A 72,089-nucleotide genomic window follows, 5' to 3' on the forward strand; every position below is an offset into this window, starting at 1 on the left:
CAAGTTCAGTGATATAGTACATGAGGCTGTCGTGGAAGTGAAGCTTGGCTCCCAGGTCATACAGAAGAAAGATAGTTTCAAGTATCTTGGGTCTATTATACAAGGAAGTGGGGAGATTGATGATGACGTCACACATCGTATTGGTGCGGGATGGATGAAATGGAGGCTTGCCTCCGGAGTGTTGTGTGAGAAGAAGGTGCCACCGAAACTCAAAGGCAAGTTCTACAAAGTGGTGGTTAGACCAGCTATGTTGTATGGGGTGGAGTGTTGGCCAGTCAAGAAATCGCATGTTCAGAAGATGAAAGTGGCGGAAATGAGAATGTTGCGGTGGATGTGTGGGCACACTAGGAGTGATAGGATTAGGAATGAAGTCATCCGAGACAAGGTTGGAATAGCCTCAGTGGAAGACAAGATGCGAGAAGCGAGGCTGAGATAGTTTGGGCATGTGATGCGGAGAGATGAAAATGCCCCAGTGCGGAGGTGCGAAAGGTTGGCCAGCGACGGTTTTAGAAGAGGTAGAGGTAGGCCGAAGAAGTATTGGGGGGAAGTGATTAGACAGGACATGGAGCATTCCCTGCTTACGGAGGACATGACCTTAGATAGGATGGTATGGAGGACTCATATTAGGGTAGAAGGATAGTAGGTAGTCGCGTTTATCCTCCCTTAAGAGTAATTATGTTGTTCTATAGTTTCTTGTATCTTGATTTCTGCGAGTATCTGTTGGTTTCGAATGACTTATTTACTTTCATTGTTTCATTTTCATAGTTATCTATAGCAGTTGATACTCCTTTTACCATGACGTTCTTGTTTTGTTATTTCTTGCTTTCATATTGTTTTCGATATGCTTGACCATATCTAACCTTTTGTCTTTTCCTCTCTTTTTCTCCTCTCTTGAGCCGAGGGTCTTTCGGAAACAGCCGCCCTACCTTTCAAGGTGGGGGTTAGGTCTGCGTACACTCTACCCTCCCCAAACCCCACACAGTGGGATTATACTGGGCTTGTTGTTGTTGTTTGTAGAAGTGGGGTTGGGCTGGGTCGGTCCGAATCGGACTGGCCTAGCCAATTAAAAAAGAAGATAGGGGAGGCCTAAACTTGTACACACACACATAGAAGGGGAAATTTCGTCAAAATATGACTATTAATTAATTTAACAAATAGCTGATTTTAAATGTGGAAACTAATTGATCATTTCGATTATAGCCGTGTTACAAGTATGAGAATTAGTTAGCCTTTTCAAATATGATCAATGCATAAGATAAATTGTTCGTTTCTATTATAGCCCTAATTAAACATAGCAAACAATTAGCTGTTTTGATTATGCCCACAATTAACTCATGCAATAATTAACAAAAAATTAATTTTGATCAATTTTTTCGAAATAATTACAAATATGGCCAAATAACTTATAAAATTGAGAGGTAATTGATTATCTATATAATTGTCAATTGAATATTAATAGTTTCAAACAATTAATTAAATAATTGTTTCAACTATTTCTGAATCAAAATTTTGACAAATATACTTGAAAATTATAGAAAATATACAAAATACATTGGATGATATACAGTAATATATTTGAAGATATTTTGCCAAATGAAATGGAAAAATGTCATCGAAATAATTTTGCAAAATCATTTTTGACTTGTAAAATGTATATTTCACTCCGTTTGTGACTCAAGAACTCCGAATAATTAAATAAAATTATTGGAGGGAAAAATTTAGGTTTCAACAGGTACCTCCTTTCACTTCTCCACCACGAACGTTTTGAAAGATAAAGTAACTAAGGCCCCATTTGTTTGTACTTAAAAAGAGTCTTAATCTTAATTACTTAAATCTGGTCATTAAGGCCGTTTGTTTTCGAGATCAGAATCTTAATCATTAAATGTGTTTTCTTATTTGTTTTTATTTTTATTTTTATTTTACAACCACTTAATGAGTTTGAATAATTTAAGATCTGTAATAGATCTTTAACATCAGTAAGATGTCTATTCAAATATATCTAAAAATATCATTTCACCAATTTCATTTATTCACCATTATTGATATCCCCCACTGTTACAGGCTGCGCGTCCACCAAATAGCATATGAGGGACCTAGTTATCTACCAGTTCTCTGAAACAGTGCAATAAGTACAGAAGGCAAGATTTTACCGTGAAAAACTCCTTTCTCGAGGGGCTAAAAACCACGACCTATCTCACTAGGATTTCAACTCCACTCCACTACACTAAGTAACTTCAGGTTACAACTCTATCGTAAGCTAGGAATTAACTCCCATAATCCCTCACCGTTACAATAACACTTATGCAACCTAGGAACTAACCCCCGTAGTCCCTCTACACTTGTAATATTCTTATTGCAAGCCAATTCACTTAGCCAACTCTAGCTAAGGACCCTTAATACACGTAGACTAACTCTAGCCTTGTGTACCACTAGAGTTCTTGTGAAGACATTCTTCCAACAAGAAACCTTTGAGAATTCAACTAATACAACTAAGTTAACTCTAGCCTAATGTACCACTCAAGAGCTTGTGAAAGCAAACTTGAGACTTTAGAATACCTACAAACAACTTACTTTTTGGGAATAGTAAATTTACAGTTTAAGCACAAACGAACAAAAGACTTACAACAACCTAAAGAACATAGACAATAACTTGTGTCTGGATCAGGTTCTTCACCCTGTAGATAGCTTTGTTCTTGAGAGATCTTGAGAAACTTGCGTCGGCAGATTTTTCACAATTTGGATTAGGTTTTTCAAGTCTACTCAATATGTTTCCATCAAGTTGTATATATAGTGGGAGTAGAGGTGGCAATTTGAGCCTATATTTAGAAAATTAGCCTATTTTACCCACATGTTAGTGAGTTGGGTCACTCATATTTCAGGTGGGTAAATATGAGTTTCAAGTTTCTTTTTAACCCATAAAAATATGGGCAAATATGGGTACAATATAGTATCCATATAAGAACACACTAGACCAATAACAACTCATTTTGAAAATTACAAATTTCTTTCTTACCTCCCACCCCACCACCCATCCCGCCATGCCCCCCACCCCCACACATTTTTTTATTTCATATACTTTATTTTTATTTTATAAAAATCTTATAAAAAAGGAGAAATTTTTTTCTTACCTCCACTCCGATCCCTACCCCCACCCCCACCCCCAAAATTCAATTTCATATATTTTACCTTTATAAAATTTTACAAAAAATGGAAAAAAAAAATTCTTACCCCACCCCACCCCTCCACGACCCCCCCACCCCGCAATTTCAATTTCAAATATTTTACTTTTATAAAAAATGAAAAATATTTCTTACCCTCACCCCACCCTCTCCGACCCTCCCCCCCCCCCCCCCCCCCCCCAAAAAAAAATCAATTTCAAATATTTTACTTTCATAAAAGTTTTATAAAAAATTAAAAAAAAATTCTTGCCCCCGCCCCACCCCCTCCACGACCCACCTCCCCCCCCCCCTCTTAAATTTCAATTTTCATATATATTACTTCTATAAAAAATTTATAAATAATGGAAAAGCCTTTCTGGTCCCCCTACCCCATCAATTTCATATATTTTAATTTTATAGAAAAATATAAAAATGAAAAAAAAAATCTTACCCGCACCCCTCACCCCTGAAATTTATATGAAAAAATTAATTTAACTTGACAAAAGAAAAAAATTATAAACATACACTTGAAATAATATTACACTTGTATAATATGGGCTAACACTACTAAAAAATCAGTGTTTAGTGACGGAATATTAGCGACAGACCATATTCTATCGCTAATTAACGACGGATTAGCAACAGATTTCTCATTTTGTCGCGAGAAAAGCAACTAAAATTTTATCTCATTATATCGTAACGGATTAGCAACGAAAACTGAGTTTCGTCACTAATAATTAGCGCGAATTTTTGGCGCCTTAAATTTCACTACAGATTTAGCAACAGAAGAGGCGCGACAAATTTTATTTTTCATTAGCGACGGATTCAGCAACGAAAAATCCGTCGCTAGGCCTCTAATTTTTCTCGAAAAAAATATATATTTGCAGCAACGGAAAAATTTGTCGCAATATTAATTATTAAAAGAAATCAATATATTATTCAGCGACGGATTATAAAATCCGTCGCTAGTCAGGCGTTAAATGTAAAAAAAAAGATATCTCCTAGCTAGGGCACACATTATTTCATTTCAGTTCAAACACAGTAGCCAACACAGATAGAGAGAAAGTGTGTGCGAAATTGCTAACATAGAGAGAGAGAGAGCACAACATAGATCAAAATAATGTGAATCTAGGGTTTCTATTGTGTTTTCCTCTTCTTCAACTGCAACTTTTATCTAAAGGAAAGGTATGTTTTGATTTTTCTATGTTTTATGGGCAGTTTCTTTATTCTTTATCTCCTTCTTTGTGTTTTCTGACATTAAATCTAAAACGAAATTAAGATATATGTGTTTTCTTGCTTATTATCTAAAGGACAGAGTGTCTTTAAGTTTTTTTTGGCTAAAATCAAAGTTGGGTGTCTTGAAAACTGTTGGGTTTATAATTTATTTGAAGGTTAAGTGCTGGGAATCTCTATTTCGGCCAAAATCTGATGAAAATGGAAATTCGACCTTTGTTTGTGCTAAATCTTATAGGATAATATTATTTGGTGGTTAAAGTTTGTTTTAATTTGTTGCATGTCGAGAAAAAGCTTGAAGAACTCAACATTCTTTATATTCTGTGATTTGAAATCAGTGTTAGTGAACTGGGTTTCTTACTCAATTTTTTTTGTTTCAGTTTCAGTTTGTCATTTTTTTTTAACTAAAAGGTGAATGATATTTTCTGTTTCACTAAGTTATTTCAGCTTGTTCTTCCATTTAGAGGCCATTCAGTTGTATTAATGATATGAAGATAGAACTTCTGGCTGCGTTGCCTTTTGCTGCTGCTCTGAGTGTTTCAATGATGCATCCTGGTTGAAATGTTACTGCATCTTTAGAAGCTGAAATAAGTGCCAGGTTGCTGATGGTTTTTTAGGCAAGCAACTGCTATAGTGGAGACATATTTTGTGCCTTACTTTGAGGTAGGTAACTGCTGCACTTTTGATCGAGGGTTAAATAAGTTGCATTCTTGAGACACCTTTGAGGCAAATTAATGGTTCATGTGAGGCAAGCATATGGTATTTTTTGAGTTGCTATTTGATGAACTGCTACTACATTTGAATGAGTTTTGTATCTGCACTTTGAGAGTTGTTTACTGTGTTTGAATGATTGCATTTACAACAAACATATGTGGTCTTTGAGATAGAAACTCCTATACTTGATTGGTGCCTACTTTCGCCAAACAAGAATTGATGCTACATTGCGAAAATCCTGAATAAAAATTGCTGCACTTTTAGTCATTTTGCTGTTGTATGTTGGGGTAAAACTGTTGCTCTTAATATATAGTTGTGCATTTGATAGAAGCTGTTACACTTGACATGATTGTTGTCTTTTAGAAGGAAAAGAAATACAACACTTGGGGCGTTTCGGCAGTTCTTGCTCTTTTTGTATTGTAGCTATGTGTGTCGGCATAGATTGACATCATGCCAAGTTTATGTTTCTGTGCTTTACTGATTCTACTTGCGGAGTATAATATGCCCTTTGCTATTTGGTCATTTGTAACACTATGAAGTTGTAGTTGCAAGACTATAGCAGCCAACCGATAATTAATGATTCTAGCACTTTCTTGTTGGACAGGTGGTGTGGAGTATTATTTGCTCCCTTGGAATATGGAAACTGAAGCTTCTTTTGGTATTTGTAATTTCTTAAGGCAATTCAGCAGTTCCACTGCTGCTAGAAAAGTTGATTTTACAGACCTTACATAAGAATTGTATCTCATTTCTTGTTTACTGCATGAAAGTATATAGGAACCTTTTTGTTTGTACATATTAAAAGATAAAAAAAGTATATCATCTACTGTTGTACTATGATTTTTCTACTGTAATCGATTTCAAATTGCAGTCATCCGCATAAATGGTATCCACAAATTGCAGTCATATTTATGCATTGGAGGTGATTTTCTTTAGCATCACTGTGGTTAGTCTTTGTGTATCTTTTATTATATGGATACTTCCATATTAATGGACTAATTTTTTCGTCCTGTTTCTAATGTCCGTAAGAAGATTTTGACCTGATGAATGTTGAAGGAGTTACAAGAGGGAATGTGGCAAGCCATCTCCAGGTATATTTATATATATTTTCATATGTTTCCTTTAATCTGCTTTATATTTTTACAAATGGTATATATGTATGCTTTTGTTACTGCTCAGATATATGTATGCTTTTGTTACAAATGGGATATAAAGCTGCATTGCTGTTGATGTTCTACGTTGTTACTGGTGTGCTTTTAGTACAGTATTTTTAACATTTTTGTACTGCTAATGCTAATGAAATGCAGTGCAAAAATGCTAGTTTTTCAGCATTTCTACATTGCGTTTTCAGCATTTCTGCACTGCGTTTCAACATTTCTGCACAATTTTTCAGCGTTTCTGCACAGCGTTTCAGCATTTCTCCAATGCGTTTCAGCATTTCTGCACAGTTTTTCAGCATTTCTGCACTGCGTTTCAGCATTTCTGCACAGTTTTTCAGCATTTCTGCACTGCGTTTCAGCATTTCTGCACAACATTTTAGCATTTCTGCACAGTGTTTCAGCATTTTTGCACTGCGTTTTCAGCATTTCTGCACTGCGTTTCAGCATTTCTGAAATGCAGTGCAAAAATGCTAAAAACACTGTACTAAAATGCTGAAACTTAGTACAGAAATGCTGAAAAACCTATGCAGAAATGCGAAAACAGTGCAAAAATACAAATACGCAGTGCAGAAAAAAATCACTGCTGAAGCACAATACTAAAAAAATACTGAAACACAGTTTAGAAAATCGTGCAGAAATGCTGAAAACGCAGTGCAGAAATGCTGAAAAATTGTGCAGAAATGCTGAAACGCAGTGCAGAAATGCTGAAAAACTATGCAGAAATGCTGAAACGCAGTGCAGAAATGCTGAAAAACTGTGCAGAAATGCTGAAAAAGTTGTGCAGAAAATGCAAACAATGCAGTGCAAAAATACTGAAACTGCAATACAGTGCAGAATAGTTGATGTTGGGCTGGAGATAAAATTGTTATACTTGAGCAAGTTCAAAGGTCAAAAACTACTAGTCTGAGGTTGTTGGAAAGAGCTGCCTCATGTTGATACTCGGATGCTTACTTTAAATATTTTTCTTATTTTGAACATGATACTACATTTGTTGTTTAGGAACTCTAATTGTCTTTGTTTTCATGTTATGTTACTTGACTATGAGACAGTGTATATGATCATTTAAATCCAAGTTGTATGAAACTCTTTTTCGTTGGTCATCGTGAGACTTCAATTCCAACAAAAAATGGATAAATATCTGCTCCCTTATCTTTGGAATTCATTTCTCTTTTTATTTGGTAGAAATTGAATGATTAGTATTCTTGATGTTTTAATTTCACTACTTATTACAGGAAAGATATCAAGAAGTATTACGGGAAAAATCACAGTCTCACTACTATTGCTAACGTTGACGATGTTGATCCTTTAGTTTCTGATAATGATCGTAGTCCTTCACCATGCATTAGTTTTTTATGTTATTTGCTTTTTGTTGGAAAGAACAAAATTATGCACTAACAATACTTGATGGATGTGTGGGTTCTTTTGGTAGTTGATAGCTTGGTGTTGTTAGTGTTTTAGACTTAACGATTAGGATTCCGCTATCTATTTTGAATCTTTTTTATAAATATTATTTTATGTGAATGTCAGTTATTTTTAAGGGTATTTATTACTTTGTATTTAGTATGTTTCAACAGGTGTATTTAAAAAAAAAATCGGAAGAAAAATATTTGTGACAGATTTACGACGGATTTTGGTCGTTGCTAGAGGGAAAACAGTAGGCTACAGATTGTCGCTAAATGCAGGCACAAATAATTCAAATATTTTGCGACAGATTAGCAACAATGGTTTTCATCGCTAATTTACTAAAACGACGAAATGAAATATGAAATTAGTCACGGAATTCATAACAATAGCAACAAAATAATCCGTTGCTATAATATGGAACGGATCTTATACGTCGCTACTCTGTCGCTAAGTTTGCTACGGATTTCATTTTTCCGTCGCTAATAGGTTAGCAACGCGCAAAATCGCAACAGACGACATTCCGTCGCTAATCCGTCGCAACACATGTTTAGCAACAGATATATGCTGATTAGTGACGGAATACGTCCGTCACTAAACGCTATTTTTTAGTAGTGTAACCCATAACCAACCCAGCCATTTATTACCCAACCCATATTTACCCACATAAAATATGAGCGGTTTGAAACCCAACCCATTTTTGTTCAAACCATTTTCAACCAAACCAAACCCACCTATTTGCCACCATTAAGTGGGAGCATGTGGGGTGAAAAGAGACCACTCTTCAATTTTGACCTAAAGCATGGGCCAGCTCACTGCTGTACTTGTGTGCAGCAAGTGGCTCGGCTTTACAGCCATCTCTGCCGACAGTGCAAGGTGCACAGAGAGCAGATTACAAACCAGGTCTCTATCTGGTTCTGAAACAGTTTGACCATCATAAAAACACGAATGCACTTGGAACTATCACCTACCATTATCAACTACGACCGCCGCCGCCCACTATTATCAACTACCCCCTACCCCCACCCATAACCATCATCCTCAACCACAAGCACCACCGCTGTCGATCACTACAATATGCCGTCACCAATAGCCACCATTTATGATCATCACCTACCAACCACCATTGCACAAACAACCACCAGTCACTATCGACAATAACCATTACATATCGCCAACCACCATGATTGTTTATCGCCATCATTAGTTATCATTATCATCCACCAATATTACTATCAGCCGTCACCAACAACATAATTATATGACACCACACCACTAGCTACTACCCACAATACTACCATCAACCACCACTGCAAATCGTGATGTGATTTTTAAAATATTTTGTTGATATAGTGATTATTTTTTTTATTTTTTTTGCATTTATTAATTTTTTAAATAAAGAAAGATTTGATAAAGACGACCACTGCATTTGTTGTTCGAGATATTACATTAGCAGATAAATTTCCTAAGTAAGGCCAGATATCAACTTCCACCTCCTCATTCTTTGTTACCACTTTCTCTAGTTTATTTATAATACTGCTGCAGCTCTCATAGATGGCAAGTAGCTGTTAGGGTTTTGCCCTGATTTTCTTACCATATTTAGATTTTGCCTTTCTTCAAGGAAGGATAAAGAGTTTACCATAATTGATTTTACTTTTTCTAAAAGGAAAATATAAGTCTTCCATATCTGAGTATCCTTTTCTTGGAGGAAAAGTTTTGGACATCTGTAAATCGAAGACCTCATTTTCACAACTAGACAACGTAATAGCATCCACAATGAAGTCACTAAAGAGTCTTGTTTATGGGGAGATTATTCTCTCCACAGTTTTATGCTTTCTTTTAAATTAGATTTTTTTTATGGAGGTCACTTGACCAAACCATATTATGATATTATGCCTTTTAGTTTATTTTTTTGTTGTTCTGATTTATTGTCGTTCAAGGTTTGCAATTATAAGTTTCCGCATGACGCCCTGATTATTTCGATCCTAGTAAGTGGTATCAGAGCTAGGTTCATCCAATGATACAACAGTAGCATGTGCTGTGCATGTGGTTATTAGCATCGTGATATATAATAGTGTAATGTCGTTACTTTACAACAATATATATAGAGAAGTTGACACAGAAAAATCTCCCTATAACAACATCATTAATTGTTCTGATATTTTTAATTGTTATAGCGAAATTACATTATATTATAGAGAACACATTATAAAACATAATATGAAAGATCAGTTCTACAGAAAACATAATGTTATAGTGAAATGTCGTTATAGAAGATAGTTGTTATAGAGAGGTCTGATTGATAATAATTATAAGAAATAATTTTTTTGGTTATGCATATCCGGAAGTTTTCTTGATGGGATGAAGCGTTTTATTAGGAGTCCTTAGAGCAACCATATTTTATGAAAAAGTCCCTAGGGTTAAAGTTTTTGTTCCCTAACCTATCTATAAATACGCATGTGACTCCATCAATCCAACATTCTCAAATTGTGATAGATATAGGCTAGAAGGCTCTAGGGGTTTTACTAATTTTAGGGTTACAATTCGGTGCTAGAAGAAAGGTGATTCTCATGACATTTGAACAACTATGGCTGAAAGTACGTTCCTGTTTAATATTCCGGTGCGATGTGTTGAAATCCGACAACGCCTTCATTGCATGTATAGGAGCAGGTAAGCTATACAATAAGTATGGTTTACTAGTTTGAAAAAGAATGGGAGTAAATTGTTCAAAATCGGAATTAAATTGATCCCTAATTTTTTTTATACTGTTCGTGCATAATATTTTTCAAAATTTGGACCAACAAAACATTTTAAAAAAAAAAACTGGTTTCCTCCATTGGTTCACATGCCCCAAATTTAGTACAAAGATTCGCCCCTGATTATACATTCAAAGCTAAAGCATGAAAGCCAAGGTAATTGGCTGAAGTAACCACTACAACATAATGCGCGTATAGCTACGGAATTTTAGCTATGAATTCAAAAATTGTGGCTAATAGCTAGTAATAGCTACAAAAATTTAAATTCCATGGCTATCTACAAATTCATAAAATTTCTTAGCCACGAAAATTAAATTGACAAAGCTAATTCCTCATTTTTTCTATAATTGCTAACAATCGTGGCAATAATTACCTAAATTGCTACAACTTTATTGCTACGATAAAGTTTTGTAGCTGATCATAAGTTTTTGCCAAGCGATAGAAGTTAGTGTAGCAATAGTAACCTTTTAGCCACAATAAATTATGTGAAACTAAATGTCGTAGCTAAATAAATATTTTTACTTCAAATTATAAACAAGTGTGGCAATAGTTAAATGATATAGCTACAAAGTTTTTGGAATAATAAAATTTCATAGCTAATCATTAGTTTTTGCCACAAATTAAAATTTGTTGTAGCAATAGTAACCTTTTAGCCACAAAAAGTTATTTTAAACAAAATATTGTAGCTAAATAAATATTTTTGCTTCAAGTACTAACATCCGTGGAAATAGTCTACTAATAGCTACAATAGTTTGTCATGAAGAAATTAAATAGCCACAGGGTCATTGTTATGCTAAACTTTCCGTAGCTAATCATTATTTTTTACCACGAGTTAAAGTTTACTGTAGCAATAATAATCTTTTAGCCACATTACAATATTCAAAACAAAAATCTTGGGGGTAAATGAATATTTTTTCTTCAAGTTATATTTGAGATAAAAGTGAAAATAGTTTGCTTAATAATTACAATTATTAGTCATGACAAAATGAATAACTATAAATTTAGAGTGTCAACGACAATAAACTTTCATAGTTAACCATAAGTTTTATATATACATGAGGCTATCATTGAAATATTAGTATTTTAACCAAAATTTTGTAGCTACAAAAGATAAATAATTTTGCATCGGTTACGAAAATCATGATGAGAATTGGTCTAACAATATTACTTTTATTTTATTTTATTATTTTCATATAAGAGCTTAGAGTAATTTCTTATTTTACCAATTATATAATTAGTTATCATAAATTAAATTATGAATCTAAATAATGATAATTTAATATGATTTGTATAATGAATACTCTTGTATTTCTTGTGACTATTATTAGGTAGTTTATAACACTTTTTCAATGTTATTAAGATTTATTTCAAAAAAGTAAATAATTTAACTTGGTTACTATATGAGTGTATAAGAAAACTAACTAGTATATCATAATTCATATTAAATAAAATATTGTTTGTAAGTTTCAAATACAGTTTGGACAAACTTGTAATTATATTTAATTAAATATGAATAATTGGTTATAAAATACACTTAAACAACTATGTGCATGTATTTATCTACATTAATTGGTAATTATATTAATTTTAAATTAGTATAAAAGTTATTCATGCTATGATCTAATGTTGTTTTAATAATTACCATCAATTTAACTAAACAACATAAATTAAGAATTCAACAAAATTAAAATAAGGGAGTGTATAACAAAATCAACAATAGAGACGATGAAAAAAGCTATAAAGGAATTCATATTTTAGAATAATACGGTTGATATCTAAATAATAGTAAAACTAATAATATTATAAGTCTTATCAATTAAGTATTAGTTGTAAGCTCCACTTTGAAAAACAATAAACTATATCTAACTCTTAACAATTCTTTTACCAATTACACTATAATGGTCATGAACTATCTTATTAATTATCATAAATTAAATTATACCGTGAATCTAACAAATGAAAATTTAATATGATTTTTGTATTGAATAATCTTTTATTTATTGTGAAAATTATTTGATAGTTTATACTAACACTTTTTCAATATTTTAAGATTTATTTTAAAAAATAAATAATTTAATATGGTTAATATATGAGTGTACAAGAAAACTAACTAGTATGTCATAATTCATATTAAGTAAAATGTTGTTTGTAATTTTCAAATACAATTTATATAATTTGTAGTTATATTTAATTAAATATGAATATCTGACTATAAAATAGACTTAAACGACTATGTGCATGTGCTTATCTATGTAGATTGGTAATTATGTTCATTTTAAATTAGTATAAGAGTATTCATGATTGATCTAATACTATCTTAATAATTATCAGCAATTTAACTAAACAATATAAATTAAGAATTTAATAAAATTAAAATAGGGGAATATATAACAAAATCAACAATTTCATAGAAGACGAAAAAAGCCATAAAGGAATTAAAAATTTAGAATAATATTTATGTCATACGTATAGTTGACTTTTCTATTTACTTAGAGTAAAGTCTATAATATTATCATTATTTTCACTAGGTAATTTTCTTTGTCATATATCGTTAGTTTTATTATAGAATTTGTATATAAAGAAGTAAAAGAAAGCTAAAAAATATACATATAATAATATGTAAAGAAAATACAAATTAATAATTTAATATGGTTGATATCTAAGTCCATAGGAAAAATAATTATAATATAATTCTTATTAAATAAGTATTAGATGTAAGTTCCAATAAATTTTTACAAAGATAATATAATTATATCTAATTAATAACAACTATAGTCTTTTACCAATTACATTGTGATGGTCGTGTACTATCTTATCAATTTCATAAATTAAATTATATACTGAATCTAACAAATGATTTTTATTTTTTATTTTATAACACTTTTTTGATATTATTATGATTTACTTTTAAAAAAGTAAATAATTTAATATGATTAATCTATGAGGATTTAAGAAAACTAACTAGTATATCATAATTTATATGAAACAATTGTTTTAAATTTCAAATACAATTGAGATAAACTTGTAAATATATAATTAAATTTGAATATCAGACTAAAAAATAATTATAAAGGAATACATATTTTGGAATAATATTTATACCAAATAAAAAGTTGACTTTTTTCATGTATTTAAAGTAAATCAAACATTAATTATTATTACTCTGCATTAGGTAATTTTCTATGTTATATACTTCCGTTACTTTATAGGTATGGTAGAATGATAACGTCCAAATCCACTCCTCAAAGAGAAAGTGTACACGGTCGTCGCAATATAATTTACCCAACTATGAGTCGGGGTCGATCCCACAGGGAACAATATACTAGGCGATTTAAACAAGTAAGGAATTATCACCAACTAAGCTAAGCCAAACATTTTTTCAACATTTGGTTTTTGATTTAAAAACTAACAAAGATAAAACTAACTAGAAAGCGGGTAAAATGATCAATGCCCACAAGTTTGGATACAAAGGAAATTACACTCAAGTAACGATCCAATGTATTTCATGATTTTACAACTAACAGCAGATTTATGTTAATAGATAATGGTTTCTACTATCTCATTGAAAGTCTTCCAACCAAATCAATGAATTTCACTCTAAGCTTTTCCAAACCTTAGAGTGTGATATCAAGCACAACCAATTGAATCTCAAGTAACTTTCCTATTCATAGCTCAAGTTATTAGATGGGTTTAATGACCCAAATTCTTGTTAATTAATCTTTCCCAACCTAGATTTCCTCTTCCGAGCTCAATCAAAGTAAATGGGCGAGTCTTAGGGTTAGCTAATCCCTTAAGAAACATTAAAGAATAAGATTAATTAAATAAACAAAGACCCACTTCAATAGCAATAAAAATCATTCAATACATAAGCAAAACAAGAGTTTCATCCAACACTTTAATCATAGAATATTTCCATGAACAAGATTCAAGTGAAGAAAATAAATACTACACACTTAGATATACAATACAAAACAAGGAATTGAAGAAATGAATTAAAGGTTTAAAAAATGCTCAACCAAATATTCAAATCTTCAACCCCAAAGTGTGGTGTAGGAACCTAGTCTCCAAAACTTGTATGAAATGGCCAAAGATGAGTTTTACAAACCCTAGCATTCTATTTATAAAAGTGCCAAAACGGGAACAAAATCTGGACAAAAATACCATGCGTGCACAACGTGCGTCTCGCAGGTTGTATCGCATGTTCAACCTGCGATTCGCAGGTTGTGCAAAACTCTCGCGGGTCTTGCAATGTATAGAGATGACTTGCAGCACATGCGGTCATGGATGTGTCTCACAGGTGGTACCTGCGTCTCGCAAGTGATGCTCGCAGATGCTGCATCCAATTTCTTCACATTTCCAAAATCTCTGTACAAACTTGCTGCAGAACATGCGACTCGCATGTGTGACCTGCGAGTCGCAGGTCACGCTTCTTCTATTTTGGCTTGTTTTGCTCTATTTTGCTCCATTTTGGTCCATTTTGCTCTGTTATGCTCTCCGGACATCTTATCCTACAAAACGACATAAATACATGAAAAGTAACACCAAAAGTGCTTGAAGAGTTACAAAAGCTTAAGAAATTAGCATCGAATATCCCGTAATTTCACGACACATCATAGAAACGCAAATTAAAGGCCAATTGGCCGAACAGAAAACTCAAACATAAATCCCTCCATAGCCGAATACCCTTTCCAAACTTTCCCATACTCTTCTTCAACAATTGGCTTCTCTTTTCACTTGATAAAAGCAAAATCAATCAAAGCCCTAGATTGCCCAACGGCCGCTAGCTCGTGAGAATTTATGGGTTTAATTCTCGAAAAGTGAACAATGAAAAAGATAAAAAAAATGGAGCAAGAGAGAATCCATTGCTTTATATTCAAAGTATGCTCATATTTTTATATTTTAAGATTTTTGGATCTCAACTTACACCTATTTGACTTGAGTTTTTGTGTTCGGACTTATTCTAGCAATTTTATTAATATCGTGCCTTATTTTTTATTAGTAGTGAGTGGAATTTTAAAGATTTTAAAGTTGTAACAATGCTGGCAGGAGTTATAGTTTGTCGATTGCAACAACAAAGCGATGTTACGGGGAGAAGATCTTTTTAAGAAGTTTAAAGTCTACAGGTTTGTTTACTTTTTTTGTTGCTTTGCACTTTTTCTTTGTTAAATTGATTATTAGTAATAGATTTATCTAAGACTTGTTTTGCTCTTGAATTCTATGTACACACATATAATTAATTGTTTATGTTTCTTAGTGCTAAAATAATTTATCATTATTAACAGGCAGATTTGTGGAATGAGAGCATATGAGTGACAGACTAAGACAAATGTTGATCAAGCTAAGGTGCGGTTGAAGACCATGGAAAGAGAGAAAGGGGAAGACTATACAGCTTTGGACTCAAACAAGATTGTGTCATACAAAAATTGTGTATTATTACTATACTGAAATTGAAAAATACAACTATCAGTACCTTTTTTTTAGATCAAGTACAATTATCTGTAACTTGAAACGTGTTTTGGAGTAAAAAAAATGAATTTGTTTATAAAATTCTTGTTACCAACAATGCTTGTGGAAAACTTAATTTGTAATAATGGAATTGTTGAACATGTAGCTAAATATATATAATTGCCCTATAAAATTATTTCACTTTCCGTAGCAAATGAAGAAACATTTTAGCTATAATTTTATATATTTCATGGCTAAAGATATAGATTCTGAGCTACAATATAAAAATGTTTGTGGCAAATACTTCAAATCATAGCTATGAATTTCTTGATTCGTAACTAAATATGAGTACTATTGCCACGAGATTAGACTATAAAAATAGCCACAAATTTTGAGTTTGCGTGGCAAATAAATTAAATATTTTGCTACAATACAATACCTTGTGACTACATTATGAAGATTGCTACAACTTTTGTTTGTCGTGGCAAAAGAATAAAATCACTTGCTATAAGTAAATTTTTTGTGACAGAAGCTATTTCCCATTACAGCTACAACACAAAAAAAATCGGTAGCAATAAGTAATAGTCCTTAGCCACGGACCATGTAAAGTTTGTAGCTAACTTTTAGCTACGCTATATTTTGCTACGAATGCTACGGAACAAAAAATCGTGGCTAAAGTGTTTAGCCACGAATTTTTTTATAATTAGCTACAATGTACTTCATAGCTATAGATACACAATGTTGTAGTGAACATTCATCATCAAAACACCACAGTGAGTTGCATGCATGCACCTAACAAAAACTAGAAATGATTCTAATAAACGACAAGATATTACTTATTCATCTATTTTAAAGCCCTTCTATTTTCCGGTGTATCTGAAACTCGATCATATTTTGCGTAAAAGCAAGTTAACACCGAGTTGGGGTTGAAGGGTGAGTATAGGAAAAGGAGCATGAGCATAAGATGGTGAGATCTCGAAGGAGAAGCGTTGTAGGATCATCGCTATCGCCATTTTTGCTTCCATCAATGCTAGATGTTGTCCTAAGCAAATTCGAGGACCCGAACTGAAGGGGAAGAATGAAGCTAATTGACCTTTTGTTGCTTTTGCTACACCTTCTGAAAACCTATCTGGTTTAAATTCATTTGCATCTTCACCCCAAATCTCAGTATCATGGTGAACTAAGATTATTGGTAGAACAAGTTCCACCCCAGCTGGTAAGGTTACATCTCCTAGCTTTGTCACCTCATCAATCTTTCGCACCATCGTCATTGCAGGGGGGTATAGCCTTAAAACCTCATATAGAATCATGGTTACCTGAAAGAAATCATTTATAAACTTTCATTCCCCCTACTTCTATAGTAAATAATATAGGCAAAATACCTAAAAATCATCTTAAACTTTGCGTGTTTTATTCAAATTCCTCTTAAACTATGTCTGATCCTAATTACCATTCTGTATTTGACTATTTATAGTAATTGTTACCCCCCTCAAACAATATCCATTATAGAAAAGTCAAGTATAGGGGATTATTAATTAGGAGCAGTTGTTGTTTAAGGGATAACGATCATATAAGAAAGCCAAGTACTGACATTAATTAGAATCAAGTATAGTTTAAAAAAAAATCTAAATAAAACGCGTCAAATTTGGGAAGGTCTTTAGATATTCTACCGTTATAAAATACACTAGAAAATATTAGGGAATAAGGCATAACTTACAATTTTTAGGTGGTTCAATGTGTCAAAATCCAGGATATTGTTCCCAAGGACCTCTTGTCGAGCACGAGTTTGCCAATCCTTATGCTTAGCAAGCATAACCATTGTAAAAGAAAGTAAGTTTGAAGTTGTCTCTTGGCCCGCAAAATACAATAGCTTGCACTCTTCAATCAACTCTTCAATGGTGATCCCGGGCTCGGGCTGGCGCCCGGCCCCGGCCTGATTTAATTTGCTGTTTTCAAATTTCTGAATTTCTCTCAAGTTAGATTCCATGAGTATGCCTAGCAAGTCATCATCATTTCGAGCTTCTCCTAGTTTTATCCTTTTGTTGAGGATTCCCTTCATAAGCTCACGAACTTCAGTGTGAATTTGTTTCATTCTCTTGTTCGTTTTAGTTGGCAAAAACCTAATCATATGAAAAACAAATGTGTTTACATTTATGATTTCATAAAATTAAAACAGAATACCTAAAGACCTTGATCCTTAAATTTGGTGTGTTTTATTCATTCCGCTTAAGCTATATTTGGTCCTAATTACTTCCCTGTATTTGACTTTTCTATAATCGTTATCTTCTCAAACAATAATTGGTCCTAATTATCTCATATATTTGACTTTTCTATAATCGTTACCAACTCAAAAGAAAAATGGTAAAAGAAGGAAAATCGGTATATGTATTTTAATGGAGGCATAGAAAAGATATATGGAAAGAGATAAGGAGATAGCCGTTGGAATGACTAAATATAAAAGAAAATGGTATATTAGATTTTTTTTCCACATTAGACTAATATGACATGGCTGTTATTTTATACTCTCACGTGCCAAACATCATTTGAATCACTTGGACTTAGATTATAGAAAGCCAAGTACAAAGGGTAATTAGACAAATTATTGTTTGAGGGGATAATGATTATAAAAAAGAAAAAAAACAAGTACAAATTGAGTAATTAGGACCAGATGTATAATTTAAAAAGATTTGAATAAAACGCGCTAAATTTAAAAGCTCTTTTAGGTATTCTGCCTAAAATAAAATGCTAGGTATGTAGCAGAATTACAACAAATTAAAGACTTACCTCCATCCAGGTATGTAATTTGACTGCAAAATGCTAAATGTAAGTCTGGCTTGTTCAGTTTGGAGTTGGAAGATCCTTTTACCTTCTTCATAGCAACTTCCAAAGGTTGTTCGAGATATTACATCAGCAGATAAATTTCCTAGGTAAGGCCACATATCAACTTCCACCTGCTCATTCTCTGTTACCACTTTCTCTAGTTTTTCTATAATACTGCTGCAACTCTCATAGATGGCTGGTAGCATGTGCTGTGTGCATGGTTATTAATTAACATGTGATTGAAAGAAAATTTAGTCCAGGAATCACAAGTAAATCGATATACGCTTTATGCAAGACTGCTTTAGAAAATCCAAAAAGCACAACAAAAATCTACATAAAGTTCTGCAATATAATGCTGCCAAATAATTCAAACTTAACTTTTGTGCTAAAGACAAATTAACTTGACACTAGTAAATTCTAACATCACCTTTGGGCAGAAGTTTCCAAGCCACACGAAATTTACTAACTATAGAACTTAAACAATCTAAATACAAAAAACCCTTCGAACTTTACTGTACTTTTGGGCGATCGGAAAAATTCGTTCTTAATATTTAAATGTCTCATTCTACCCCAATCAATTTCCTCATATTAATTGTATCTTTGGGCGATCGGCTAATTACCTAATGAATTGATTGCAATATTAACACCATATCTTTATAAGGTTTGCGCATCTTTACTATCAAATTTAAGATGCTTTGGCTACTCTCAAATTTGTAGATATGTAACCTTTGGTATTAATGATATTGTTTAATGTCATTTCAAAATCTAATGTCTTATCATTTTAGGATGTGTTAGCAATCCTAAAATCTTAGATTTAAGAAAATTTCATGACATTAGTCCTTTAATTCAACATCATTCCAAATGAAATTCATCACAATCTAATACCTTATGATTTTGGAATATGTGGGAAATACCTAAACCTTAAATTTAATGAAAATTCCTTGACATTGACATATCAAGTTTGGTGTCATATTCCATTTCAAACTTAGTACTTTATGGTCTTAGAGTGCTTTGGCAACTCCTGAAACCTCATTACATCTCGAAATTTTTTATGACACTAAATTGTTCTCCAATTTATTTTGGTTAGCCCTTTAAGATATTAATCTCAAAGAAACCATCAAATGAAGATTAATAACTTAGACCAAAATAACACACTAAAATTGCATAAACGTATATAGAAATGCAGAATCGGATATGCACATAAACCACACCAAAAGAACATAATGCAGTAAGTGATATGGTATTTTCCACTTTGAACACTCTGTCACCCCCTTAACTTAACCATCCTTTAAAAAAAAAAATTAAAAGAAAATGATCTAAAAAGTTAAGGAGAAAGTGCCGAAAAATTATATCCGGTAAAAAGTATCTTCAATACTTGCTCCAGAAAAGAATGATAATATGGAATATGGTAACAGAAGGAGACACTATAATCCCAACCAAAATATTGGCATTAAAACATTGTAAGCGTTAAGGCTTTACTTAAATCTTACTTTATCCCTTTTATTTTAATCAAGAGAACAAAAAATATGCCTAAACTGTAGAAAAAACTGCAAAGTTTTCCTTCAAAAAATTCCTTTTGGGAAGTCTTCAAATTTTATTGTCGAATACTTAATGATTGTTAAAAGAATCTCAATGATTCATAACGTAAAACGTAGATCACTGCCACATAGCAAAACGATTAGGACTTAGATCTGAATGCAAGTGAAATAGTTTTCCACTTTAAGCATTCTGCCTAACCACAAATTCCTTCTTTATTTCTTTTTAATTATTAAAATAAAATTGGCAGCATACTACTTTGAAGAAACCAGCCTGAAATTACTTCTTTGAGAAGATTAGCAGTGTTAACTGCTTTTGAAAATTGAAAAATACAGTAATTTATTCTATTACCATCCATCAAAAACCAGAATATGTCCCAAAGTATTGAATCATCGAGTCTAACAATTCAACAAGACTGTGCTCGGATACCAGTTGATGAAAAACTTTATACACTCCACACAAGATTGCAAGTAAATCATTAGACAATGACATAAATCTAGAAGATTTGTAAGGGCATTTATCTTGGTTCATAGTTAGAATCGATTGTAGAAAGGAGAGATCTTCCACTACAAGAAAAAATATATGTGGCAACAAAAAAATTTTTGTTGCCATAGATTGATTATTGTTGCAAAAAGTATTTTTGGCAACAAAAAAAATATTTTGTTGCATGAACTTTTCCCAACGGCTGTTATTGCAACAACGTGCAACAACCTTTTTTTTTTGTACAATAATCAATACTATGGAACCAAATTTAAATTCTTTGGCAACAAAAAAATCATTTGCCAACAATAAAACTAAGTTGTTGCCAAATATAAAACTTTTTGTTGCGATATCTATATTTTATTGTAGTGTTCTAAGTCTTGTTACTTTATTTATGGCACTTCTCTTAATGGGCCAGAGAGGAAAAAAATCGGTAACAGACTTAGGGACCACAACCAATATATAATAGCGAGACACCTCTTCGGAAGAGACATAACTTTTCAAAGGTAACCATTCAGAAGAGGTGTAACTCTTCAGTTATGAACCCATTAATTATAACTGAAAAATTATTGAGGTTTCTACGCATACAAAATCCATCCCTTATAATATAAGATTTATATATAGCCCAGGGGCGGAGCCAAGTGTAACCGAGGGGGTTCATCCTTGGCAAAAATTTACAGTGTATATTGAAGGTTAAAATTATTATTTTATGTATATATGGTAGGTGTTGAACCCCTTGGCTTCTTCGTATGTTTATCTCTTCATATTTTTGAACCCCCTTACTGAAAATCCTGGCTCTGCCACTGATATAGCCCATAAAATTAATACTTTATTAGCTCAGAAAAACAGGCTTCTTTAATTGATAGCAATCTATGTAATTATATTAAATATGTGAGTATAATTTTATTAAATATGTGAGTCCACTAAATAGATAATTTCTAACAGTGATATGTCATAGTCCAATTTAGTTACGTTACTTTACAACAATATATATAAAGAAAATGGATAAGGCATTGAAATACACCTAGACTATATTATGACATTGTCGATTACATACTTAAACTATTAGGGGGTTCCTATGAATTATGACCCTCCTCAATTTATTATTTTCGTATTTTTTACCCCCTTCACTAATTATCTAATAAAAAAATAAGTTATGTAGGACGTACAAACACACACTCATTCAAGACTAAAAAACGGGTTATTCAAAGAAAGAATTTGTTTTGGAAATGTGAAAGAAGTATATTTGAGGCAAAGTTTAAGGCAAATTTAGCAACATTGAAGCTACTTGGAGGGGGGCAAAATAGTTGAAGATTTGATGTACTATCCCAAAGATTCATGGTGCGAAGTGTATTTTAGTTTGAGATGAAAAATGAATAAGATGTATTTGCATTTGTTGTGTTTTAGCTTTTTCTTTTTACCAAATAATTAGTAAAGGGGTAAATACTACGAAAAACATAAGTTCAAAGGGGTTATAGGAGACATCTGCACACAGTTTAGGTGTCTAGTTGATAATTTCACTATAATTGTGTAGTTGACAATATCACAATAAAGAAAATGCCTAATTCATTTGGAGTTGGAAGGGTTACCTTCAAGTTGTCCAATTTGAATGCAGGATTGAGAATTCTTCGATGCTTTGCCCACTTTTCACCTTCGTAAAACACAACCCCGCTAACGAGTAGACTTACCAAGGGTTGTGACTTGGGTTTACGGAAGTAGTTGTATTTGAACAAGATTTCCCTTATCAATTCTGGCTCCATTATGTGTACCCTTGGAATTGGCCCATGCCATATGAATGATTTTTTCCCTATAATTGTGAGTTTAAATTTTGGACATCGTCAATATAAAAAAATATATATATTGAAAATAAGATGTGTTACATGGTACAACAGATAAATATGACCTGATGCTCTAAAAATTATTTACTCTGACGGTGCATATTACGAACTCACGCAATAACTTCACTTAAAATAATAGGTAAATCTTCACAGCAATTTTGATATGATAACTTGAGAAGTAAAAGAGTAATCTCCTACAACTAGTTGAATTAATCGATGGTATAACATTCATAGTCTCCAATAAAAGCATAATACAATAAATCAACAGAAATAAGCTCCCGCCTAATATTATTATTAAAGCAAACTATATATAGATATTATTTAATGCTAGTTGATTTCTTTACTAGCCATATACCACGAATCAAATGTGTGTTTTATAAAAATAATTATATGTATATAATTTGATTTTTCGATTTTTTATTTTTTAAAATTGAAAACCAAAATGTTTAAATCCTTAATCTGGAAACCAAAGGGGAAAGAACACCAATGCTCCCTGCACACAAAATAATTACCCTTCCTTGCCCCCTTTACTTTCATACACCCAAAACTATTTACCCTTCTTACCCATTGAAGCTTTTGTAGGTAATTGTCTTTTTTTTATTTTTTTATTTCTCTACTTCTTATCTTCTTCTCTTTTTTTTCGATTTTTTTCCTTTTCCCCTTTTTTGTTCATTTATTTCTTTCCCAAATCATACTATTTTTATTTTCTTTTTCACCATAATTTGATTTCATATTTGATTCTAGCTCCTTTATTTTTATTTTTTTTCTCTATATTTTTAATTTCTTGTTTCTGTTTAATTTCATCTATTTCTTTTCTTTTTATTTTTTTTATCTCCATAATCTAATTTCATTCACGTTTTTTGTTAGTTTTTTTTTTTTTTATTTCTGGTGAGTTTTATTTATTTTTTCTCTTTTTTTAATTTCATTTTTTTCAAATTATGTTTTTCTTCAGTTCCTGTTTTTTTTTTTTCATAATCTAATTCTACTATTTGTCCTTTATTTTTATTTTTTATATCAATAAGAAGGATAAATGATATATATATATATATATATATATTTATTTATTTATTTTTCTATATCTCAAAAAACAACATATTTTAGCATATAGTATATCAAATCAGTAGCAGTTGAAGTATACTATTGCAGTATACTATGATACACACGTGGTATACACCATATACTAACATGGTAAGATAGGGGACTGTCAGTTCATTCCTTCAAGAAAAACACTCAGTCCTCTATGATACCCACATGGTATATCATATACTGACATGGTTCATGCAGAACTGACAATCCATTCCTTCAAGAACATATTGAGTTCTCTATGATACCAACCTCGTATATCATATACTAACAAGGTATCGTAGATAGCAGATTCATTTCAACACTGCTCAATCCTCTATGATGCCCACGCAGTATATTCATCTACTGTTAGGGTATCATAGAGGACCGGTTCATTTCTTCAACAAAAAAAAAGCACTCCTCTGTCCTATATGATAACACACGGTATATTCATCTACTGCTAGGGTATCATACAGGACTGGTTCATTTCTTCAAAAAAAAAAAAAACTCTTCGGTCCTCTATGATACCCACACGGTATATTCATATACTGCAGTGTATCATAGAGGACTGGTTCATTTCTTCGAAAAACAACGCATCGGTCCTCTATGATACCCACACGGTATATTCATATACTGCCAGGGTATCATAGAGTACTGACTCATTTCTTCGGAAAAAAATACCCCTCGGTCCTCTATGATACCCACACGGTGTATTCATATACTGCCAGGGTATCATAGAAGACTGGTTCATTTATTCGGAAAAAAAACTCCCCAGTCCTCTATGATACCCACACGGTTTAATCATATACTGTCAGGGTATCATAGAGGACTGATTCATTTCATCGAAAAAAAAAAACATTCCTCGATCATCTATGATACCCACACAGTATATTCATTTATTGCCAGGGTATCGTAGATGACTGATTCATTGCTCCGGAAAATACTTTTTAATCTTTTTATTAAAGTCTAATTATTTAAATTTTATATTTTTATTAGTCTAAAACTAATTAGCTAATATTTTTACCTTATATCTTATTGATTCAGATGGGTTTTGAGTTTGCAGATATATTTTGTTGCCTTTTTCTTTGTATTTTGTTGACTTACCTTTCTCGAGAAAAGGACCAAAATCATCCATAATGTTTGGGTTTGGATCAAAATCATACATATTCTTTCACATGGTGCACTAATAGTACATTATGTTTGCATAAGTGGTGCACTTTTAGTCACAATCCCAAATAAATTTAACGGAAAAGAACAAAAATGCCCCTGAACTTTTAGAAAAGGTATAAAAATACCCTTTATTCATCTATTTTGCTAAAACTACCCCTCAATTACACTTTTTGGCTCATTTATTCCCCTTGACTAACGGACAACACTAATTTTTTTATTTTTTTTTAAAAATAAATTGCACATGACATTTTATTACTGAAAAATTGATTTATTCTTTTAAAAAAAAATCTGAAAAATCGTTATTTGTAGAATAAGGAAAAATAATTTTTCAACATCCATTTCTTTAAAAAAACAAATGTAGTAAGCCTTTTATATATATATATATATATATATATATATATATATATATATATATATATATATATATATATATATAACAGAATTGGATTTTCATTAAAACATGTGGAATTTTTTTAAGTTTGGAAAAAAAAAATTAACGGGTGGAAACCCCATTTTTTTTTTAGAAAATTCAATTTTTAAATCTGAAAAACTGATTGTTTTTTTAAGTAAAATGTGCAAAACTAATACTCCATAATTTTCTTCTAGATTTAAAAAAAGATAGTTTTCTGATTTTTTTTTTAAACACAGTTTTTCCATAAAAAAATTAAATTTTTCAGATTTTTATAAAAATCCAATTTTTCACATTTTGAAAAGAAAAAAAATTAGTGTTGTCCGTTAGTCAAGGTTTAACTCGTTAAAAAAAAGTTTTCCAAATTTAAAAAAATTCCAAGGTTTCAGATTTCTTTTTAAAAGAATAAATCAATTTTTCAGTAATAAAATGTCATGTGCAATTGTTTTTTTTTTTTTTTTTAAATTAGTGTTGTCCGTTAGTCAAGGGGAATAAATGAGCCAAAAAGTTGAATTGAGGGGTAGTTTTAGCAAAATAGATGAATAAAAGGTATTTTTATACCTTTTCTAAAAGTTCAGGGGCATTTTTGTTCTTTTCCGTTAAATTTATTTGGGATTGTGACTAAAAGTGCATCACTTATGCAAACATAATGTACTATTAGTGCACCATGTGAAAGAATATGTATGATTTTGATCTAAACCCAAACATTATGGATGATTTTGGTCCTTTTCTCTACCTTTCTCTTTTCATTGTCGAAACTTTTGGGTGCTCTGCACTTTATTATTTAATAAAATATATCACACTAAGCAAATGCTTAGTGGTTCTAACAAAAAAAAAAAAAGCAAAAGACAAAAAAAAAAAAAGTTTGGTTCGAAAGCACTTGAAGTGCACCATATTTCGGCGCCGAAATTCAACAAAAAGAGTTTAAGGGTAATTTTAATATTTTACTTTTAAATCAATATTAGCAAGTTGATTTTTGTAAAACAAATTATAAAAAAGTAGATTCCTATTTTAGATAAAAGTATTATTTTTATTTGCAAAAGAAAAAATTATAAGAATATATTTTCTCTTAATTTATATTTTAATAAATAACTAGTGACTTTAGGATTTTTTTAAAATATTTCTTGTTGTAGTCTAATTACTTAATTTTTTTTATATTCTTGTTAATCTAAAAAGGGTAGCTAATATTTTGGTCTTTGTATTTTATTTTTATCTTTGAAAAGAAAGATTAAAAGATTAGAAAAAATAAGCAGAAAAAAACAAAATAAAGAAAAGACAAAATAAAAATAAAAATTAGACTCTACTAGTACGAAAGCATCAGCTAGCAACATCAATAGGCAAACTCGTAGAAGGGGGGTACACGGGTTTTTATTTTCAGCCGTGTGGGTAATTTTGTAATTAAATTCTATGGGGGCATGGATGGATAAATACTTTGCTTTTTATGGGTATTTTATGTTGTTTCCCAAAAACCAAATAGCAAAACAAAATCAGTTCAATTTTATTTTTCGGTTTAATCGGACTAATGCAAACCCTTAAAAGAAATAACCCGAATGGACGATAAACACAAACATTTTGTTTTTTTTAATAGTGAGAGGTCTAGAAGCATGCAGTTGTAATAACCGTTTTTGTCTTTTTGCAACCATGAAGGACCACCATACTTTTTTGTTTTGTCTTGTAACTAATAATGAGATCATGTCTCTCTCATTCTTTTTGTTGAGTTACCGATTTTAGTGTCCCTTTACCATATGCACACCCCTTTCTAGAAGATATGCATCTGTTTATTTCTCAACAAACCAAAGACTAATAGCCTGTTTGGCTAATCATATAAAATCAGATTATTTTAAAAAATATTTTTTAAAATAACGATTTGTGTTTGGTTAATTAATGTAAAAAATACTTTTGAGCAACAGTTAGTGTTTGGTTAAGTTTTTTAAAAATATTTTTAAGTGTTTTTTTTAAAAGTATTTTTGAGCAAAAACTATTTTTTTAGCTTCTGATACTTCCTAAAAATACTCATTTTCTTCAAAAACTTAACCAAACATCTCATCACTTTTTAAAAATAAGCACTTATTACAAAAAATAAAAACTTTTAGAGAAAAATAAATCTGGTCAAACAAGCTATAAGATAGGGAAAATAAAGAGAGAGAGAGGAGAGTGATTCTAACACGCAGGGAGATATTGCAATTTTATGAATGTGAGGACGAGCGAACTTCCGTAATTGAACAAACATCCTTTCCTTTTGTCTTATACACACAAAAGGATTACCTTCACTTGTTACTTCTTGGAATGAAAAGGTCACCCGCATCCACCAAGATAAAGACGAGATATTTGGGGTGATTATTTAAACTTTCATCTTCGATTCTCACTTTGTAATTTTCTTCCTAATTTTTCCCTTTTCCTACCCTCAATTAGAAGAAATGAGAGACAAGAAAACAAGTAGATGATAGCCACTGTTCATTTGGGCGGTGTTTGATCGAGTTGATTAAGAAACTAGATTTTGCTTATCACATACAAAAGGTTAAGTTTAAATTTTTAAACATGCCATGACATTTCTATAGATATGTCATAACATTATAACTTTAAAAACATCTCATTAAAATTAGGATATAATCAGTGTTAGAATTTGTCCTCAATTTCCTAGCTGCCTTATTTTGATTTTACCATATTTAGTTGTATTTTATTTCAAAAACGTTTTCTTAACTCTTCCACATCTATTCTTTTCTTGGACGAGAGATTTTGCACTTCTATTTTTCTTTCTCACACAACAACACAATAACATCTGTAATGTTGTCACCAGTGGCGGATCTAATGTAGAAGCTATGGATTCACATGAATTCACTAGTTTTTATTCAAATCCGACTAAATATTTATAGATAATTGATTATGAACTCAATTATTATTATATAAAATATTTAACTTGAGACCATAAACTTCATATTCTGGATTCGCTTCTAGTAGTCACTAAAAGAGTCTTATTTAATTTAGAGAGAAATTTTTCTTCTATGATTTTTATATTTCTTTTATATTAGTTTCTCATATGTAGGCCAATTGGCCAAAATATATTAAATTTATTAATAGTATATCTGTTTGTTAGTTTTCTCATATGTAGGCCAATTGGCTAAATTATATTAAATTTATTAATAGTATAATATTTCTCTTTGGTTCTGACTTATATCGCTCAAGATTTATAATTGTTAACTTTCGCTGACATCCTATTATTTCGAATCCCAACAATCTAATGTTTAGATATAGAATAGTGTCATTGTTTTCAACATATTAAAAAGGAAAGTGTCATATTAAATGAAACGAAGGGAGTAGTAACATTCAAAAATAGAGACATACTCCCTCTGTTTATCTTTATTTGTCCATGTTTGACTTGACACACCCCTTAAGAAGCAATAAATGAAATAAGTAAAACTGGACATATATTTTTAATATAGTGGACAAATAAAGTGAATAGAGGGACCAGTAATTTGATAAATCCAAGAGTAAAGGAATAAAAAAGTACTGTACCATATTTCTGAATGATATGGTGATGAAATGGCACCACACGAGGCAAGATATCGTCAGTGAGACTTATAGGTTTGGAGAATGCATCAGCGTTCATCCTGTTCATATCTTTCAAGTCTCCATGCCATAGCCTGTAATTGTTGCCCTTGAAACCTTGTTTTCTCAGCCATTTTTCTAGCTTCTTTGGCCTCAACCAAACATACTCCAAGATCCTCCATGCAACCCATGTTAAAATAATTACCAAACCTATGATCATTACCATTGGATTATTCTTCATTCTATCTTCACTATAACAAGTACTAGAGAGAGTTGCCTAAGAAAGGATGATGCTAAGGATATGAGAGAGTAGTGGGCACAATTTATAGATGATGCGAAGGATATTAGAGAGCGGGTGTTTGACTAAACAATTATAAGCTCTGTCTTATAAGCATCTTTTGTCTTATTCACGCATTTGGTAAACACTTAATGTTGGAAATCTTATAAAAAATACTTCATCACGAACACGTGTAGGGACTTTTCTTTTTCACGAACACTTGTAGGGACTTCCCTTCATCACGAACACTTGTAGGAACTTCGTCTAAGCTTGAAGAAAATACTTGATCACGAACAATTGTAGAGAATTCTTTGTAGCTTGAGGCATGCCAATGACACTGTCCTTAAGGATATTTCACCCGGTATGAGTGTATCCCCCAGGATTCAACAAGCTCTTTTAGTACAAACTAGGAGCCAGAATCTAACAAAGATTTATCTCATAAAAACCCAACAATACAAAATGAGAAGAAGTAGTTTTCCCTATGTTTTTTCTTTCCTACTAATGAAAACAACTTTTAGTATACATAGATTGAAATAGGGACCTGATATTATGGATAGAATAAAGATGACTGAAGGCCATTCAAATGGTCAAAATACATTTTCCTTCAATACAATCAATATTCTGAATATAATATAGTAAAAGCCAATAATGGCAATTCATAATGGTCTGTTGCCATTGCAACGTTAGGATAGAATTATTATATATCATAAAGTGTCATCAAGTGACCAAATTAAACACAATAATACCGTTTGGCAATGGCAAATTTATTCAACATGAATTCTGCCATTAAGGCTAATAAAATAGAATCAAGTCTTTTGCATTAAAGTCAACAAGAACATTAAAAATATTCTTTTTATTTTTGAGATATTAAATAGAAAATAATATTTTTCTAACACTTAAAAGCTAGTCAAATTGTCTTGTCACATGTTTGGTAAACACTTAAGTGCTTATAAGCCAAAAAACCAACTTATTATTTTTTATTTGACCAAGATATTTACTATTTATCCTTAATATTTTTTTTATTTCTCAAAATACTTTTTTCAAAACAAACCACTAACACCCTATCCTTTCCATATCTATCGTTCATCCTTCTCCTTGTAAAGATACTTTTAAATTTATATACAATATTTTGTAAAAAATTAAGAATATTTTAGTCATTTTATCGAAAGAACAACTTATCAACACTTTTTTGCCAAATGTCTCGAGTACTATTTATCATTCGCTTTGTCTCAATTTATGTGGCACAATTGAAATTTCGAGATTCAAACTTCTAAATTTTGACCGTGAATTCGGACATAGAAGCTTTAAGTTTTTGAATAAAATTTACGTATTGAAAATTACGTAAAAAGTACTGTAAATCACAATAATTAACAACTTAAAATATTTAAAAGACATATAAAGAAATTTCGGTCAAAGAAAAAATTTGAGTGACTTTCGAAATTCCAACCGTGTCACATAAATTGAGATGTAGAGAGAGTATCAGCTTCAACACTGTTATCCAATTACATAAATATTTATTTTATAAATAATTTCAACACTTAAAAAATACTTATGAACACATAATGCTTATAAGCTATTTACAATTAGCTAATTCAAACGGCTCATATGTCTAGGGGAAAAGATATACTTACGTAAACTAGTTTAGTCCTCCCTCTGCCCCATAATAAGTGTCACCTTAGCCAAAAAAAATTGTCTCATAATAAGTGTCATCTTAGGAAATCAAGACATAAATTGACTAGTTTTTCTAATTCTACCCTTAGATAAAAACTGACAAGTTAAAGTAACATCTAAATGATGATTGGAAAAGCCACATAGTAACTTGATTTTGTTGGATTCCCAATTAATGTCAAAATGTTTACTACTTGTGCATGCTCTAAGTAAGAGGAAAAAGTAATATATTTTTATTATATAGGGATAATTTAGTAACCTTCACAATGCATTATTAGTTTCTTAATATGCGTGCTTTTGGTTAAGGTGACACTTATTATGGGACGGAGAAAGTATGAGTTTAAAAAAGTTGGGACAAATAGTGCGGTACGCGTCATATACAGGATAAGTGATCCAGTTAGATTGTTAGAGCTTGTGTCATCCATCATAAGATTGGAATGTTGTTGTCATTTACTTCAATAAATCTTACGACTGCCATTCATTTATAAGTGGAAAGAAATGAGTCCGGAATCGAAATGGTGCAGTAAATAAATTTTTTAACAGAAATGGGGTGCAAATTAATCTAAAGCTAATTAGATGTCATTTGTAAGGTCCCGTAAGTTTGTACTACGAGGTTTCACAAAATTCGACGTAAAGGTCTTTTTAAGTCAATTAGTCTCCCGTTATGGCATCTTAGGAGTGTCAAGAGAGGTTACAGACTGATACCATACCACATTTTTATAATAATGAGCACACCAGGTGTGTTAGAGTGCCTAAGAAGAGCTATAGCACAAAGTTGGTTTGGAAGCTACGACACGGGCTAGTATCTCAAATGACCTCGTACAAGGTCCAACTTCAAACAAGCATACCTCCCAGAATATTAAGTATTTTGTGGTGACTAACTACCAAATTAATTAAAGGTCTTCGAGTCTAGTTTCGAACGCATCAAACCGTTCGTCATTTGAATTTTAATTCCTACAAGAAGATATGATCATTTTACTAGTAAAAGATAGTAAACCAGACCGATGCCGGTCCCTGACATGATATGTGGTCCGCATATCCAATATGTCTTCGGCATTTCAACCCAAATTTTTGCCCCAGAATTGTCAACCTTTCCATTTCAATATGCTGCACACATATGTGAGATGTTTTAGAAGTCGAGCCTCACTTCTTTTCCTTCATTTTTAGATGACCCAAAGCTCTTTTTTACTCCTATGTCCTGTACCACGTCCTCCACCGCCCAAGGATAATGCTAAGGATATGAGAGAGTAGTGGGCAGAGGCCGATGGAGCACTATAACTTGGGGTTCAATTGAATCCCAAACTTTAGATGCGGGGTATAAATTTATGTGTAAAAATTTACTAAAATTACAATAAATAGTAGATATGAACTCATAACTTTAGAAATATAATGGTTCAATGCTAAAAAATTTAAAAGATTGAGCCTCTAGAGATTAAATCCTAGATCCGCCTCTGGTAGTGGGCACGGTTTAAAGATTCCAATAGGGTTATATGTCTCGGAGAAAAAGATATACTCCCTCCATCCCAAATTAAATAGATTTGGTCTAAAAATATTATATATCAAATCATTTGACCAAATCCAAATCCAAACCCGAAGCCGAGCCGAGCGACGACGATGACGCGAGGGGAAATTCTCTTCTCAACTCTTTAAGAGCTAGAAGAAGTGTCTCTCTATATAAGCACATAACAAATGCTTTCCCTCACCTATGTGGGACAAAGTGCCTTTAAACAAATGAAATTCAAACAAATTTCATTTCCTCCATTTCTCATTCACAACACTTCATTTTAAAGCCCGACCACTTAATGGGTCTTTAAAGCCGAACAATATCGTTATAGAGAATGGTTGTTATAGAGAGGTCTGTTATAGAGAGGTATAATTGATAATATTTATAAGATATACTCCATCTGTCCGAAACGATTGTCTTTCTTTCCTTATTAGTTTGTCCCAAAAAGATTGATACATTTCTATAATTAGAAATAATTTAACTTTATGAGATGATCTACAACCACCCAAATATTTAAGGCTTGTTTTGGACCACACATTTCAAAAGTCTTCCTTTATTTCTTAAAGTTTGTATCAAGTCAAACTAAGATAATCTTTTTGGGACTAAGGGAGTAATATTTTTGGTTATGCATATCCGAAAGTTTCCTTGATGGGAGGAAGCGTTTTATTAGGAGTCCCTGAAGCAACCATATTTTATGGAGAAGTCGTCCCTAGGGTTAAAGTTTTTGCCTAAGAGTCCCTAACCTACCTATAAATATGCTTGTGACTCCATCAGTCCAGCATTCTCAAACTAGAAGGCTCTAGGGTTTTTACTATTTTTAGGAGGGTTACAATTCGGTGCTAGAAGAAGGGTGATTCTCACGACATTTGAACAAATATGGCTGAAGATACGTTCCTATTTAATATTCCGCTGCGATGACTCTGTGTGTATGTGTTGAAATCCAACAACCCCTTCATTGCATGTATAGGAGAAGGTAAGCTATACAATAAGTATGGTTTTGTAATTTGAAAAAAAAAATGCGAATAAATTGTTCAAAGTCAGAATTATATTGATGCCTAAAGTTTTTTTTATACTGTCAGTGCATGATATTTTTCAAAATTTGGACCAACAAAGCATAAAAAAATTGGTTTATTCGCATGCCCCAAATTTAGTACACAGATTCGTCCCTGATTTTTTTTTTATTATTATTTTTTTTTTTTTATATTAAGCCATCACCACAGGTTGTGAACCTAAGGTGTGAGGGGTTTGGCTTGACTCCTACAATGTTATATTAACAAAAGATGTTACAAAATAGAGGAGGACATGAACCTTGCCTCTAATATACAAAAGAGATTGAAAAATCAATCTATGGAGAAAGGAGTTAGCCAATACAAGTCCTTTCTGCTCCTATACAAAAAGTTAGCTTACAAAAAAATTGGACTTTTCATATCTTGTTCTAACAGTAGGAAGTTGCCATTTGTCTAGTTGAAATAATCCCTTTGTTTCTCTAGGAAAGTCTTGTAGAGAATGATATAAGGTGCTATTTCCACTAGTGGCAGCTTGCTTAGCCATGAAATCAGCCACAGAATTGGCTTCTCTATAGCAGTGACCAATTTGGTACTGAGTATTGTGAAGTATGTTAATAATGCTGTCAATATCCTGCTTCAGTTTCAGATTGTTGGTGCTCTTCATGATCAACATATCAGCCACTATCTTTGAGTCTAGTTCAATATTGATCTTGTCTATCCTATGTTGTATGCACCAGTTCACACCATATTTAGCAGCCTTAACTTCTGCTTGATTGTTACTGCTGCATTCTGTTGAGATGGAGTACGCAAAAATAAGCTCTCCTGTGTCTGATCTTACAATTCCACCAATCCCTGCCTTCTTTGTGTTCATGAAAAAACTCCCATCAGTGTTGAGTTTAACTCTTCCACTTTCAGGCATCTTCCAATAGACTGTAGTACATTTCAGAACAAGTTTTAGGTTCTCAATTTTTTTGCACAAATCAGCCCAGTTATCTTCAGTGTTGACTGTTTGAAAAGCTACCCCTAGACCATCCACTACTAAAAAAAGGGAAAAACCGACGACGAAAACCGACGGACTGTGTCGGTTTTTTTAATGAAACCGACGGGAAACCGACCCTTTACGGTCCGTCGGTTTACATAGCCTCGCTTTTTGGAAACCGACGGACCACGTCGGTTTTTTCCGACGGACTGCGTCGGTTGCGTGGTCCGTCGGGTTTTATCCAATAATTTAAAAAAAAAAAAAAACCGACGGACTGAGTCGGTTTTTTTAATTTCTGATTTTTGATCTTATATTAAAACAATATATATTTTGTCTTTTATTTAAATTTTTTTATTTTAAATAAAAAACCGACACAGTGCGTCGGTTTTTTCATAAAATTTAAGAATTAATTTCCAGAAAACCGACGGACTGCGTCGGTTTTCTGGAAAATTTCCTACATGCAATTCATGCATTTTCTGCAGCCACACCTGCACAGAAATCAGTACCAAAAGCTGCTCAAAACTAGCATTAAAATGCTCCAAATCAATTCTAAAAGAGCTACAACACATAAAATCACCCTAAGTAACAAGCAAACACATCAAACACTATCTAAACACATTAAATACGATCTAAATAGACCTTCAAAGTTCAAAAATATTTAAATGTCCAACCAAAAGTACCATTAACTAGTTCCATAAAGCATAAAACATAAGTCCATTATGAAATCCAAACTAAAACATAAGCCCCACGACTATATAAATGAACCCTAACTGCTTCCGGTTTCAAATACTTCTTACACTGGCAACGAGAACAAGCACACCTAATTACCCCTTCATTTTGAAAATGGTGAAGTGACATTGCATGTGTGTAAACTTGTCAACAAATTCATCGTGTACACCCACACGATCACTATTATTTATATTATACATCCACATACGATCCATCTACAAAAATATACCCACAAATTATTGAGGTTGTAGAAATATATTTTAACTTAAGAATTCTAACTTAAAATATAACTTAAGAAAACACAATCCCAACCAATTCTAACTTTGAAATCTCAATAATAATTCTAACTTTAATAACTTGTGGACTCTAACTTTAATATAACTTTTAAAAGCACAATCCCAACCAATTCTAACTTTGAATTCTCAATAACAAATCTAACTTTAATAACTTATGGATTCTAACTTTAATATAACTTTTAAAAGCACAATCCCAACCAATTCTAACTTTCAATTCTCAATAACAATTCTAACTTTAATAACTTATGGATTCTAACTTTAACAACTTATGGATTATAACTTCAATATAACTTTGAAAAGCACAATCCCAACCAATTCTAAAAATTGAAAAGTAAATCTAGCCAAATAAAGTCTACATTTTAGTTTTGAGGTTATAGAAATATTATAACTTCACATTCTAACCTTGAAAAACACAATCCTAACCAATTCTAACTTTGAATTCTCAATAACAATTCTAACTTTAATAACTTATGGATTCTAACTTTAATATAACTTTGAAAAGCACAATCCCAACCAATTCCAAAAATTGAAAAGTAAATCTAGTCAAATAAAGTCTACACTTTAGTTTTGAGGTTATAGAAATACTATAAGTTAACAATTCTACTTTGAAAAACACAATCTCAATCAATTCTAATTTTGAATGCTCAATAAAAATTCTACTTCTACCATGACATGTTGCATACTCTCCATCTTCCTGTGATAGCAACACATACAGTCAACCCTGTCTGGAGTACCTACTATAGCATTGGTAAAGCTCCTTGGAAAAGGAAGCTTATTTCTGAACATCCTCTAACAGATAAATGACATCTTAAAGGGGATGAAATTGTTCCAGCTTCTATTGCTGAACCTGTCTTGATCTTTTTGCTTTCTTATAAGATTCCATGCAGATCTATTGCTGTATCTCCCATCTTCAGTATTGGTACATATAGAATAATCATTACTCTCCCCATTTCCAATGTGTATTGACAGAATATGTAGAGCAATTTGGCTAGGGAGAGTTCTATAGATCTTTTGAGCATTCCATCCTTGTTCCTCTATGTAATCCTGAACCTTGTCTTTGTAGTTGTTCCTATTCATCTGTTCTGGACATATATGGGCTATTGGACCAAGTTTGGTCCAATTATCCCACCAAAGACTACAGGTACCAATATTGACTCTCCACAGAATGGCTTTTTCACATTTGTCCCTGGCCCATAATAGATGTTTCCAAGCTTGAGAGTTGTTAGGCTGTTTTTTCTTTCCAACAGGATGCATTCTAGGACAATACTTTGCTTTAAGAAACTCAGACCAAATAGTATCCTTGCTTCTAAAGTTCCACCATCTTTTAATAGCCAAAGTGTTAGCAATGTCATTCATATTTCTTACCCCTATACCTGATTCCTCTTTGAGATAACAAAGGTTATCCCAAGAACTCCAATGATACTTGTTCTTTCCTTTAATAGCTCCCCAGAAGAAATTCACCAAGTGTTTTTCAATGAGCTCCAAAGTACCTTTAGGAGGGTTAATAGCAGACAATATATATATATATATATATATATATATATATATATATATATATATATATAGGCAAAGATTGTAACACACTCTTTATTAAAACTAGTCTTCCACCACAAGAAAGCAAGTTGCCCTGCCAGACATTGAGTCTTTTAACAACTTTAGTCACCATGCAGTCAAAATAGGAAATTCTTTTCTTGCCTATGTAAATAGGGCATCCCAGATAAGTGAAGGGGAATTGTTTATCAATGAAATAAGTGCAATTCCTAATCCTATTAATTCTATATGCACTGGTCTTAGGTCCAGTTAGGAAAAAGCTTTTTTCCTTATTAACCTTCTGACCAAATATGTCTTTATATTTCCTTATCTGTTTCATAATCAGATGAATAGACTTGGGATTGCCACTGCTGAAGATAACAATATCATCAGCATAGGCAAGATGAGTGATTTGGGGACCCTTTTTATGCATAGAAAAAGGAGTAAAATTAGGATTGTCCAGCAGGTTATTCAAAGACCTTGACAAAACCTCAGTAGCTATGATAAAGAGGGAAGGGGATAAAGGATCCCATTGCTTTAAGCCTTGAGAGGAGTTAAAAAATCCATGCTAGTACCATTCAAAATGATAGAGTACCAAACATTAGATATGTTCCTTAAAACAAGACTATTCCACTCATTGCTAAAACCAAACTTGGTCAGGACTTTAGTAAAAAAGGACCAAGAAAGTCTGTCATATGCCTTAGCCATGTCTAGCTTAATCACTACATTTCCCCCTAAATTCTGATTATTAATCCCATGAATAATTTCCTGAGCAAGCGTCACATTATCTGTGATTAACCTACCAGAAACAAATCCACTTTGATTTACAGATATAAGTTTAGGAAGAATAGTGTTCAGCCTGACTGCTAGGATTTTAGAAATAATTTTATTAGTAAAGTTGCTGAGACTAATAGGCCTAAATTCAGAAAAGGTAGTAGGAGTATCAACTTTAGGGATTAACACTAGACAAGAGTGAGTAAAGTATTTGGTAAGGTGTTTTCCTTCAAAATAACTTTAAACAAATGCAATCATATCATGCTTAATTAAATGCCAACAAAACTGGAAGAATTTACCATTTTATCCATCAGGACCTGGAGCACTGTCTTTGTTAATGTCGAAAACTGCATATTTAACTTCCTCCTCTTTTGGGATCTTGCTCAACATTTCATTATCCTGATTATTGATGCTATGAGGGATAAGGTCCAGTACTGTACTGTCTCTGTCAATGAGCTTCAGGTTAAATTGTCTCTTAAAATGCTTTGTAGCTGCTTTGGCTACCTTGTCCTCCCCTTGTTTCCATCTGTCCTTGTGATCCTTGATTCTATTAATCTGCATCCTCCTCCTTCTATTTCTACGGACACTATGGAATTATTTGGTGTTTTTGTCACCATCATTGAACCATTGGTGCTTTGTTTTTTTCTTCAGCCGAGAGTCATGAAAGTTAAGCCACTTCACATATTCTGCATGGCCCTTATTGAGATCCTGTCTGCCTTGATCAATATTGTTCATAATATCAAGTTCTTCAAGAAGTTCCACCTTAGCCTCCCAATCCTTTACAGCATCATTAATATCACCCAAATCATGCCTTGACCAAGCACTCAAAGTGTAACTCAACCTCTTAAGCTTGGTCTGTAATTTCCACATAGCATTACCATTCACCTCCTTATCCCAGCAGTTCTGAACAATCTCTAAAAATCCAGGAATCTCAGTCCAAAAGCTAAGAAACTTGAAATATTTTATGTGATCATGTTGAGGATTTCGACTTTTTAGAAGTAAAGGCCTGTGGTCTGATCCAGATCTTGAGAGATGTTTAACTATATTATTTTGAAACTTTTCAGCCCACTCATCATTAACCAAGATCCTGTCCAATCTCATCCAAATTCTTTTCTTTGGAGCCCAGTAGTGGCACCAAGTAAACTTAGGACCTATGAAACCAATATCATCCAGACCACAAGCATTCATACAGTTCACAAAATCAAAGCTCTTAGAGGCTCTATGAGGTAGGCCTCTAAGTTTTTCTTCCGGGTCCATAATCACATTAAAGTTCCCCCCCCCCCCCCCCCCCATACACCATGGACCATTAATATGACTTTTTGTGTCACCTATACTACCCCAGAGTTCCACTCTCTCCTCAGGTGTACATTTTGCATAAACAAAAGTGACAAAATATCCCCCATCAACAGGGCTTTCTTTGAGATTAAGAGTGATTTGTTGATCAGTATTAGTGATAATATCTGTATGGTCAAAGTTGTTCCAGAAGCACCGAATTTGACCATTAGAATTGGCTATATAGTGTTGGTAGCCAAAATATCTTTTGTAACTTGTAATCTTGCTAACATGACTAAATGGCTCATATATAGCTATAAAAGCCACTTTGTTAATTCTAGCAAGAATCTTTAGTCTGAGAAATGATTTCTTGGATCTCACCCCTCTTATATTCCAAAAAATGGCACTAATCATGTATTGTTGGGGGTGGAGCACTTTGTCTAAGACTTTTGTCTTTTTCTTTAGTAGTAGTACCCCTCTCTTTTCCAGTCTTGTTCCTTCTGTTTCCCCTCCTTCCTTTGCTCCTTCCTCTAAATTCCATTCCAATTCCTTTTATCTGGCTTTGGGCAGTGTCTTGTTGTTCATTCCTCAAGGTTCTTGAGCCACTAGAGTCTATATATAGGGCTTGTCGTCTTCCAAACTTTCTTTCCTCCTTTCTCCCTCTTTTGTTTATGACCTGTTCTTTTTTGTTTTCCTCCTTCTCCTTTTCATTCATAGAATCAGTATTTTGTGTCCTGCCTTCTTGTTCCATCTCTTCGTCATAATTTAGATCAACAAACAACTCAATACCAGGAGCATTTCTAACTTCTGAGGGTAATTGACTAACAGATTGTATTTGACCATTTTCCACCTCTTTTAAGCCAGTTCTGCTCTCCTGCTCTTGTCTGTCTTGTATGTACCTGCTCTCCCTTTTATCTATGTCCAAAGTCTTACTCATATTGGAGGGGTTGTCTTGAGTATCCCCCTCTTTGTCTTTATCTTGTTGTGTTTCACTTTGTTGCTTTTGTTTGTCTAAGGTTTCTCCATCAACTCCTTCTTCAACCTGATCTTGCCTGCTTTGTTCTGTCCTATTCTGCTGTATCCTTCTCTTTTTTCTTTTGAAAATCTCTCTAGGTGCGACTTTCTTGATAAGGACTTTGTTTCTCTTCTTTGGTACCTTCTTTTTTCTAGTCTTTTTCTTAGTTGTTTTGAAGATATTCTTGCCATCCTCTTTCTGTTGTTCAGTTATATCCTCCTTCTCCTCACCCTTAGCCTCTTCTTTCTATTTAGTGTTACTCTCTTGGTCATTTTGTGGTTCTTGTTGGACTTGTTGGGTGCTATGATTCTCATTGTCATCCTTAACCTGTTCAGTCCCCATATTACCATCAACTCTCTCTTGTTCAGCCTTTTTCTGTTCCACTCTCCTACACTGCAGTATAGAATGTCCAAGGATTTTACAATGCCTATAGTACTTAGGAGGGTTCTCATACTCAATTTTCTGCGTGAAGCCTTTTAGAGGACATGGCACATCTTCAGTTCCTATCCAAATGGCATTTAGTTTGGGCTTAGTTAGGTCAACTTCTACCCTAATTTTAGCCATACTTGGTCTAGTTCTGAAGTCTGTGGCAGCATCCATCAACCATGGGACTCCAATTGGTCTCACAATTTGTTTAAGATAGTTCCAGGCATGGAGGTGGAAGGGTAATTCAGGGAGTAGAACCCAAACAGGTACAATGGGTGAGTCCTCATCCGCTTTAAAATTCGAAGTCCATTTCTCCAACCACATAACCTGACCTTCAATTTCAATCGATCTTCTAAACTAAACACTATCACAATCCTTTTTATTATCGAAGTCAATAAAAACAGTGCGATAGTTAAAGACTCCAATCTTAGGTTTACCTTGGAGAGTGATCTTTTCTGCAAATCTTGATCTAATTTTGTCAATTTGGGGTCTTGTTTTGAGGAATTTACCAACGATTGTATATTTGCATTCCTCTGCCATCACGTCGTTAAACTCTTTAGCATTAAAGATGACCGCCGATATTCCATTGTGCGAAATCAATATGGATTTCACGTTTAGGTCACCAGCTCTGCTCTTAACATTGTTATTCTCTAAGGGAGTATTGAGAACATTTGCATAGTTGGAGGGTTGTGCAATTCTTTCACCCATTGCATTCGGAATCGCAATTAAAGGTGGAAGATGTTGGCCACGCGCCATTTCCGGTGGTTCCGGAGGCCCCATAGGGTGGCGCTTGTCCTCAAACACGGTGTTTGATGGATTTAAATTACCGTTATATTATTAACGGTCATATGTGTACGGAGAGGATTTTTAGAGAGAGAAATTATCTTATTCGTCCCTGATTATACATTCAAAGCTAAAGCATGAAAGCCAAGGTAATTGGCTGAAGTAACATTCACGATCAAAACACCACAGTGAGTTGCATGCATGCACCTCACATAAACTAGAAATGATTCTCAACGACACGATATTACTTATTCCTCTATTTTAAAGCCCTTCTATTTTTCGGTGTATCTGAAACTCGAGTTGGGGTTGAAGGGTGAGTATAGGAAATGGAGCATGAGCATAAGATGGTGAGAGCTCGAAGTAGAAGCATTGTAGGATCATCGCTATCGCCATTTTTGCTTCCATCATTGCTAGATGTTGTCCTAAGCAGATTCGAGGACCCGAACTAAAAGGCAAGAATGAAGCTAATTGCCCTTTTGTTGCTTTTGCTACACCTTCTGAAAACCTATCTGGTTTAAATTCATTTGCATCTTCACCCCAAATTTCAGTATCATGGTGAACTAAGATTATTGGTAGAACAAGTTCCACCCCAGCCGGTAAGGTTACATCTCCTAGCTTTGTCACCTCGTCAATCTTTCGCACCATCGTCATTGCAGGAGGGTATAGCCTTAAAACCTCATATAGAATCATGGTTACCTGCAAGAAATCATTTATAAACTTTCATTCCCCCTACTTCTATAGTAAATAATATTGGCTGAATACCTAAAAATCATCTCCAACTTTGCGCGTTTTATTCAAATTCCTCTTAAACTATGTCTGATCCTAATTACCATTCTGTATTTGACTATTTTATAGTAATTGTTACCCCCTCAAACAATATTGATTATAGAAAAGTCAAGTATAGGGGATTATTAATTAGGAGCAGTTGTTGTTTGAGGGATAGCGATCATATAAAAAAGCCAAGTACTGACGATAATTAGAATCAAGTATAGTTTTAAAAAAATCTGAATAAAACGCATCAAGTTTAGGAAGGTCTTTAGATATTCTACCATTATAAAATACACTAGAAAAAATTAGGGAGTAAGCCATAACTTACAATTTTTAGGTGGTTCAATGTGTCAAAATCCAGGATATTGTTCCCAAGGACCTCTTGTCGAGCACGAATTTGCCAATCCTTATGCTTAGCAAGCATAACCATTGTAAAAGCAGGTAAGTTTGAAGTTGTCTCTTAGCCCGCAAAAACAATGGCTTGCACTCTTCAATCAACTCTTCAATGGTGATCCCGGGCTTGGGCTGGCGCCCGGCCCCGGCCTGATTTAATTTGCTGTTTTCAAATTTCTGAATTTCTCTCAAGTTAGAGTCCATGAGTATGCCTAGCAAGTCATCATCATTTCGAGCTTCTCCTGGTTTTATTCTTTTGTTGAGGATTCCCTTCATAAGCTCACGAACTTCAGTGTGAATTTGTTTCATTCTCTTGTTCGTTTTAGTTGGCAAAACCCTAATCATATGAAAAACAAATGTGTTTACATTTATGATTTCATAAAATTAAAGCAGAATACCTAAAGACCTCGAATCCCTAAACTTGGCGTGTATATTCAGTCCGCTTAAACTATATTTGTTCCGAATTACTTTCCTGTATTTAACTTTTCTATAATCGTTATCTTCTCAAACAATAACTGGTCCTAATTACCCCATATAATCGACTTTTCTATAATAGTTATCCCCTCAAAAGAAAAATGGTAAAAGAAGGAAAATCGGTATATGTATTTTAATGGAGGCATAGAAAAGATATATGGAAAGAGATAGGAAATAGCCGTTGGAATGACTAAATATAAAAGAAAATGGTATATTAGATTTTTTTGCACATTAGACTAATATGACATGGCTATTATTTATACTCCCACGCGCCAAACGTCATTTGAATCGCTTGGACTTAGATTATAGAAAGCCAAGTACAGAGGGTAATTAGACCAGTTATTGTTTGAGGGGTAATGATTATAAAAAAAAAGTACAAACGGAGTAATTAGGACCAAATGTATAATATAAAAGAATTTGAATAAAACGCGCTAAATTTAAGAGTTTTTTTAGGTATTCTGCCTAAAATAAAATGCTAGGTATGTAGCAGGTATGTAATTTGACTGCAAAATGCTAAATGTAAGTCTGGCTTGTTCAGTCTGGAGTTGAAAGATCCTTTTACCTTCTTCATAGAAACTTCCAAATGTTGTTCGAGATATTACATCAGCAGATATATTTCCCAGGCAAGGCCACATATCAACTTCCACCTCCTATTCTCTGTTACCACTTTCTCTAGTTTTTCTATAATACTGCTGCGGCTCTCATAGATGACACGTAGCATTTGCTGTACATCATGTGGTTATTAACATTGTGATATATAATAGTCCAATTTAGTTACTTCACAACAAATCATAGATACACACCTAAACTGTGATGAAATTATTGTTTACACACTTAACCCCCCCTTCCAACTTATTTTTTCGTATTATTTACCCCCTTCGTTAATTATTTGATAAGAAAATAAGTTAAACATAGCAAGTGCAAACACGCGCTTATTCAAGACTAAAAGACAGGGTCTTCAAAGAAAGAACTTGTTTTTTTAATGTGCAAGAAGTACATTTGAGGGAGTTTAAGGAAAATTCAGCAACATTAAAGCTACTTAGAGGGGAAAAAATAGTTGAAGATCTGATATACTATCCCAAAGAGTGATGGTGCGAGATGTATTGTAGTTTGAGATGCAAAAATGAATAAGGTGTGTTTGCACATGTTGTGTTTTTTTTTTTTTTTTTTGTCAGATAATTAGTGAAGGGGATAAATAATAATAATAATAATAATAATAATAATAATAATAATAATAATAATAGGTAAAGTAGTTAGAAATTTTATTATAATTTAGGTATGTTTCTATGCCTTATCCCTAAAGAAAAGAGAATGAATGCGTAATTTATTGGGAGTTGGAAGTGTTACCTTCAAGTTGTCCAATTTGAATGCAGGATTGAGAATTCTTCGATGCTTTGCTCACTTTTCACCTTCGTAAAACACAACCCCGCTAACAAGTAGACTTACCAATGGTTGTGACATGGGTTTACGGAAAGTGTTGTATTTGAACAATATTTCTCTTATCAATTCCGGCTCCATTATGTGTATCCTTGGTGTTGGACCATGCCATGTGAATGATTTTTTTCCTGTAAAACAAAAAAGAAATGATTAATGATTCAATCAATCAATAAATTATGACTTAATTATTTCCTCGATAGGACTCATAATTACACCAATATTACCTTTAGTTTTAGAGTTTAAGTTCTGTTCACGGTCGTATTTAAAAAATTTACATCATTAAATTAAGAGTTTAAGTTTTATATACAATCAAAGTAAATATTTTTTTTACACTGTCATGTCATCCAAATAATATTTACAGATAAGCATTCTTAAGATGAGCGATTTGAAATCTTAAAACAAAGATGTATTACATGTTACAAAGTACAACACGTAAATATAACCTGATGCTGTAAAAATTATTTTACTGAGGATGCTAATTACTCAAAGACTAATAAGGGTATATTTGGACCTAAACGCATACTTTAAAGATATTTTTTGGTACATTTTTAGTTTCTAACTGCAATAATACAACAACTTGTGAAGTCGCATTTATAAAGCAATTTGATTAAATTGTAGTGAATTTTCTCACCAACTTAATATGGGCACATTATGAGTCATTTCTAAGTAACTTAACGTGTCATTGTATTCAATTTAAATTAGAACTCTTAGGTAAAGACAAAACAACTATAATATCATGAAATAAAAATAAAAAGTCTGTTTAATTAGAATAATGCACACCCCTACGAGAAATAACCCAACTGGAGATAAACACAAACTATTTTTGTTGAAAAGTGAGAGGTCTAGAAGCATGCATGCAGCCGTAAACCGTTTTTGGCTTTTTGCAATCATGCAGGACCACTATACTTTTTTATTTTGTCTTGTGACTGGTAATGAGATCATGTGTCTCTCATTCTTTTTGTTGAGTTCCGATTTTAGCGAGTGTCCACTTTGCAATATGCACCCTCCTTTCTAGATATGTGTCCGTTTATTTATCAATAAACCAAATTAAAGATTAATAGCTTATTTGGCTAAGCTTTTAAAATTAATTTATTTCGAAAAGTGTTTTTCAAAAAATTATTTTTGACAAAAAATAATTTATGTTTGGCCAATTAATGTAAAAAAATACTTTTGAGCAGCAATTAGCGTTTGATCAAGTTTTAGAAAAGAATTTTTAAGTGTATTTTTTTCAAAAGTGCTTTTGGACAGAAGTTATTTTTTTTTTACTTCCAAAAAAACAACTTCCATTACTTCCAAGCACTTATTTTCTCCCAAAACTTGGGCAAACATCTCACTTTTTTTTTAAATTTTAAATAAACACTTATTGAAAGAAAAAAACACTTTCGGAGAAAAATAAGCTTTGACCAAACAAGTCACTCCCTCTGTTCCAAAAAAATTGTCCTCCTTTCCTTTTTAGTCTGTCCCAAAAAGATTGTTCCCTTTTCTATATTTAGAAACAATTTAACTTTATGAGATGATTTACATCCACACAAATATTTAAGGCTTGTTTTGGAATACATATTTTAAAAAAAAAAACTTTATTTTTTAAACTTTGTGTCAAGTCAAAAGAGTATATTTTTTTTTGGGACGAAGGAAGTATAAGATAAGAAAGAAAAAAAAGAAAAGAGGGAGAGAGAGAGGAGAATGATTGTGACATGCATGATAGGGAGAAATTGCAATTTTATGAATGTGAGGACTAGCTAACTTTCGTAATTTAAGAAACATCCTTTGCTTTTGTCTTATACACACAAACGATTACCTTCACTTGAGGGTGTCAAGTGGGATGGGCCAATCCGGACCCGGCTCGGTAAACTCATCCCACCACTAGTCCGACCCAAGCCCACTAAGAGTTGTAAGGGGCTGGGCTAGGTGGGTTTTATTAGGGGGCTGGGCCGGACAAGGTGAACAGCCCACCAGCCCGGGCCCACCAGCAGCCCGGGTGATGGCCCACCGGGGCACCGGCCCGGCCCGACCCACTTCAATTTTTTTTTTTAAAAATAAGTACTACATTTATTACTAATAATAAGTATTTTAAAAACATTGTATCCCAATAAAAATAGTTGTAGCTATAATTGTGGGATTCTTAAAATTTTGGAAGCAAATATGTGAAATATTTATTAATTATTCAAACCATAGTTAGAATCTTACTTTAGTTAATTAAAACTTAACCATTAATTTTAACTCATGTAAGTTTGTAAGCTTTAAAGTTTAAATTCGACTTTGCAATTATCGATTAATAAAACAAAAGGCTCACTGAGCCTTTGAATTTCTTTTCAAATTTGTGTTATAATTTTATTTATAATTTTACTTACAAGAATAATAATCTGTACGCAGTCAAAATAGAACTATAAATGTAATTGTGTAAAACTAATCCTACACAAGCAGCAACTCCAAGATAAATTTCTGCAAGGAGGGACAAACATTGATCAGTGCCCAAAAGCAACAAGACATTATAAGAGGCTGACAAAATCAGTGAAATAACAAGCCTCTGAAATTGCTGATGCGTGAAATAAATCAAATACCCCTTTTAAGTTACTATCTTGCTGTTGGCTTACACAAGTTCAAAAATATTTCAATAGGTTATACAGTATATAATAATATAAACTATTAGTTATATATATATATATATATATATATATAATATTAATAAAATCTTATTAGTTTCAAATATTTTATATATCATAATTAATAAATATTTTTTAGCGTATTGAAATGTCTCCGCCGATGATGGAGTGTGACAATCTGCACATGACATTAGGACTTAGGATCAGATGAGATAATTAAATTAAGAACTTTGGTTTAGTATCAAAACTCATGTGCATTGTTCCCATTTAGTTCCCATTTAGATGAGTAGGAAATTTAGAGAAAGAAGAGAGTAGGGAATTGTGAGATAATATGGAGAAAACTGAATGGTATTTATAGATTGAAAATACGGCCAAAGTATAATTTAAGGAACTTGATGGTTAAAATAAAGTTGACAACAACTAGATTTTAAAGTATCAAACTTAATAAATTTTAGTATTAGAATTTTTTTTTAAATAATTAAAATCCGGCTCGACCCATTAACTAAAACCCGGCCCGGCCCACTAACTAAAACCCGGCCCAACCCACTAACGGGCCCGGTTAGCCCGAGGTGTAGCCCCTATCCGAGGTGGGCTGGACCGGACACCCTTTCCCTCTCCAAGCCCAACCCCTTAACTTACGGCCCGGCCCCTACCCGGCCCCTTGTGGTCCACGTTAAAATGGCCCGGCCCGACCCAGCCCACTTGACACCCATACCTTCACTTGTTACTTCTTGGAATGCAAAGGTCACTCTCATCGACCAAGATAAAGCCGAGATATTCGGAGAACTTTAATTAATAGCTTAGTCGATTGGTATTTAAACTTTCATTTTGTTAGTGAGGATTTGATTCTCACCTTATAATCTCCTCTCTTATTTTTCCCTTCCCCTATCCCCAATTAAAAGAAATGAGAGATTTAAAAAAATATAGATGATATCCACTGTTCATTTGGACGGTGTTTGATCAAGTTGATTAAGAAAATAGATTTTGTTTATTACATACAAAAGGTTAAGTTTAAAATTTTGAACATGCCATAAGTCCATGACATTTCTATAGATATGTCACAACATTTATAACTTTAAAAACATCTTACTAAAATTAGGATGTAATCATTGTTAGAATTTGTCCTCAATTTCCTAGCTGCCCTATTTTGATTTTACCATATATAATTGTATTTTATTTCAAAAACGTTTTCTTAACTCTTCCACATCTATCCTTTTCTTGGAGGAGAAATTTTGTACTTCTATTTTTCTTTCTCACACGACACCACAATAATATCCATAATATTGTCACCGGTGGCGACGAATCTAATGTAGAAGCTATGGATTCACATGAATTCACTAGCTTTTATCCAAATCCGACTAAATATTAATAAATAATTGATTATTAACTCAATTATTATTGTATAAAATATTTAACTTAAGACCATAAACTTCGTATTCTGGATCCGCTTCTAGTAGTCACTAAAAGAGTCTTATTTAATTTAGAGGGAGATTTTTTCTCTCTATGATTTTTATATTTCTTTTATGTTAGTTTCTCATATGTAGGCCGATTGGTCAAACTATATTAAATTTATTAATAGTATATTTCTCTTTGGTTCTTTTATATTAGTTTTTTCATATGTAGGCCAATTGATCAAATTATATTAAATTAATTAATAGTATAATATTTCTCTTTGGCTCTGACTTATATCGCTCAAGATTTACAATTGTTTAACTTTCGCTGACACCCAATTATTTCGAATCCCAACAATCTAATGTTTAGCTATAGAATAGTGTCATTTTTTTCAACATATTAAAAAGGAAAGTGTCATATTAAATGAAACGAAGGGTGTAATAACGTTCAAAAATAGAGACATACTCCCACTGTTTATTTTTACTTATCCATGTTTGACTTGGCACACCCCTTAAGAAGCAATAAATGAACTAATAATTTTACTATATCACCCCCTACTTATTAGAAGTCATCTCAGTCATTGAGAAATGAATTGAAAATAATTAGTACTCCCTCTGTTTTAATTTATGTAAATCTTTTCGGAGTACGACGGTAAAACTTTGACCATAAATTTTGATGTAGGTTTTTCAAATTTGTAAAAATAAAATTTATATTTTTAGAAACTACATAAAAAGTAGTACTAGGTCATAAGAATTTATAATTCAAATAATTTAGAAAAAATGTAAGGAAAACATGGTCAAAGAATCACCTCATAGATTCCCCAAATAGAGGGAATACTACTAAATAATAAGGGTAGAATAGGTATAAAATGATATTATCTCTTAATTTTTCAAACTGAATAAGTAAAGCTTGATATCTAGTTTTAGTATAGTGGACAAGTAAAAGTGAACGGAGAGAGTAGTAAATTTGATAAATCCAAGGATAAAGGAATTTAAAAGTTTACCATATTCCTGTATGATATGGTGATGAAATGGCACCACACGAGGCAAGATATCGTCAGTGAGACTGATAGGTTTGGAGAATGCATCAGTGTTCATCTTGTTCATATCTTTCAAGTCTCCATGCCATAGCCTGTAATTGTTACCCTTGAAACCTTGTTTTCTCAGCCATTTTTTCATCTTCTTTGGCCTCAACCAAATATACTCCAAAATCCACCAAGCAGCCCATGTTAAAATAAGTACCAAACCTATGGTCATTACCATTGGATTATGCTTCATTCTATCTTCACTATAACAAGTACAAATTAAATAGTACTATAGAGAGCTGCGTAAGAAAGGATGATGCTAAGGATATGAGAGAGTAGCGGGCACAATTTATAGATGATGCTAAGGATATTATAGAGAGGGTGTTTGACTAAACAATTATAAGCTGGTGAAACTGTCTTATAAGTTTTTTTTTTTTTTTTGACTTATTATATGATTTCTTTTTAATCTATACTATATTAAAAGCATGAAAGGCCTTAGAAATGTTGATTGAACTTTTTACCCTATATTAAAAGACTCCACAATAGATACAATTGTCATTTACTATATTCTCATATTATTATTATTTAATTATTTTTATAACTAAATAAGACTAAGTTCTTATTTGACCTATGTACAGACTGCTAATATTTTGGAATTTGAAATTGAGTAAGATTTAACTCGTTCCTTTTAATTGTCAATAGACCTGTATGGGGCGTTCCAACCGACCGAGCCAATCACGAATCGACAGCACTATGTCCTTGTAACACCCAGCAACCAAAAACCGGGTCATTTAATTATAAGTGACTTTTAAGTTTTAAAATTGAAGAGAGGTGATTCAAGTTTTAATTATTGAGTAGAGGTGACTAAATTTGATTAGTGATTAAGGGGCTTTGAGCTTGCCCAATAGTTTTATTTTTGACACTTTGGCCCTCTATTTTATTTTTAATACTTTGCCCTTAAGTTTTATTTTTAACATTTTGACCCTAAACTTTACTTTTAATACTTTGCCCCAAAGTTTTATTTTTAACACTTTGACCCAACCACTATAAACCCTAAAATACAAAAATCGGGGGAAAAAAAATCCTCTTCAGCGCCGTTTCCTCCATTTTTGTTCTTCCCATCTGTTCTTTGTGCTGCTTTCTTCTTCTTCTTCTTCTTCTTCTTCTTCTTCTTCTTCTTCTTCTTCTTCTTCTTCTTCTTCTTCTTCTTCCGCCATTGTTCAAGAAAAAAAATCATTCGATTTTACAATTTTTTGATTGAATGTCATTGGTGTAGCACTGGCATTACTTCATAAGTGTTTTCGGGTCCATTGGTAAGTTAAACAATACTGTTTCTTTCAATTGTTCATCTGGGTATATTTGCCTTATTTGCTGATTTTCCCAGATTCGTGGTTACAGCAGTATAGTTGTTGCAACAAGTTCTAAAGCTGCTGTGTAAGAGCTTCTGAACTTTTTGCATCAGCTGTTGTGGTCCTAGTGTTTCTGCAAGAGTTGTTGATAAATTATGAAGTTGTTGCAACAAATTTACTAATCTGTTGCAACAATACAAAAAATGTGAATAAATAATTTACAACAGTTGTTGTACTTTATGCAATAACTGTGAAATCTGTTGGAGAGCTCCTACTCTTTCCAACAACTGAGTTACTTGTTGCACAAGTATGATACTTGCTGCATCAATTACAGCAGCTGTTGGACATATTTTACAGTTGTTGGATGAAACAGAGACTGAAGCTGTCTCCAAAAAATAAGTGAGTTGTTGCAACTAGTAACCTACTTGTTGCAACAAGTATGTTATTTGTTTCAATAAGTCACTTAGTTGTTGCATTTTGTTATGAAAGAGACAAAAACTGAAGCTGTCTCCAACAAGTAATCAAGTAGTTGGAACAGGTTACATACTTGTTGCAACTGGTATGCTAGTTGTTCTAACAATTCATATAATTGTTCCATTTTGTTATGAAACAGAGACAGAGACTGAAGCTGTCTCCAACAAATAAGTGAGTTGTTGCAACTAGTAACCTACTTGTTGCAACAAGTCAGTTATTTTTTCCAACAAGTCACTTAGTTATTGCATTTTGTTATCAAACAGACAAATTGAAGCTGTCTCCAACAAGTTACCAAATAGTTGGAACAAGTTACATACTTGTTGCAACAAGTAAGTTAGTTGTTCCAACAAGTCATATAGTTGTTCCATTTTGATATGAGACAGAGAAAAAACTGAAGCTATCTCCAACAAATAAGCGAGTTGTTGCAACTAGTAACCTACTTGTTGCAACAAGTCAGTTACTTGTTCCAAAAAGTCATTTAAAGTTGTGATTAAGTTAACTAATTTGGGTCCAAAATTACAGGAAAAAACCACTCAACTATGAACTTAATCATAAATTTAAGTGGCCTTTGGGCTTGGGGTGGTCAAAGCTGTCACCTAGAGTAATTTCAACACTTGACATTCAAGCATTGTAATTACTAGTTGTGACAACTTTGAACATCCAAGCTCAAAGGCCGCTCAAAGTTGTTATTAAGTTAACTAATTTGGGTCCAAAATTACAGGAAAAAACCACTCAACTATGAACTTAATCATAAATTTAAGTGGCCTTTGACTTGCGCTGGTCATGACTGATTTTCTTAAAACAAAATATCTTCAGGCACCATTAATGGGGGAATCAATAATAATAGGTGTTGATTGCCATGGTGAATGGATCGAGGTGAACAATCAATATATTTGGCGATGGAAGGGTAGTCACATGTTAGAGACGATAGCGATGACTGTCCCAAGAGATGTTGAGTTTGATGATTTTGTGAACTTAATCATTAACTATTGTGAATTAACTTGTGAACCGAAAGACCTTGTCATCACTTACATGCATAACTCTTTTGAAAATCAGAGGGTCTTGCCTTTTAAGATAACCGATCAGAGTCGTTTGCGTACTTATTTGAAAGATGTAGCTAGGCCCATTTTAAGGGTATACGTGGTTGGAAGCCCGGTCGAGAACCATAATTTAGCTCAAGACCAACAAGATGTATTAAATGATAAATTGGAAGGGGTGGATATGGATATTCCAGATAATAGAAGTGCGAAGCCCCATGGAAGTGGGGGTGAGCCGATCCCTATACCCGAACTTGCGAGTAATACACCATGTGCTGCACAATCATCACAGTCCAGCCATGTTCAAGATGACGAAACAGGTTTTTATAAAGGAATGTCATGCAATTCGCGAAGTGTGTATTGCTTTAGGTGTGAACATCTGAAGTGCAAGTGGTGGCCAAGGGATGTGAAGATTTTAAGTTCTAACAAACACGGAAGAAGGTGGACAAAGAGGGCTATGCGGAAAAACAAATGCTCCTTATGCAAAACAGTTGGCCACAAAAAAACAACATGTCCAAGCCGAAATGCTCCATAGTTGTAGATTGCATTGTGTTGTAATAATAGTTACCTGTTGGATCTTTATGACATTTTAATGTTATTATTTCTTAACATGGTAAGTTATATTCTTGGTGATTATGAACTTGGTTTATATGATATGTTATTCGTGTTCAAATCACTAATGTAAATATTCTTGTTAATAAATTGTTGTACAGTTTCCAACAAGTAATGAATTTGTTGCAACAACTCTGTAACTTGTTGGGTTTTATCGAACAAGTAACAGGACTTGTTGCAACAACTAGTAAGTCATTGAACATATTACAAAAAATCAGAGTTTTTAAGCAGATGCAACTAAGTTATATGTTGGGTTTTTTCTAACAAGCGGAGTGACTCAAGTTTTAATTAGGGATAAGGCATCATTACCCTCACCTACTAGCGTTTTTGCTACGACACACCTTACCTAATTTTTGGTCCTATCACCCCCCTAAACTATTTAAAACCGTAATATTTTACCCCCTTCAGGTTGACGTGGCAAGGAGTGTGTGTTTCACTCTCTAGAGAGAGTGTGTTTCACTTGAAACATAAAAAGGGGGAAAACTTAATTTTTTTCTTAAAAATCCTTATTTTCTTAAAATAAGAATATAAATCTAGTTTTCCACATTTTAAAAAAATAATTAATTTTTTCAAAATTTTATAAAAAAATCAGTTTTTTTTTTCAAATTTTGACAAGAAAAACAATTTTTCCGGATTTTATTTGAAAACTAAAAGTGTCCTAAGAAAATGAAATCATGAAAATCAAGATCTTTTAAGACATTTTAAAAAAAATAATCAAGCTTTCCATATTTTTAACAAATCCATTTTTCCATATTTTAAAAAAAAAATCATGTTTTCAGTTTTTTTTTTTTTTTAAACATATGGGTTTTAAAAAAAAATCAAATTTTCATTTTTTTTTAAAAGAAAAATCAGTTTTTTATTTTTTTATTCTTAAATATTGACACGTAAGCTGAAATTTTTATTTAGTGATAAACAATGGAAATCAAACAAGTGGAGTGACTTGTTACAGAAAATGGGTAACTTGTTGCGTCTTATCCAGCAAGAATAAGGACTTGTTCAGCAACTTACTCAGTTTGCTGCAATAGATACTACACTTGCTGCAACAGCTACTAAACTTGCTCCAACAGATACTACATCTATTGCAACAGATACTACTTGATTCACCCACATTTAGTGATCAATAGAGGGAATCAGCCACATTTAGTGATAAACAATGCATATCAGCCACATTTACTGATAAACAATGAAAATCAGACAAGTGGAGTGACTTGTTACAGAAAATGGGTAACTTGTTGCGTCTTATCCAGCAAGAGTAATGACTTGTTCAGCAACTTACTCAGTTTGCTGCAACAGATACTACACTTGCTGCAACAGATAATAAACTTGCTCCAACAGATACTACATCTGTTGCAACAGATACTACTTGATTCACCCACATTTAGTGATCAATAGAGGGAATCAGCCACATTTAGTGATAAACAGTGGAAAATCAATCATATTTATTGATCAATATATATACTTAAGCAATTTCATGGTATTTTGGGTCAGGATAGATGATCAACTAAGTCCAATACGCACTAAATGGAGTGATCATTGAAGTGAATTGATGGGATTCACCCACATTTAGTGATAAACAATGGAAATCAATCATAGTTATTGATTAATATATATACTTAAGCAATGTCATGGTATTTTGGGTCAGGATAGATGATCAACTAAGTCCAATACGCACTAAATGGAGTGATCATTGAAGTGAATTGATGGGATTCACCCACATTTAGTGATAAACAATGGAAATCAATCATACTTATTGATTAATATATATACTTAAGCAATTTCATGGTGTTTCGGGTCAGGATAAATGATCAACTAAGTCCAATACGCACTAAATGGAGTGATCATTGTAGTGAATTGATGGGATTCACCCACATTTAGTGATAAACAATGGAAATCAATCATATTTATTGATTAATATATATACTTAAGCAATTTCATGGGGTTTCGGGTCAGGATAGATGATCAACTAAGTCCAATACGCACTAAATGGAGTGATCATTATAGTGAATTGATGGGATTCACCCACATTTAGTGATAAACAATGGAAATCAATCATATTTATTGATTAATATATATACTTAAGCAATTTCATGGTGTTTTGGGTCAGGATAGATGATCAACTAAATCCAATATGCACTAAATGGAGTGATCATTGAAGTGAATTGATGGGATTCACCCACATTTAGTGATAAACAATGGAAATCAATCATATTTATTCATCAATATATATACTTAAGCAATTTTTAGTAATTTGTTGCAACTTCTTTCCACAACTGTATGATCTGTTGCAACAGATTAGTAACTTGTTTCAGCAGATTACTTACTTGTTGGAACAGATTAGTAACTTGTTGGAACAGATTATTAATTTGTTGCAACGTCTTTCCACAACTGTATGATCTGTTGCAACAAGATTAGTAACTTGTTTCAGCAGATTATTTACTTGTTGGAACGGATTAGTAACTTGTTGGCAAAAATTAGTAATTTGGTTCAACTTCTTTCCATGACAGTATGATCTGTTGCAACAGATGAGTAACTTGTTTCAGCAGATTAGTTACTTGTTGGAACGGATTAGTAACTTGTTAAAACAGATTAGTAATTTGTTGCAACTTCTTTCACAAATGTATTATCTAATGCAACAGATTAGTAACTTTTTTAAAGAGATTAGTTACTTGTTTGGAACGGATTAGTAACTTCTTCAACAACTATGACCTGTTCCAATCATTTAGGCAACTTTTCTAAATAGATTAGTAGATTAGTAATTTTTTGCAACTTTGTTAACAACTGTACTATCTGTTGTATTTGTTGCAACAGCATTCCTAAATAATAACAAGGATAAAAAAAAATTGTTCAAGTAGTAATTTGTTAAACAGCCAGCTCAGGGCTCCAAAACTTTATCTATCACACCCACTGCCCACCGCCATTGCATCCTCGCCACTGAGTTGTCGCACAATAGAGTCTCAGGCTTCATCATGTTAGTGCTAGTAAGCAAATGCTCAATAAAAGCAAGTGAATACGATCCGCATGCCATTGCAGTTTCATTGCGGGGGAGATTCTCCTTCAGCACAAATTTCCAAGCTTCGTTGAGCAGCTTTTCAGGCAAGCGTTCAAACATGCCACTCTGCTTCAGTTGTTTCGGCCATAATTCAATGACTGGCTGGATGTGGATGAAGAACTCATCCTCTTGGATTTTTGGGACGTTGCAGTCATAAACATTTATCACCCCCTCCTCAATTATGAATTCGAGGGTGACAAACTGTCTGACATTTATGTTCATGATAGTAAGCACCCTTTTGGCACCAACCCACTCGCGACCACCTTTGGCAGGTGCACTACCTCTACAGTAAGCGATAGCATCATCATCCCATATAAAATGATCAAGTATTTGATTGAATGGAATAGTTTTCGGCTGTGTGCTCTCATCCAACAACTTTGTGTATCGCTTGAGCATGATATTGTAGAAGTTGAGATCTAAGATTATATCTGTGGAAGCATAGTTCTTAGTGAAAGTGCTTTGCCTCACACGCATTAAGAGCATAATTTCGCAACATACTGCATTAAAAGTATAAGGAATGTCAGTCACCTAAACAACTAAGTGAGTTGTTGCAACAAGTGTGCACTTGTTGCAACAAGTATTGGTCTTGTTGCAACAACTCTCCTAGTTGTTGGAGATTGCTTACAGCAGTTGGGTCTATTTCCCCAACTGCTGTAAGCAAACTCCAACAACTAAGTGAGTTGTTGCAACAAGCGTGCACTTGTTGCAACAAGTATTGGTCTTATTGCAACAACTCTCATAGTTGTTGGAGTTTGCTTACAGCAGTTGTGTCTATTTCCTCAACTGCTGTAAGCAAACTCCAACAACTAGGAGAGTTGTTGCAACAAGTGTGGACTTGTTGCAACAATTGTTGGTCTTGTTGCAACAACTCTCCTAGTTGTTGGAGTTTGCTTACAGCAGTTGGGTCTATTTCCCCGACTGCTGTAAGCAAACTCCAACAACTAGGAGTGTTGTTGCAACGAGTGGAACACTTGTTGCAACAAGTGCACACTTGTTGCAACAACTCTCCTAGTTGTTGGAGTTTGCTTATAGCAGTCGGGGAAATAGACCCAACTGCTGTAAGCAATCTCCAACAACTAGGAGAGTTGTTGCAACAAGACCAATACTTGTTGCAACAAGTGTTCCACTCGTTGCAGCAAATATATAACTTGTTGCAACTAATGCAACCAAAATAAGACTTGTTTCAACACAAATAATTGTTGTTTTCAAACTTACACTAGCCAGCCACCAAGCTTCCATGCTTGTCATTATCCTGAAGTCATCGGCCTTAAATTCATGCAATGAATACATCGTACCCTTGCTCTTCTTGGCATTGACGAATTTTTCAAGCTTTTTCATGTTTTGAGCATCTGCATGCTTATACACATTTACCTTTTTAAGATCAACAACATCAGTTGCCTTATGGGGTGTAGAAGATTTCCTTGACCTAACATCGGCAAGTGCCTTGGAAATTGCTTTTCCCTTCTTGCGAATGCGAATAGGAGTATAGGGTGAGGTCAGCTTCTTGGATGGATTGACACCCCTCTTGGATAACAAACTCTGTAAAGCAGAATTTGTGTCTTTTGTACCTTCACCAACTCCTCAACATTATTTATCAAATCATCCATTCGCTGCTTCCAATAGGTGCATTCACAAGCACATTTCGATGTGTCGGCACCAACAAAGGAAAATCTACCACCAAATCCGCCACAACTAACATCTCCATCAATTGGAGTTTCTCCACCGTACTCACCACCAATTGGAGTTTGTCTACCAAAATCAACATCATCATCTATTATTTTTTCACCGGCAATTTCTGCCGCAACGTCGTCAACAGCAGGTTGACCACCAGCAATAACACCACCACCATCAACATCTACCACAACTGATTCCCTTTTGATGGCTGTCACTCCAGCCAATTCTAATTTCATCCCCTCAATCATTTTATCAGGAATAGATTGTAATGGCTCAAAGGAAGCAAGGAATGGCATCTCCAACTCCCGTACTATCGGGACAAGCCAAGGGTGCACAACCTACAACAAAAAAGTAGATATATTAAAATGGTCCTAAATCATAAAATGCAACAGATAACTAGGTTGTTGCAACAAGTGTCATACTTGTTGGATATTGTCCAACAAATTAGTAACTTGTTGCAACAGGTGTCATACTTGTTGGACATTGTCCAACATATTAGTAACTTGTTGCAACAGGTGTCATACTTGTTGGAGTTGCAACAGGTGTCATACTTGTTGGACATTATCCAACAGATGTCCAAGTTTATTCTATATATATGTCTTAAGGCTTACCTCTTCCAAAGGAGGGTTAAAAAGATCAACACTCAATCTTGTGTTGCTCTTTGCAGTCAGCCATCTAAGCATTCTTGGAAAAGACACTTCTGAAGAGTAGTCCTTCACTTGTTGTCTGGGGTGAGGAATGGCTTCAAATACCATCAAAATCAGAATGATGATATAAATACAAAAAGTACAAGAAATTGACATTGCAAATGCTTTACCATGATAGCCCAAGGGAAGCCATATAAATTGACTGTCTTCACTGTTGGCTTAAGCTCTTTCGATAAATAGTCAACAGTCAACTTGAAGCTTTCCCGGCCCCATCCATGGTTGTTGAATGCCTCATAGTCCTCCGCAAGTTTAAGCAAATCAAGTGGTATGTTCAGACTTGTATCTTTTGCCATAAGAACACAGTGCACAAACCAAACTAAACACAAGGACTGCTTATGCTTTTTTGACATGGTTTTGGACTGCAAATCTACAAGCAGCTTATCTCCTTTGTAGCTTTTTCCAATTAACTCCACCAAACCAGTTTCATTCTTATCTTTTCCACCCTTTCCTACTTTCTTGGCTTGTTTGGCTGTCTTGGTAGTTCGGGCTGGCTTATTCAATACAACAGTAGAAAGCTCACAAGGATGACATCTAAGGCCAGTAACTATGGCAAACTCTTTCAAGCCAAAGCACACCGTCATGCCACAGTAATTAATCCAAAGCTCATCCTTTGCATCCGAAAGAATTCTACGCTTCATAAGCCCATATACCATTTTCATTTGAAACCGTGCACCGGTCTCTTCAGGCAGATCCAAATACACCCCAAAACAGCTTTTCCTAAAGAAATCCTCCAACCCCTGCTTTTTAAGAATTAGCCTAAACATATCAAAGTTCTTGCCCATGCCTGATTTGACCGTAAGATCAACGGTCAAATCATTATTTTCATTCAATGGCATCCTCACGGCATACTTGTCAATACTGAAAACCTTGACGACCTCAGCAATGGAAGGTCTGTTATGATCTATGTCCAATCTACTAGGAGATTCTGCAATTAAATTGGCATTCACACTATTTCTCTTCTTTGTTCTTAATTCAGCTATGAACGTCGACAATTGAACTGTATTTTCGGAGGCACTGCCCTTTTCATCATCTTCATCCAATCCATCTACTCCATCAGCAGTTTCTTCAGCTTCTAACTCTTCTTCACTTTGTTCATTTGTATCTACTCCTTCTTAGCTCTGTACTTCCTCTCTTTCTGAGGATTGATTGTCAGTTTGGCTGTCTCTGTCCTCTATATTTGCTGATTCAACAATAGATTTTGCTAAATCAGCAAGATTCTCTAATGATGATTGCACTCTAGCTTTTTTATTATCTCTATGACTCTCAGTTGATTTCTCAATTTTTCTTTTGGCTGTAGACATTTTATCTACACACAAGAGAAAAAAAAAAACTTCAACTGATTAGTGCATCATTCAAAGTAAACAGATAATAACAAGTACAACATTTGATCAAACAAAATACAACAAGTAACAAAATTCCCAAACAACTGAAGAATTTTTTGCAATAAATGATGTAACTGTTGCAACAAGTGAATAGGTTGTTGCAACAGATTCTTCAGTTGTTGAATAAGTGATTAAGGTGCTGTATATCTTCTACAAACACAACCAAATAACTGAAGCAATGTCCAATAGATTTATAGTTGTTGCAACAAGTGTATAACTTGTTGCAACAACTATAAATCTGTTGGACATCTTCTACAAACAGAACCAAAGGACTGAAGCTAAGTCCAACAGATTTGTAGTTGTTGCAACAAGTGATACACTTGTTGCAACAACTATACAATATGTTGCAACAACTATAAATCTGTTGGACATCTTCTACAAACAGAACCAAAGGACTGAAGCTAAGTCCAACAGATTTGTAGTTGTTGCAACAAGTGTATCACTTGTTGCAACAACTATACAATATGTTGCAACAACTATAAATCTGTTGGACATCTTCTACAAACAGAACCAAAGGACTGAAGCTAAGTCCAACAGATTTATAGTTGTTGCAACATATGGTATAACTTGTTGCAACAACTATAAATCTGTTGGACATCTTCTACAAACAGAATCAAAGGACTGAAGCTAAGTCCAACAGATTTGTAGTTGTTGCAATATATGGTATACTTGTTGCAACAAGTGTATAACTTGTTGCAACAACTATAAATCGGTTGGACATCTTCTACAAACAGAACCAAAGGATTGAAGTTAAGTCCAACAGATTTGTAGTTGTTGCAACATATGGTATACTTGTTGCAACAAGTGTATAACTTGTTGCAACAACTATAAATCTGTTGGACATCTTCTACAAACAGAACCAAAGGACTGAAGCTAAGTCCAACAGATTTGTAGTTGTTGCAACATATGGTATACTTGTTGCAACAAGTGTATCACTTGTTGCAACAACTATAAATCCGTTGGACATCTTCTACAAACAGAACCAAAGACTGAAGCTAAGTCCAATAGATTTGTAGTTGTTGCAACATATTATATACTTGTTGAAACAAGTGTATAACTTGTTGCAACAACTAAAAATCTGTTGGATATCTTCTACAATACAGAACAAAAAAACTGAAGCTATATCCAACACATTTGTAGTTGTTGACACATATTGTATACTTGTTGCAACAAGTGTATAACTTGTTGCAAAAACGAAAAATCTGTTGGATATCTTTTACAAACAGAACCAAAAAACTGAAGCTATGTCCAACAGATTTGTAGTTGTTACAACATATTATCTACTTGTTGGCACAAGTGTAGAAATTGTTGCAACAACTAAAAATTTGTTGGACATAGCTTCTATAAATAGAACCAGATAAATACTAGGACAAGAATAAAAAAACCATCTATTGGATATCCACTCCTAAACGCTGAACCATACCAGGAAAACAGCAGAAAAAAACCATTTATTTCACTACAAACACACAACAACAACAACAACAACAACAACAACAACAACAACAATAAAAACAACAATAACAACAATAACAACAACAAGATGAATTTTATCCAAGCTTTTCCTAAACACTTAACCAAACCAAAACAACAAACATCTACTTCCAAGACAACAACCAAATCGTCTACTACAGACACACAATCATACAAGTTAAACAAAACACACCAAATGTATGTGCAATAATTGTTTATCCTTTCTTTTCCTAAACCATACCATAACAGGACAACACCAACACCAACATCAACATCAACACCAACATCAACATCAACACCAACACCAACACTAACACCAACACCAACAACAGTATTTCACTACAAATACACTAAATAGAGGTTTTAAAAGCAAGCAACCTCAGCAACTGTCTGCAACTGTCAAACAAGTGCTGAAGTTGCTGCATCAACTTACTCATTTGTTCGAAAAAGTCAACAAGATTGCAAGCCATTTTTCGAAATCTTAAGGAGAACAAGAACAAAAACATCACAAAAAATCATAATTTGAGAACAATGTACGCTATTTACAAACGCAAAAACCCCCAACAAGTCAAACAAATACCCTAAATAAGGGTTTCTCGAACAAGGAACAACAAAATAAACAACATTGAAGACAAACCCATGTTCTTCTTTTTTTTCTACAACCAAAATCATCAATTTTTACCAAATAACTTTTGGAACAAGTGAAACAAAAAATTTACCTTGATAAAAGAAGAAGCAGCAGCAGCGGCACCTATAGACGAGGGTAAAGAAGAAGATGACAAGAAAAGAGGAGAGATGAGAGACGTCCAAGTGAAGGAGATTAATTGTTGCTTGGGAGTTTTGATTTTGAAATATGGAAGAAGTGCGAGGGAGTTGTGGGGATGAACGGTTTTGGATGTTTTGAATATTGGGTGGGTGTTTTAGTATAATGGGTGGGTGTTTTGGGTTTTTTTGTAGTTTGTAAAAGATTAAGAAGTTTTAAAAATTACATTTTGAACCCCAATCTTCTTAATCCCAAATTTAATTGGGTTTTGATGTGGGGTGGGCCCTACACGTCACCTTTAGTAATTTCAAGACTTTTTAGTCACCTAGAGTTAATTCTTCGAAATACAGTGGTAGCTTCAAACAAACAAAACCCAACAGTAACTCCATCGTCAAAACCCATCAAAACTAAAACCCTGCTACCAAATCCAACCTAGAATCAACACCAAGCACAGACATTGACCATGAATCTCTCATCAGATTCATTCTTAACAACCCTGAAACCATAAAGGCCATTCAATCAAACTATGCTCTGCAAAAACAAAAATCACAGAAAAAAGGCCAACAGAAACTGATACCGCACCTAATGCTCAAGATGAAGAATCCCAACAAAAAAAGGCCAACAGCCCAAAAATCACAGAAACTGAGAACAACCATGAAGCAATCCAAGAGAAAGATAAACCATGGTAAGCTCAAACTATGACACACAATCTCCCAAAAAAATAACACCAGTCCAAAGTACCTCAAACCAGGCAGAAGATGCAAGCCTCAAAAATCCAAATGAACCAAAAGAACAAAATACCAAAAATCCCAAGCCTACTACCTCAAAAAATAACAACTTTGGACCTTCAAAGCCTAAATTCTCAGCAGTTGTTGGGACCACTTTGGTTGAGCAGGAACCAAAGCAATCCCAGGTAGAGATTAAACATGGAACACACCTTGGTAAACCTGCGGTTTTTTTCAATGCACGGGAAAAAGATTGTAAATGGACCATTGTTGCCAAATTTGTCAAAGGAAAACCTACCATGGACGAACTAAGAAAACTGCTTGCTAGTCAAATTGAGTTGAAGGCTAATGTTAAGGTGGCTTTTTTTGACTATAAGACTGTTTATCTGGATTTCTATAATGAAATTGACTACAACCATGTCTATTTCAAACCATTTTTAACTCTTGGAGCTTATACTTTGAAAGTCATGAAGTGGTCCCCTGATTTTAAAGCCGAGCAAGAAACTTCTATAGTCCCAGTTTGGATACTTGTTCACAAGCTTCCTTGGCATCTGTTTCGATGGGACATTTTATCAAGGTTAGTTCAGTCTGTTGGCACAACTATTGCACCTGATCAAGCAATATTTTCTAAATCTAGAGGGAATGTTGCTAAAATCAAGGTTGAGATAGATTTGCTTAAGGAAAAGCAAGATGAAATTTGGTTAGGTTTCAAAACACAGGATGGAACAGAAGATGGGGAATGGCTCAAAATTGAGTATGAAGGGGATCCCAGCTACTGTAAACACTGTAAACTTCAAGGGCATATTGAAGCTGACTGTAGAAACAAAAAACCAAATATGAAATTCATCAATAACAAAATTGAAGAGCAGAACAAACAAGAGGTGAATCAGGTAGATGAGGATGGGTTCACAGAACTCACAAGGAGGGGTAATAGAAGACAAAGAAGTAAAGCTATTACCACTAATGAACCTGAGCCAAATCAGCAAAATAGAAAGATTTTGAAGGAGGTCCCAGGCAAAGGAAAAGGCAAGATAGATCAAAAAAATTCCAAACCTTTGGAAGAAAGTAATACAGGCAAACAACATCAACCACAAAATGGTCATGCTGATCAACAAAAGACAAAGAGCAAGAAGAACAAGCAGAAGAAGAAAGTTCAATGGGAAGATCAAATGGTAAATAGGGAGGAAACAGTAGAATCCAACCTTGTAAATCAGAATGACAAGTGTGATGAAATCCAAACCAGTTATTGCTCTGAGCAAAGCACTGTCAAAATCACAAAAAACCATCAAAACCATGAACCAGTTACTATTGCAAAACAAAATCAGTCCAACACTATCAAAAATCAAACCAACACCCAAAAAAACAAAACCAATCCCTAAAAAACCAAACCACCTGATCCCATACCTCCTACACCACATCAATCTCAGCCAAACCTAAAACAAGAAGACATAAATTCTGAAACAGAATTTGATGAGAAGGAAGAAGAGAGTACTGAAGAGGAGGAAGAAGATTCCAATGATGAAGACTATGAAAGTGTTGAGCAATATTCTACATCTAGTGATGAAGAAGCTGAAAAACTAATTCAAGTCTTCAACTCAAAACAAACGAATCATCCATATGTCACCAAAGCTTTTGATGAAGTAGCAGATCATTTGAGTTTGTCCCCTAGAGGCATTAGAGGAGGAAGAGCAATGAGGGGCAACAGAGGGGGCAAACTAATACTGTGACCAGAGCACAATCCAAGTCATCATCATCCATCCAGTTTTAATGATTGAGTTCTTATATTGGAATGTGAAAGGTATCAGGTCTCAGGGGGCTTATGACAGACTCAAACAAATCAAAAGAAGACACACACTTGCCTTTATGGCATTCGCAGAACCTTTTTGTAGAAGATCCAAGTTGAACAGGTTCCAAATGAAACTTGGATATCAGAAATCTTATTCAAATTACAACAACAAAATATGGAGTTTTTGGGATCATATTTTTGATGGAACAATCTTACAGGACACTGATCAGCAGGTCACCATTTGCTTTACAAATCAAGATGAGGTTTTTGTAATAACATTGGTCTATGCCAAGTGTAAAAGTCACTTGAGAGACATCCTATGGGATGATTTGAAAGGGATTGCTAGTAACTTAAATCTGCCATGGATGGTTTTAGGAGATTTCAACTACATTTTGGCACCAGAAGAAAAAAAGGGAGGGAAGCCTCATGCAATGTCTAAAAGCATAACATTCCTAAGTTGTATCATGGATTGTTCTTTGATAGATGCTGACTACCTAAGCTCTACTTTTACATGGTGTAATGGTAGAGGTAGAAAGGATAGGGTATGGGAAAGATTGGACAGAGCTTTTACTAACTTGGAGTGGAACCAAAAGTTCACTCACACCTCAGTTACACACTTGGTCAGGATTGGGTCAGACCATTCACCATTGCTCATTAACATTGATGTTTTACATCGAAACTTCAGAAGCTATTTCAGATTTCTTGAATTCTGGATTGAAGAACCAGGATTTCAGGAAGTTGTGAAACAATCCTGGTCAGAAAAAGTGACTGGAAATCCTATATGGAAATTCCATATGACGCTGAAAAACACTTGTAAAAAACTTTCTTGGTGGTCTAAGAATTGTGGTGGTAACATTTTTGAAATCACTAAAAGAATGGAAGGCAAGTTGGCTGAATTAGAGGATAATTGCATTCAGGATAACTCTGATGAGAACAGATCTGCTTATAACTGTGCAAATGCACAGTTGATTCTACATACCAAGAAAGAGGAATCCTTTTGGAAACAAAAAGCAAGCATGCAATGGTTTAAAGAATGTGATTTAAACACAAGATTCTTCCATACTTTAGTGAAAACAAAGAGAAGAAGACTCAGTATTAAGAGGATCATGGATCATACCAATAACTGGGTGGAAGGAGATGAAGCAATTGGTGAAGAAGCTAGAAAATATTTTGAGAAGCAATTTACTAAAGATGATTTTCCCAAGGACTTCAGCATTTTACAATTACTACCTAAAGTAATTACTGATGAAGATAACCAAAGATTGTGTATTATGCCAACAGTACAGGAGATCAAGGATGTTGTTTTCAATCTTAGCCCTGACAGCTCACCTGGTCCTGATGGCATATCAGGAGTCTTCTATCAAAAATGTTGGGACATCATAGCAGAAGATTTAACTAACATGGTTTGCTACTTTTTTGCAGGTAATGATCTACCAAGATCTTTTACTCACACTTGTCTCACCTTACTGCCTAAAGTCAACAATCCTCAAAAGTTCACTGAAATAAGGCATATCAGTCTTAGCAATTTTAGTGCTAAGATTATTTCCAAATTGTTGAATACTAGGATTTCCACTCTCATTCATAAGGTGGTTTTCACAAAATGAAGCAGGTTTTTTTTTTTTTTAAAAGGAAGGTCTATCACAGACAATGCTGTGTGATAAGAAGGTGTCACCAAAGCTTAAAGACAAGTTCTACAAAGTGGTAGTGAGACCGACTTTGTTGTACAGGGCGGAGTGCTGGGCAGTCAAGAACTCGCACGTCCAGAAGATGAAAGTTGCAGAAATGAAAATGTTGCGATGGATGTGTGGGCACACCAGGCGAGATAGGATTAGGAATGAAGATATCTGAGATAAGGTGGGAGTGGCATCAGTGGAGGACAAGATGCGGGAAGCGCGGCTGAGATGGTTTGGGCATGTAAGGAAGAGAGACACAGATGCCTCAGTGCGGAGGTGTGAAAAGTTGGCTATGGACGGTTTCAGAAGAGGTAGACGTAGGCCGAAGAAGTATTGGGGAGAGGTGCTTAGACAGGACATGGCGCAGTTCCAGCTTACCGAGGACATAACCTTAGATAGCAGGCTATGGAGGACTCAGATTAGGGTAGAAGGCTAGTATCCCGTCGTACTAGTAGTCGCGGTTTTGATCTTCATTTTCTTGTCCTTTGATTCGTGCAACTATATGTTAGTCCGTGTACCACAATTATCGTATTTATCTGTGGTAGCCACTGTTTCTGTTTTCTCATACTGCTTTATCATGGATTTTTCGCTTTCGTTAGTTTCATTTTCGTATTGCTTTGAACTATTCCTGCTTATTTGACCTTTTCTCACCATGTTTTCTCTTGAGCCGAGGGTCTTCCGGAAATAGCCTCTCTATCTTCCGAGATAGAGGTAAGGTCTGCGTACATTTTACCTTCCCCAGACCCCACACTGTGGGATTTCACTGGGTATGTTGTTGTTGTTGTTGTTGTTGTTGTTGTTGTCTATCACAAAAAATATCATCCTAACTCAGGAGATGGTTCATAACATCAAGCAGCCCAATACAAATGGAAATGTAGTCATGAAACTGGATATGGCTAAGGCATTTGACAGAGTGGACTGGGAATATCTATGTGAAGTACTCAAACCATTTGGTTTCTCTACTGAGTGGGTTAACATGATATGGAGAATGATATCCAACAATTAGTATTTTGTCAATATTAATGGAGGCAGATATGGGTTTTTCAAATCAAGAAGAGGAATTAATCAAGGTGATCCTCTCTCTCCATCCCTTTTCATCATAGGTGCTGAACTTATTTCAATCCTAATGGACCAGCTTAAGAAGGAAAGTTCCATACCTTATGCTTGCAGTAAGAACAACCCCCTTATTACTCACTTGAGTTATGAAGATGATACAATTTTATTCTCCTCTGGTGATCCGTTATCCATTATTGCTATGATGAATAAGTTGTATATTTATGAGGCAATTTCTGGGCAACTGGTGAACAAGGATAAATCATGCTTCTTGGTGAATCATACTGCTAATCAGACAGTAATTAATGATATCAAATAGCTCACAGGCTTCAATAACTCAAAGTTCCCTTTTACTTACCTTGGTTGTCCAATATATATTGGAAGGAAGAAGGTAGTTTATTTTGGTGATCTGGTGGCTAAGATAGCGGCTAGACTTCAAGGATGGCAGAGCAACCTACTCTCACATGGGGGAAGGGCAATTCTTGTTAGATCTGTGTTACAAGCCATGCCACTGCACATCATGTCTGTTGTACAGCTTCCCAAAACAACTATCACTCAAATAGAGAGAAAAATCTCTAATTTTTTCTGGAGTGAGATGGAAGGCAAGAAAAAGTTTCACTGGGTGGCAGTGAGACATCTTTGTTATCCCACCGAAAAGGGTGGAATAGGTTTTAGATCACTTGAAGATGTTGGAAAATTTTATGGTGCTAAAACTTGGTGGAATTTCAGAACAAAGGACTCTCTGTGGAGACAGTTCTTTGAAGCTAAATATTGTTCAAGAGCACATCCAGTTGGAAAAAAAATGGAGTGCTGGACAATCACATACATGGAAGAGAATGCTTGAGGCTAGAAAAGAATGTGAGTAGCATATAATTTGGAAAGTAGTCAAAGGTAATCTATCTGTTTGGTGGGACAACTGGGTGGGTAATGGACCTTTGGCACACTTGCTTCCTCAATCACATAGATCAAATAAGCTCAAAGTCTCTGAATTTATGATTGGTGATCATTGGAATGTTGCTAAATTACAGGAAGAGCTCCCTCATAATCTTGTGACAGAGATTACAAGTATAGAGATCTATGAAAATAAAAAGGACTTTCCAATTTGGAAACCTAGTCATAATGGACTCTTTACTAGTAAATCCGCATGGACATTGCTTAGGAAAAAGAAAGGTTGTACTTTTACTGCCAACATGATTTGGCATCCTAAAATACCTTTCAAAATTTCCTTCTTTATGACAAGGATGTTGGCAAACAAGTTACCAACAGATGCTGCCCTTCAAAGATTCAGAATACAAGGTTCTTCAAGATGCAACTGCTGCTCCAATGGACACAGAGAAAACAATGATCATTTATTCAGAAAAGGGGAGCTTGCTGATGAAGTGTGGTGCTACTTTTCAGGAGTTAGTGGTATTCGAATTCAACAATGCAACATTAGATGTACCTTGATGAAATGGTGGATGTGTAAGGCTAAAAACAAGGTTCAATCCTTAATTTTACAATGTCTACCATCTATTATTTGTTGGGAGGTTTGGAAAGCTAGATGCAATAGCAGATTTGAAGGCACTAGATGGTCAACCAGAGGGGTGATTAATCAGGTTATCTATTGCAAAGGATGCTAATAACAACACAGTTTCATAGTATTGAGCTAGACAAGCAATGGCATATTGCTTGGGATCAAACTGAAAAACTCAAACACAAAATTGATATTACAATCCTTAAGTGGCAGCTGCCACAACTTGGGAATTTTAAACTCAATACTGATGGTTGTAGTAAAGGAAATCCAAGAAGTTCAGGTGGAGGAGGAATTTTGAGAAATGACAGAGGAATATGCATTCTGGCATACACCTGTTATTTTGGAATTTGTTCTAACAATGTTGTAGAAGCAAAATCTATTCTCATTGGTCTTTAGTGGTGTGTGAGCAATGGTCTCGTGGAATTTGATTCTCTGTTGATCATTGGTATGATTAATGGGAAATACAACACCAGTTGGCAAGTTAGATCAATAATCAACAAGATTCAAGCATTGAAGGAAAATGGAAATTTTAAATTTCAGCACTGCTACAGAGAGATTAATATTATTGCTGATCATTTGGCCAACATGGGAGAAAGCAGCAAACAAAGCACTTTCTTCACAATGGATTCAGTTCTTCCTCAGAGAATTAAAAACATTATGAAGAATGACACTGATGGTACAACTTGTTGTAGATTAAAATCTCAAAACAAAAAAAAATTGATCAATGATTGAGCTTAATCTCATTTTACGGTTTATGTTTGCTTACTTGTTACACCTCGGAAATTTTTGTATGTGTTGCCTTGTGGATAGGCTAATGAGAGCTTATGGTGATTATGAAATCCCTGCGAGGTTAAGTGAAGGATTAGATAGCCTGAGGTTCATACAATAAGATTTTGAAGTTCTATGAATATGTGAAGTTTAGTTCGTTGAAGGGAGTGAAACGTGAGTCGTGTTCGGAAAGGTTCCGCTATAATTGAGCTAATTTTTATGTGGTGATGTTTTAAAGGGCTGATATAGAGCCTATTGTTTGGCTAATGAATTAATATACAAGTGTTAAGAAGGTTCCATAAGGATTGGAGATCGAACGAAACGACGGAAACCATTTCAGGGAAGTGGAGTTATACGACCACTTATACGGTCCGTATAACTTTATACGGTCCGTATAAGGTGTCCGTATAACTCCCAGCAGGGAGTTGATTTGCTGGTTGGTGAACCACGACCACTTATACGGGCCGTACAATACTATACGGACCGCATAAGTGTCCGTGGAAGTCCCGATGGGCTGATTTTCAATGTTTGTATAAATAGATGCCTTTGGTTCTTTTACTTCATTTTTCATATTCTACAAGTGTTGAGAGCTTAAAAACCCTCCTCTAATCATATTCCACTCAAGTTCAAGAGAACACCAAGATCAAAGGCTAGAGTCAAGTGTTTATGTGTTAGAAAGCTTCTAAGGGTTAGTGGACCACAGGAAAATTCCATTGGAAGAGAACTAGGGTTTGGTTCAAGTGAAATATCTCCACTCAAGATTCATTCCCACACCATCTAAGGTAAGTTTTATGGTATTTCTATGTTGTTTAAGGTGTTTGAAAGTTGAAACACTTGGATTGTAAGAGAATATAGGAAATGGGTTTTGAATGTGGGAATAGTGTCATCTTTGAGTAATAGTTTGGATTGAGTAATGATTCGTGATATGATATGATTATAATCATGCTGTAAATGATGTTAAGAACATGGGATAGATATTTTATACGAGCGAATGTAATAGTGTGCTATGACCACGGATATGGGTGACTTGAAGTGAATTGAAGAATATGGATAATGTAAGAGAATAAAGACTATTATTATGATGTTGTGAATGTATCATTGATGTTTGGGAGTTGATATATGATATGGAGGAAGTCGTATAAACAAAGGAGATGCTGTTTAGTTTTCTCTAGCTTTAGTCATGTATGCTAGCTATCGATTTTCTAATTATAGTATAACTCTAATGAAGGTAGAAACATGAGCATCGGAGGAGAACGTGCAAGTGATAGAATAGTTGAACGGAAAGGTATGTAAGGCTAACCCTTCTTTCATGAGGCATGGTTCTTTGGCCAAATATCTATTCTTCTATGAGCCTATGATGCTCTCCAAATAATTCTATCTCCGAAAAGCTACAAAGCTTATAATTCTTGATATGTATTACGATTGTACTAAATTCCTCATATGACGAATAATCCTATAAGGATAGATGTAATGAACGACAATAATGGTGATGATGACGACGATAATAGCGATAACGATAATGATGACGATGATAATAATGGTAATGCTAAAGATGCCTATGAGCTTATATGTATGTGTGCCTATGTATGGCTATTATGAAACCCCGAGCTTATATGGCCAGGTAGAATAAATATATATATATATATATATATATATATGACGATGCACGCGCGCCACTGCAGTTGGGTACGGATAACACTGAGCCTTGGTAGGGCCAGGTATGTGTAACACTGAGCCTTGGTTGTCCAGGTATGTATGATCACCGAGCCTAACCATGGTCGGGTACGTGAAACACTGAACCTTAGTGGTCGGGTATGCTATGTAAATGATACGTATATGATATGGATATATATAGAATATGGATATGTGTATGATATAGATATGAATATAGACATGATACAAATATGAATAAGAATATGTATATGAATACGATTATGGATACGAATGTAAATGAGTACGGATATGAATACGGACATGGATACGGATGTATGTACACAATCACACACTAGAAATGGAAAGTACCTATGAAAAGGCAAGTAAGTGCTTATGATGTTGATACTCCTACCTCCCGTCTTATGCTATTTCTTATGTTGCTTATTATGCTTCTATATTGATATTGATCATGCTTTACATACTCAGTACATTCTTCGTATTGACGTCCTTTTATTTGTGGACGCTGCGTCATGCCCGCAGGTGGCCAGGGAGACAGGCTTGATCCATAGCTATATTTCTCAGGGACTACATAGCGGAGCTCCATCTCATTCGGAGCTATAGCTTTTGGTACTTATTCTTTTGTGTACATAATTATGGGCATAGCGGGGTCCTGTCCCGCCTATATGATATGACATACTCTCCTTAGAGGCTCGTAGACATGTGTATATAGTAAGATGTGTTTGGCCTTGTCGGCCTATATTTTGGATATCATTTTGGTAGCCTCGTCGGCTTATATACATTGATATGGGCATAGTTGCAAATGATGATATGAATGTATTGATTGTCTAATGGGATTAGTATGATTGATGGATAGAATGTGTGATTTAATATGTGGCTCACCTAGATGTAAATGTAAATGTATGATAAGGGGTGCCCGGGTGGGATAGCACCCGGTGTCCGTCGCGGCCCTCCGGTTGGGTCGTGACATTACTGCTCTTGCAAGCTCCAATATGTAAAAGAGGAGTCCTCTTACGGGGAGTACTTTTATGAGCTGAACAAATCTTATTTGGCTTGTGTCATTACACCTTTTGTATTGGAGGCTGAGGTATATGTCCTCCTCCATTTTTTGCATATTCCAAATATACAGGTGAGGGTCGAAGCCTAACCCTACACCACAATGGTGAACTTTCGAAGGAAAAAAAAACACCAATGAATTTAAGCAATACTTTTAAACCAAAAAATAAAAACACGTTTTCTCTTACCAAATAGTAGAAGACTTTCACCCCCCCCCCCCCCCCCCCATATAATTCAGCCATTACATTATT

The 72,089-nt window shown here is 34.0% G+C and overlaps 3 protein-coding genes and 1 pseudogene across 3 annotated transcripts; 1 reads left to right on the forward strand and 3 right to left on the reverse strand.

Annotated features, from left to right (window-relative positions):
* Positions 1-16,516: 16,516 nt before the first annotated feature.
* On the reverse strand, positions 16,517-29,073 carry LOC132631781 (cytochrome P450 CYP72A219-like). The gene is made up of 5 exons (XM_060347488.1): positions 28,693-29,073; positions 22,290-22,507; positions 18,649-18,893; positions 17,582-17,984; positions 16,517-17,180 (listed from the first exon to the last, which is right to left on the reverse strand). The coding sequence occupies exons 1-5, from the start codon at positions 28,964-28,966 to the stop codon at positions 16,752-16,754; spliced, it is 1,569 nt and encodes a 522-aa protein (XP_060203471.1). The 5' UTR covers positions 28,967-29,073; the 3' UTR covers positions 16,517-16,751.
* Positions 29,074-38,083: 9,010 nt separating this feature from the next.
* LOC132609505 (uncharacterized) lies at positions 38,084-40,958 on the reverse strand. Its single transcript, XM_060323522.1, has 5 exons — positions 40,640-40,958; positions 40,104-40,534; positions 39,236-40,022; positions 38,818-38,949; positions 38,084-38,640 (listed from the first exon to the last, which is right to left on the reverse strand). The coding sequence occupies exons 1-5, from the start codon at positions 40,956-40,958 to the stop codon at positions 38,084-38,086; spliced, it is 2,226 nt and encodes a 741-aa protein (XP_060179505.1).
* A 108-nt stretch (positions 40,959-41,066) lies between these two features.
* Positions 41,067-49,775, reverse strand: LOC132631793 (cytochrome P450 CYP72A219-like; annotated as a pseudogene).
* Positions 49,776-61,947: 12,172 nt separating this feature from the next.
* LOC132628281 (uncharacterized) lies at positions 61,948-65,976 on the forward strand. Its single transcript, XM_060344095.1, has 2 exons — positions 61,948-62,674; positions 65,527-65,976. Exons 1-2 carry the CDS (start codon positions 62,276-62,278, stop codon positions 65,608-65,610), a joined length of 483 nt encoding a protein of 160 aa, XP_060200078.1. The 5' UTR covers positions 61,948-62,275; the 3' UTR covers positions 65,611-65,976.
* Positions 65,977-72,089: the final 6,113 nt, after the last annotated feature.

Source organism: Lycium barbarum, chromosome 1 (genome assembly GCF_019175385.1).
Source record: "Lycium barbarum isolate Lr01 chromosome 1, ASM1917538v2, whole genome shotgun sequence".
Taxonomy (NCBI): Eukaryota; Viridiplantae; Streptophyta; class Magnoliopsida; order Solanales; family Solanaceae; genus Lycium; species Lycium barbarum.

What these genes read in the sequence shown, in the direction of transcription:
- LOC132628281 (XM_060344095.1), top strand. Translation starts at nt 62,276, where the DNA reads ATGGTAAGCTCAAACTATGACACACAATCTCCCAAAAAAATAACACCA. An exon ending in AGTTGAAGGCTAATGTTAAG is followed by an intron (nt 62,675 to 65,526) that starts GTGGCTTTTTTT and finishes ACTTTTTTGCAG; the next exon opens with GTAATGATCTACCAAGATCT.
- LOC132609505 (XM_060323522.1), bottom strand. Translation starts at nt 40,958, where the DNA reads ATGGCGCGTGGCCAACATCTTCCACCTTTAATTGCGATTCCGAATGCA. An exon ending in CAAGACTGGAAAAGAGAGGG is followed by an intron (nt 38,950 to 39,235) that starts GTACTACTACTA and finishes TTGACCATACAG; the next exon opens with ATATTATCACTAATACTGAT. An exon ending in GGAACTCTGGGGTAGTATAG is followed by an intron (nt 38,641 to 38,817) that starts GTGACACAAAAA and finishes TTGGTTTCATAG; the next exon opens with GTCCTAAGTTTACTTGGTGC.
- LOC132631781 (XM_060347488.1), bottom strand. Translation starts at nt 28,966, where the DNA reads ATGAAGAATAATCCAATGGTAATGATCATAGGTTTGGTAATTATTTTA. An exon ending in CCATATCATTCAGAAATATG is followed by an intron (nt 22,508 to 28,692) that starts GTACAGTACTTT and finishes TCACAATTATAG; the next exon opens with GGAAAAAATCATTCATATGG. An exon ending in AATTACATACCTGGATGGAG is followed by an intron (nt 17,985 to 18,648) that starts GTAAGTCTTTAA and finishes TCATATGATTAG; the next exon opens with GTTTTTGCCAACTAAAACGA.